Below are 72089 nucleotides of genomic sequence, written 5' to 3' on the forward strand. Positions count from 1 at the left end.
AATTAGACTCAGAAGATATGAGATGTGTTGATTGTAGTGTTCACTGTCTTGTGTTATTATTGATTCTAGCTGATGTTTGAAACCAGAAATGAATATTCAGCTTCTCTACAGGTCTGTGGAGTATTGATTCCATGAGTGAACATCCGTGAGAGTGTAGTGACGCCATAAAGTCTTTTTTATATTCCCCTTGTTTATACTGGATGTCTGCATGTAGAAGACTGTTAACAGATCCATACTTATCACCCTGTACAAACTCAAGTCCAAGTGGAGCAAAGACCTCAACATAAAACCAGATGCATGGAACCTGATAGAAGAGAAAGTGGGGAAATAGCCTTTAACTCACTGTCACAGAAGACTTTCTGAACAGTCTTAGCACTGGCACTAAGATCAACAATTAATGAATGGGACCTCATGAAACCAAAAAGCATGGCAAAGGACACCATTATTTGGACAAATTGACAGCCTACAGAATAGGAAAAGATTTTTACTAATACCACATCCAATAGAGAGCAAATATCCAAAATATATAAAGAATTCAAAAAACTAGATATTAAAACCCAAATAATCCAATTCTAAAAGGGGATACAGATCTAAACAGAGAATTCTTAGTAGAGGAAATTCAAATGGCTCAGGAACAGTTGAAGAAATGTTCAACGTCCTTACCCATCAGGAAAATGCAAATCAAAACTACTTTGAGATTCCATCTTATACTTGTCATAATGAATAAGATCAATAACAAAAGTGACAGCTCATACTGGGGAGGATGTGGAGAAAGCATAATTCTCATCCACTGCTGGAGGAAAGGCAAATTTGTATGGATAGCCACTATGATAATATACACAAAGGGCACTTCACTTAATCCTACCACAAGGACACTTGCTCAAACAAGTTAATTGCTGCTTTTGGTGATTTGAATAAATTATGTGATATGTTTATCTAATTATTCTATTTTTTCTCCTTTTTTATTTAGAAAAATCATTTTGCTTATCAATCCTCCCATTTCTTCTCCCTCTCATCATCCCATAATTCCTACAACCCCCCTCACCCCCCACTCACTCCCCAAGGACAGTGAGGCCTTCCATGGGGTATCAGAAAAGTCTGTCACATTATTTGGGGGAGGATCTAGGTCCTCCTCTGTGTATCTGGGGTGAAATAGTATCACTCCATAGGGAATGGGCTCCCAAAGTCCATTAGTGTACTAGGGATAAATACTGGTTCCAATGTTAGAGGACCCATAGACTGCCCAGGCCTCCTAACTGGCACCTACATTCAGAAAGTTTGGTTTGGTCCAATGCTGATTCCCCAGCTTTACAACTGGTGTCCTTGTGCTCTCACTAGGTCAGGTCAGCTGGTTATTTAGGTTTCTCCAGTACAGTCTTGACTCCTTTGCTCTTCTTCCTCCTCCCCTCTCCCACCGTGCTGCCAATTTGCTCAGCAGTTCTTGTCCCTTTCCCCTTCTTCGGGGGACCATGTATCTTTCTCTTAGGGTCCTCCTTGTTTCCTAGTTTCTCTGGTGGTGTGGAGTGTAGGACAGTATGTCTAATATCCATATATAAGTGAGTACATACCATGCTTGTCTTCTGTGACTGGGTTACTTCATTGGGAATGGTTTCTTCTAGTTCCATCCCTTTGCCTGCGAATTTCAAGATTTCATTGTTTTTTGTTTGTTTGTTTGTTTTGCTGAGTAATGCTCCATTGTGTAAATGTACTACATTTTCTCCATCCATTCTTTAGTTAAGGGGCATCTAGGTTGCTTCCATGTTCTGGCTATTACAAACAATGCTGCTGTGAACATAGTTAAACATATATCCTTGTTTTATGAATGTGCATCCTTTGGGTATATGCCAAAGAATAGAATTGCTGGATCTTGAGGTAGATTTATTCCCATTTTCCTAAGAAACTGCTGTACTGTTTTCCAAAGTGGCCACACAAGTTTGTACTCCCACCAGCATTGGAGGAGTGTTCCCCTTTCTCCACATTCTCTCCAGAACAGACTGTCATTGGTGTTTTTAATTTTAGCCATTTGGGCTGGTGTAAGATGGTATGCCAGAGTTGTTTTGAGTTGCATTTCCCTGATGGCTAAGAATGTTGAATACTTTCTTAAGCATCTTTCAGCCATTTTAGATTCCTCTATTGAGAATTGTTTATTTAGTTCTGAACCCCACTTTTTAATTGAATTGTTTGGTGTTTTGGAGACTAGCTTCTTGAGTTCACTGTATATTTTGGAAATCAGCCCTCTGTTAGATGTGGGGATTGCGAAGATCTTTTCCCATACTGTGGGCTGCTGTTTGGCTTGCTGACATTGTCCTTTGCCTTACAGAAGCTTCTGAGTTTCAGGAGGTCCCATTTATTAATTGTCAATCTCAGTGTCTGTTCTACTGGGGTTAATGTTCAGGAAGTGGTCTCCTGTACCAATTCCTTCAAGGGTACCTCCCACTTTCTCTTCTAAGAGGTTCAATGTGGCTGAATTTATATTAAGGTCTTTGATCCATTTGGACTTAAGTTTTGTGCATGGCTGTAGATAAGTTTCTACATGTCAGCATCCAATTATGCCAGCAATATTTGTTGAAGATGCTTTCTTTTTTCCACTGTATAATTTTAGCTTCTTTGTCAAAAATCAGGTGTTTGGAGGTATGTGGTTAATATCTAGATCTTCAATTTTATTCCATTGCTCTACCTGTCTACTTATGTGCTAATACCAAGCTGTTTTCGGGACTATAGCCTTATAATAGAGCTTGATAACTGGGGTGGTGATTATCAAGAAAAAATTGGGATTTGGGTATCAGGGTAAGTACCTGAAAGACAAGAGAAACAACAGAGCAGCCCCATTGGACTTCTTACTCTTCTATTCCTTCCTCCAGAAAGGCTGAGACCCTCTCTGAGCCCCACCTTACTACTTCCTCAGTCCTCCAAAACCTCTAAGGTCAATTTTAGTCAGCTAGTGGCTAGCTCTACCCTCTGATTGAAAACTAATTTTTTGTCAGAATGCAATCAAGATCACACAATAATTATGGTCCCCAGAGACTCATGAGTTTGAATGTTTGGCCCACAGAGAGTGGCGCTATTAGGAGGAATAGCCTTTTTGGAGTAGATGTGGCCTTGTTAGAGGAAGTATGCCACTGTGAAGTTAGGCTTTGAGGTCTCATATATGTTCAAGACATTCTTAGTGTGGCAGTCCACTTCCTGTTGCCTATGTACAACTCTGGGCTCTTTTTCCAGCACCATATTTGCCTGCATGCTGCCATGTCAATATGGTGATAATTGACTAAAGCTCTAAACTATAAGCCAGTCCAAATTTAATGTTCTCCTTTATAAGAGTTGATATTGTGCTTCTTCACAACCATAGAGATCCTAACTATTAGTAGTCAGAAATTGTAAACAGCCTAAATGTCCCTCATCAGAAGAATGGATAGAACTTCCGTCTGCCCACCTTGGCAAATCCCACCCCAGGAACTGCAAGCAGACAGAATCGGTCCCTAAGGACCCTGGGATCCTGTCTCTGCTGAGATCGCTGGCCAGTCCGGCCCCCACAGAGTGCGGAGACTCCAGAGGTGAGCTGATTCGGCCCCTAACTTGGGCCCAACTTCCAGCTGCCCACCCTGGCAAATCCTCCCCAGGGATCTTTGACAGGACGACTCGAACCCTGAGGACTAAGTAACCCAGAGTCTGCTGACATCTCTGAGCCAGTGCTGCTCTCACCCACCTGGAGAGTGAGTGCCTCAGACCTGCCTGCACCCAACTTGAAACCCATCAGAGTGTCAAAGTCAATTGCACACACCTGAAGAGAACACCGGACCCATACACACCAGGAAAGGAAGTGATACCAACTATAGCCATTGGAACAAGAGATGGGAAGACGACAATATAAGAACATATCCAACAACAGAAAAACCAATATGATACTATCAGAGCCTAGGGACTCTACACCAGCAAGACATGAACATCTAAACACAGAAGAAGCAGAAGAGAGCAACCTTAAAAACAACTTCATGGAAATGATAGAGAATCTAAGAGAGGAAATCAGAAAATCCTTCAGAGAAATGGAAGAAAAGACAAACCAAAAGATGCAAGAAATCAAGGAAAGCCAAGAAAATACAATTAAACAGCTGAAGGAAACAGTTCAGGACCTGAAAACTGAATTAGAGACAATAAAGAAAACACAAACTGAGGGAATGCTGGAAGTGGAAAAGCTTAGTAAACAATCAGGAACCACAGATGCAAGCATAACCAATAGAATACAAGAGATGGAAGACAGAATCTCAGACGCTGAAGACAAACTAGAGGAAATAAACTCGTCAAGCAAAGAAAATCTGAAGTCTAACAAAACCATAACACAAAATATTCAGGAAATTTGGGACACCGTGAAAAGACCAAACCTAAGGATAATAGGTATAGAAGAAGGTGAAGAAACCCAACTCAAAGGTGCAGAAAACATATTCAACAAAATCATAGAAGAAAACTTTCCCAACCTGAAGAAAGACATGCCAATGAAAGTACAAGAAGCCTACAGAATGCCAAATAGAGTGGACCACAAAATTTTAAAGTCCCCTCATCACATAATAATTAAAACACCAAACGTACAGAATAAAGAAGAAATATTAAGAGCAGCAAGGAGAAAAGGCCAAGTAACATATAAAAACAAACCTGTCAGAATTACACCAGACTTCTCCATGGAAACTCTGAAAGCTAGAAGGACCTGGATAGATATTCTACCAACTCTGAGAGACCATGGATGCCAGCCCAGACTACTATACTCAGCAAAGCTTTCAATCACTATAAATGGAGAAAACAAGATTTCCACGACAAAACCAGATTTAAACAATATGTAACCATTAATCCAGCCCTACAGAAAGTACTGGAAGGAAAACTCCAACCTAAGGAAATTAACTACACTCCCATAAACATAGGCAATAGATAATCCCACTCTACAAGAACACAAAAGAAGAGGCAGGGTAAATCCACATACAATACCAGTACCAACAACAAACCAAAAACAAATAAGAATAAACACTGAATGGAACTTAATTTCCCCCAATATTAATGGTCTTAACTTGCCTATAAAAAGACAGAGGCTAACAGATTGGATACGAAGACAGAATCCATCCTTCTGCTGCATACAAGAAACACACCTTGAATTCAAAGACAGACATTACCTCAGAGTAAAGGGTTGGGATAAGATACTCCAATCAAATGGACCCAAGAAACGAGCTGGGGTAGCTATCCTTGTATCTAACAAGATAAACTTCAAACTAAAATCAATCAAAAGAGATGAAGAAGGTCATTTCATATTCATCACAGGAAAAATCCATCAGGAAGAAGTCTCAATTCTAAACATCTATGCCCCAAATACAAAGGCACCAACATTCGTAAAAGAAACATTATTAAAACAAAAATCACAAATAAGGCCTCACACAGTTATAGTGGGAGGCTTCAACACCCCACACTCACCACTGGACAGGACCACCAGACAGAAACTTAACAAAGAGACAAAGGAACTAACAGAAGTTATGACCCAATTGGGATTAACAGACATTTATAGAACTTTCTATCCAAACAAAAAAGAATATACTTTCTTTTCAGCATCACATGGAACCTTCTCAAAAATCGACCACATTCTTGGCAACATAGCAAACCTCACCAGGTACAAAAAAATTGGAATAATCCCCTGTGTCATATCAGACCACCATGCTTTAAAGATAGAAATCAAAAACAAATCAAAGTGCAAAAAACCTACTAACTCATGGAAATTGAACAACACGAATTTGCAACATTCCTGGGTCAAGGAAGAAATAAGAAAGAAATTAAAGACTTCTTAGAATTCAATGAAAACGTTGACACAACATACCCAAACTTATGGGACACTTTGAAAGCAGTACTAAGAGGAAAGTTCATTGCTGTAAGTGCTCACATGAAGAAACTAGAGAATAGCCACACCAAAGATCTGATATCACAGCTGAAAGCTCTACAAAAAATGGAAGCAAATTCATCCCGGAGGGGCAGACGCCGGGAAATAGTCAAACTGAGGGCAGAAATCAATAAAGTCGAAACAAAGAAAACAATTCAAAGAATCAATATCACAAAGAGTTGGTTCTTTGAGAAAATCAAAAAAATAGACAAACCATTATCCAAATTAACCAAAAGGCAGAGAGAGAGATCATGCAAATTAATAAAATCAGAAATGAAAAGGGGGACATAACAACGGACACTGAAGAAATCCAGAGAATCTTCAGGTCATACTTTGAAAACCTGTACTCCACAAAACTGGAAAATTTAAAGGAAATGGACAATTTTCAGGACAGTTATCACTTACCAAAATTGAATCAAGAACAGAGAAGCAACTTAAACAGACCTATAACCTCTAAGGAAATAGAAGCAGTCATCAAAAGTCTCCCAACCAAAAAAAGCCTGGGGCCAGATGGATTCACCGCAGAATTCTACCAGAAATTAAAAGAAGTGCTAATACCAATACTCCTCAAATTGTTCCACAAAATAGAAGCAGAAGGGACATTGCCAAACTCCTTTTACAAAGTTACAATAACCTAGATACCCAAGCCACACAAAGACACAACGAAGAAAGAGAACTACAGACCAATATCCCTCATGAACATTGATGCAAAAATTCTCAATAAAATCCTAGCAAATCGAATACAAGATCATATCAGAGAAATCGTCCACCACGATCAAGTAGGCTTCATCCCAGGCATGCAAGGATGGTTCAACATACGAAAATCTATCAATGTGATCCACCATATAAACAGAATGAGAAAAAAACCCACATGATCATCTCATTAGATGCTGAAAAAGCCTTTGACAAAATCCAACACCCCTTTATGATAAAGATATTGGAGAAATCAGGGATAACAGGAACATACCTCAACATAATAAAACAAATATATACAGCAAGTCAACAGCCAACATCAAATTAAATGGAGAGAAACTCGATCCAATTCCTCTAAAATCGGGGACAAGACAAGGCTGTCCACTCTCTCCATACCTCTTCAATATTGTCCTTGACGTCCTAGCTAGAGCAATAAGACAACAAAAGGAGATCAAGGGAATACAAATCGGAAAGGAGGAAGTCAAACTCTCACTATTTGCAGACGATATGATAGTCTACATTAGTGACCCGAAAAACTCTACCAGGGAACACCTACAGCTGAAAAACACCTTCAGCAAAGTGGCAGGATACATGATTAACTCAAAAATTCTGTAGCCCTACTATATACCAATGACACATTGGCGGAGAAAGAAATCAGAGAAACATCACCCTTTACAATTGCCACAAACAACATAAAGTACCTTGGGGAAACACTAACCAAAAATGTGAAAGACCTGTACCATAAGAATTTTGAGTCTCTAAAGAAAGAATTTAAAGAAGATACCAGAAAATGGAAAGATCTCCCATGCTCTTGGATAGGTAGGATCAACAGAGTAAAAATGGCAATCTTGCCAAAAGCAATCTACAGATTCAATGCAATCCCCATCAAAATCCCAACCCAATTCTTCACAGAACTTGAAAGAACAATTCTCAACTTTATATGGAAAAACAAAAGACCCAGCATAGCCAAAACATCCCTATACAATAAAGGAACTTCTGGAGGCATCACCATCCCTGACTTCAAGCTCTATTACAGAGCTATAGTCCTGAAAACAGCTTGGTATTGGCACAAAAATAGACAGGTAGACCAATGGAATAGAATTGAAAACCCTGATATTACCCCCACACACCTATGAACACCTGATTTTTGACAAACAATCCAAATTTATACGATGGAACAAAGAGAACATCGTCAACAAAAGTTGCTGGCATAACTGGTTGCAGACATGTAGAAGACTGCAGTTAGACCCAAGCCTATTGCCTTGCACAAAACTTAAGTCAAAATGGATCAAAGACCTCAACATAAATCCAGCTACACTGAACCTATTAGAAGACAAGTGGGAAATACCCTAGAATTAATCGGTACAGGAGACCACTTCTTGAACATTACACCAGTAGCACAGACACTGAGGTCAACAATTGATAAATAGGACCTCCTGAAACTGAGAAGCTTCTGTAAGGCAAAGGAGACAGTCAGCAAGACAAAATAGCAGCCCACAGATTGGGAAAAGATATTTACCAACCCCACATCTGACAGAGGGCTGATCTCCAAAATATTCAAAGAACTCAAGAAGCTAGTCCCCCAAACACCAAACAATCCAATTAAAAAGTGGGGTACAGAACTAAACAGACAATTCTCAATAGAGGAATCTAAAATGGCTGAAAGACACATGAGAAAGTGTTCAACATCCTTAGTCATCAGGGAAATGCAAATCAAACCAACTCTGAGATACCATCTTACTCCTGTCAGAATGGCTAAAATCAAAAATACCATTGACAGTTTATGCTGGAGAGGATTGGGAGAAAGAGGAACACTCCTCCACTGCTGGTGGGAGTGCCACAGCCACTGTGGAAATATGGCGACTCCACAAGAAAATGGGAATGAGTCTACCACAAGATCCAGCAATTCCATTCCTAGGCATATACCCAAAAGAAGCACATTCATATAACAAAGACATATGTTCAACCATATTCATAGCAGCATTATTTGTAATAGCCAGAAACTGGAAGCAGCCTAGATGCCCCTCAACTGAAGAATGGATATCGAAAATGTGGTACATTTACACAATGGAGTACTACTCAGTAGAAAAAAAAATGGAATCTTGAAATTTGCAGGAAAATGGATGGATCTCGAAGAAACCATTCTGAGCGAGGTAACCCAATCACAAAAAGACAAACATGATATGTACTCACTCATATGTGGACCTGCTTTATGATACATAGTAGTGACCATGCTTTATCAGAACTGTTTTTAATGATGTTGCTCAGAATGGTTTCCTCCCAGATGATGACTGAGAAGCTAATTTAAAAAAATGGTGCCAAGTACCACAAGAGTAACAGAACTGCGCTGTTTTCTGGGATTTTGTTTTTTACTTTTTGTTGTTGTTGTTCGTTTGTTTTTTTGTTTTTGTTTTTTGTTTGTTTTTTGTTTTTTTGCTTTTTAAATGGAGAGTGCTGGATGTCTATACAATTTTGTTCAAATAACTGCAGAACCTGGAAAAGCTGTTGCTGCTATTGATGCATAACATATTGCCATTTTTGTTCTTTTTATATAAATATATATATACATATATATATATACATATATATGTGTGTGCTAATTGAAAATCAAATATGTGATGAATCCAAGATGTTTCAAAGAGTGCTCACCTGTGTATGCAAATTTGATTTCATCTTTAGTAAGTAGTAAAGTTATAGGCTTCACAAAAAAAGAAAGTGACACACTGGAAGACAGATGTCACACAATTTCAATTTTATGTGTAACCTAGAAATGATGAACTTATGGGGACAGAGAGCAGAATTGTGGCTATTAGGCTTCAATGTGGGTTTTCAACAATGGGGAAATGATTGGTTTAAGGATATAAAACTGTTGTTGTACAAGAGGCATGGACTCTGTGAAGTCTTGAGGTCTACTGAGAGCATGATAAATATGGTTGATAACAATATGCTATATTTTAAAAGTTGTGAGATAGTATACTTTAAGTGTTCTCAAAACAAAAATGATGAATATGTGTGATATAACATGTTAATTTAATTTAGCCATGCCATTGTGAACATACTGTATTATGTATCATAATTGTGCATTACTTTATTTATGAGATAAATAAATGAATGAAAAAAGGGACTTTGAGAGCCCATCCCACATAATGGGATGCTCTCATCCAGGACACATGGAGGAGGGCCTAGGCCTGGCCCAGGATGATGTTGTGGAATTTGGGGAGCCCCCATGGAGGGCTCTACCCTCTATGGTGAGGGGAGGGGGAAAGGGGATGGTGGGGAATTGGGGGATGGAGGGGGAGAGGGAGAAGGGATTGACATGTGAAATTATAATTTGTAAAAATTAAACAAAAAATTAAATATAAAAAAGAATGGGTAAAGAAAATATGGTACATTTACACAATGGAATATTACTCAGCTGTGAAAAATTTTTAAAAGACACCATGAAATTTTTAGGCAAATGGATGGAATTGGAGAATATAATCCTGAATGAAATAACCCAGACACAGAAGGATAAATAGGGCATATATTCATTTATATGTAGAATTTAGCCATGAAGTAAATGCCAAGCTACAAAGTGAGACCCAGGAAGGTTAGGTACAGAGGAAGGAACTAGGGGACATATAGATATCGCTAAGAGGGAAAATAAAATAAATTTTATGGTTAGACTCAGGGCAAGGAGACACTAGAATGGAGGATCAGGTAGGGAGTGGAAGGGAAAACGGGGTTGAGGGAGAGAATGCAGGGAGAGAGACAGCTAGAAGTAAAGGGAATTCAAGGGCTGATATGGAAGTCTAGTACAGTGAATCTTTCTAAAATATAGTAAGTTCATGCTAATGAAGTCCCTAAAAACTGGGGGAAACCAAGTCCCAATTGGTCATCTCATGTCAGTCCTGGGACTGGGTTACATCCAATTGAGTTGTTGGATAAAGAGGTTTCATTGAAATCCCCAAACAACCCACACTGTTGCCAAAACAATAGGTTACTCTCCACAAACTGACACCAGGACCTCATAGCAAAAATTAACACCCACATAAATCATTTAACACAGAGAGGTGGAGCTGGTGATGCCTATATAGAACCTTCACCCCTATATTCTAGTGTCTTTCATGTAGTAAACTCTACAGGCTACCAAAAGAGAAATGTAATCACCAACCCAGCCACAAACCTGTTTGTCTATAATGCTGTCATGCCTGCAAAATATCCTATGGAAATGTTGGCAAAAAGCCTGTGGGAGTAACTAACCAATGTCTGATTTTACATAAGACCCACTCTACAAGAAGGAACCCATATATAACACGACTTGGGCAACTAAGAACCAGAGACTACTTACTCAAGAGATCTAAGATAAAACCAAATAATACTGGTTTCAAAAAGGAAGAAAATGTAGTATTATAACGATATTTTGCTACATTCATAGATCAGTGCCTTGTGTTTATGATTTATTAAATCTTGCCTGAAGATTAAGAAAACAAAGTCAGCCACAAGTCAGAGAAGCCAGGCACACATGTTTAATTCCAGCAGCCAGAAACTAGGAGGTTGTGGTATACATCTTTAATCCTAAGTCTCAGGTTTGAGAGGTAGATCGATCTCTCTGAGTTCAAGACCATGCAGGGGTACATGAGATTGAATCAGTCTAAAAGAGTAACAGATCACATGCCTTTAATTCCAGCACTAGAGGGCATAAAAGATAGAAGCAGGGTCTTCACTATTCAGTAGGAAGCATTCATTCTCCAGCCACACAGAGAAGAGACAGCAGGATCAACAATTCAGCCTGAGGTAGAGGTAAGACACTAGTGGCCAGCCACTTTGCTTTTCTGATATTGAGCTTGAAGTTTGAACCCCAGTATAAGTATCTGGGTCATTTATTAATTCCTATTACAGCCTTGTTTGCCATTATCAGAGAAACTTCTTCCTGCAGCAGATGGGAACAAATACAGAGCTACCCAGAGCCAGACATTAAGCAGAGAGAAAGACCTTGGATCTCTTAGCTGTAAATGGGATGCCTCTATCAAATCCTTCCCCTAAGGAATCAGGGAAGCCTACAGAAGATGAGGCAGAAAGAATGTAAGAGTCACAGGGATAGAGGACACCAGAAGAGAAAGACCCTTTAAATCAACCAAGCAAAGTTCATATGAACTCACAGAGACTGAAGAAGCATGAATAGGGCCTGCAGGGTCTGCACCAGGTCTTCTGAATATATGTTATGTTTTCAGTCTAGTGTTTTTATGGGACTCCAGAGTGTGCAAATGAATGGCTCTTTGATTCTTGTGCCTTCTCTTGAGCTCTTTTCCTTCTGTATCTTTGCCTTTTCCATCTGCAATGGGATGGTCTAAATTTTATTATGTTGTAGTGCTATGTTTTGTTGTCATGTCCTAGAAACCCGTTCTTTTTAAATGAGAGGCAGAAAGCTAGTAGATGCAGATGGGAGGAAAAGTGGAGAGGAACTTGGAGGAGTAGAAGGACAGGAAAGTGTTACTAGGTGATGGGGAAAGTGCTTCTGTGTATGTGTTTGTCTTACAGGATGATAAATAAAGTCTCATTTTGGCCAATGAGACAGCAAGTTAGACAGGACTAGGAGTCAAAGGGGATTCTGGGAAATGTAGTAAGAAGTGGTGAACCAGGCAGGAAGTGACATAGCAAGGAGACTCATATTTAAGCAAGGAGAAACAGGAAGTGTCCCTTTTCCCCTTCGCGTCCTCCAGCAGCACCATGTGAGCCACCAGCAAGAGAGGGCGCCAGCGAAAGGCATCCTCTAAAAGATAAGTCTTATAAAATATATAGATTTATGATAATTAAGACTGAGCTAGCAGATGAGAAATCCTAGTCATTGGACAAGCAGCATTTGTACCTAATATGTCTCTGTATTATTTTGTCCATCCACGTGGTGGTCAGAACTTGGGCAACTTTGGCAGAAAAATTTATTGTAACAACTAGGATACATTGCATGAGAGAAGAATCTATTTTCAATAAAAAGCAGGGGGCGGGGAGATGTACTGAAGTTCTGCTCAGTCAGTAGGAGGAAGAACTACCCTATGGATTGTCACATGACAGAGACAAAGTTTGGGGAGCATGGAGAACTAGAATCATTGCTGCCACCCTTTTTGAAAAGGACATTATGAACCTATAACAAATTTTCATTTGTTTTACCATTTATTTTTATGCATTTATATATACATTGTATATCATCTTTTAGGTATGTACCCAAGGAAATTGCAGATAGCAGTATATTTCCCTATAGTTATTTCTCTTCACAAATTAATAGCAAGAATTCATTATTTTTATCTGCTTTAGTCTATGCATTTTAGTACAAATTTACATGAAGTAAAATAAATATACAAATCTTCTATGTTCGATTATTATGCTAGGTTGTTTAACTAGCACATTTCCCAGCAACCTGGGAACTTCACCCACAGCCCTCCACAGTCAGTCTTGGTTTGCCGTATGGTGAGACACTCTTTGTTCTGATTAACAGCAGATTTAAGAAATTCACATGTCATGGAGTATCTACTATTTTTATAAGATTAACTTTAGGGAATGCTATGTTTCATTATTTTATTTTTATATTCTTAATTCTGTGTGTGTGTGTGTGTGTGTGTGTGTGTGTGTGTGTGTGTGTGTCTGTCTGTCTGTCTGTCTGTCTGTCTGTCTGTCTGTCTGGTTATCAGCACGAGTACAGGTACCTGCAAAAGCCAATGGAGTCAGATCCCCCTGGAGCTAAACTTACAGGTAGGTATAAGCCGCCTGATGTAAATGCAGGGTCTTTTGGAAGAGCAAACATGCTTGTAAATGCTGAGACATCTCTGCACCCCCAGTGTACTGTTTTACATTTTTGCTAACGATATCAATAATTTATATTCTTTTATTGATTAATATCATTCCATTGTGTTCATACACTAGTTTGGTCAACCATTTTTCTATTAATAGGAACTTGAACTATTTCAAGTTTCCAGGTAGATAAATGCAAACAGATATTAAAGTGGAAATTAATATAATAATAAAAGGAGATTAACAGAAAAAAATCAGTGAAGTAAAAACCTGCTTTTTGCAAAGATTATCAAAATGGATGAAATATCAGCCAGATTGATGATTAAAACAGAGGACTCAAGAGGTGTGATCACAAAAGAAGGAACACATATGGAACATCCATCTATAACATCAGAAGATTTCAAATACATTCCATGAATAATTTTTGACAGAATTTAAATAGCTGGAATTTTTAAAAATTACTGCAAATTGTGAAAAGTGACTCATGAAGAAATTTAAAATGTTGAAGGCTTATAAGTTGTTGGGAGCCAAATCTCAGGGGTTGGCATGAGATCCTAGGCCATGCTGGGCAGGCCACATAGTTGACCTTTACATAGCAGCTCCTTAGAACCTCAGCTCAAGAAAAGAAACAACTTGACCCAGTCCTCCACCCACAGGCTCAGTCACCTAGGCAACCCCTGCCTGGACCTCTTACTCATGAACTCTTTACCCTGCTAAACATCCTCTTTGTGGCTTCCTAATATCTTGCCTATACCAACACCTGGTGCAAAAACAACCCATTCAGCCCCTTCCCATATCCTGATTATATAAGCTAGCCTGAGAAAAGTAAAGTTTGCCACTTGATCAGAATCCTGTCTTGTGGTCGTTCTTTCTGTGTCTCTTGTCCCCATTCCCTATCCCTGACTCTCTTGCCCCAGGTTGACATCCTGCAGGTGGGGACAATAAGTAATAAGTGAATTTAAACTGAAATACTATACAGACAAAAGATTAGCCCTGAAAACATTTTGTGTGTGTGTGTGTGTGTGTGTGTGTGTGTGTGTGTATATGTGTGTGTACAACTAACAGCAGACTGACTAAGTTGTGTGGATACATTTAGGAATATATTATATATATATATATATATATATATATATATATATATATATGCATATGTATGTGTGTGTATGTGTTTATAAGTAATAGCAGACAAATTGGGTAAGTTGTGTGGATACATTTAGAAATATATACATTCATTTTATATATATATATATATATATATATATATATGTAAAACAGCATAAAATATAGCATGGAACAAGTGAGAAAATGGAAGGAAATGAATTAGGTAATTATATTATAATATCAAAAAATCAAAAATTATATTAAAATCAGTTTCATATGGATTATTTGCTAATTGTCAAAAAAAGTATTTAAGATTCAACAAAATTCTAATTAGAATCAGTCAAAAAGTAAGAGAAAATTAGATTTCCTAATTTATTATTCCATTATTCCCCCTTTTGAAAGCCACACAAGAGCATCACAAGAAAAAATAAAATATAGGCTGATGTAACTTATGAAAAAAATATAAAATTCACAAAGCACTCGCCATTTAATCCAGTAGTATATACAAAGATATACGTATGATTGAATGTTACTTGTCCCACAAATGTAAAATTGGTTGACTTTAGTATATTAGTTAACATTATACACCAATTTGCTAAGTTACATGCTATATATACTACATAAAATGCATAGTATACTATAACAAAATGCATGGTCATGGTAATTAAAAAGGTATTTGACAAGACCCTTTAAAAGTTAAGGAAAATGCAGATGAAAGAGTTAATATGACAGCTAGTGGCCAAATAGTGGCTGCTTTCCCCTTATCAGAAACATGATAGGGATACCTGCTTTTTTTTTCCTTTCCTTTCCTTCCTTTCTATAGTAGGAAATTACCAATATGGAGTCAGGTAGAAATATAAGGGTATTTAATAGGGAAAAGCCTTACTTACAGAGCGAACCAGTCAGCCGGTGGTAGTCTGTACAGCAAGCAGCAAAGAGAGACCGAAACTGAAAACGCAGACCCCCTACTCACTCTGACCACGCCCTCACAAGCCTGCTCAGGTACCCCTGTAGCCAGCCCCTAAGAAGGCATGGCTACAGCTTCCCCTACAATTCCCCTTTTAGTCTAAAAGAGGATTAAAACTTAAACAATAGGAAGCTATTCCTAACTAGGTATATACACTATCCTAAGTGACAACAATGGGGAAAGGGGGCGTAGCATTCTCCAAGTTACTTCCTGCTGAAATGGGACAATGATAGTCATGTGGGGTCCTGTAGAAAGAAAATGTTAGTATCCAGTCCATGTTAGATGGGATTCACTTGATTGAAGATCTCGCTTGAAATCCTCAACTTGATTGAAGTCAGTACCCGAACCTCTGGCCGGAGTGAAATGGAGCAAGTTGGATCCAGTGCAGTCGAGGAGGTGTGGCCCATTTTCTTTCCAGGGTGTCCAGGGATTGCTGTCAGGCAGGTCTTCATTGGCTGTGTGGGACTCAAACATAAACAGTTAGCAGAGAAATGTTTGCTTGTGTATGTACACATGCTAGGGAATGCAACCATGAGAGCATAACAATTATGAAAGGGTGTACACCTTGAGAGAAAGATCCAAGAAAAGACAAAGACAGTCCCCAAATTCTTCTTTTATTCTGTATTACATCAATTGGCTTCTTGATACAACACAGAAACACTAAAGCTTAGTTAAATAATGTGCTTGGATGCAGTGTCTTTTGCCTTCTGAAGATGAGTTTTCCTGTGAAGATAAAAGCAAAACACTTCCCTTTCCTTTGGGGGGTTTCTATTTAGTTTATAAGATATACCTTAGTAGAATACCTGTCATTTGTCCTCGTCGAGAGGTTTTTCCTTTTCCAGTCGAATCTTGATCAACTTTGATGGTATCCAAAGTTTTTCTTCTCCTGTAGAAACCAATGCAAAACCCCTACCCCAACGTAATACATTTTCTGGTTTCCATGCAGAGGTTAGTACTTCTTTGAAGTATACTGGCTGATTGAGTTCAGCAGTTTTTTCCGTGGTCCAGTGTCTTTCTGCAGCTGTTTGTCCTTTTTCATTGGCATTAAGAAAGTTTAGTGTTAATAAAGCATTATGCAACCTATGTTTGGGGGGTTTAGTCTTCCAAGCTTGTTTGTTGAGCATCTCCTTAAGTGTTCTATTAGATCGCTCAACCACTGCTTGTCCTGTAGGATTGTGTGGTATACCAGTAACATGCTTTATGTTATAATATTTGAAAAATTGTTCCAATTTCGTAGAGACATATGCTGGAGCATTGTCAGTTTTTATTTGTGCAGGTATACCCATAACTGCCATCACCTCTAGCAGGTGTATAATAACAGAATCAGCTTTTTCAGAGTTAAGAGCAGTAGCCCATTGGAACCCTGAGAATGTGTCTATGGTATGATGCACATATTTCAAATTTCCAAACTCTGCAAAGTGAAAGACATCCATCTGCCAAACCTCATTTCTCCGAATGCCCTTAGGATTACAACCTGCTGGCAATGGAGTTTGATTATAAAAGGAACAAGTAGGACAGTTTTTCACTATCTCCTTGGCTTGTTGCCAAGTGATAGAGAAGTCTTTTTTCAAACCTTTGCTATTTACATGATGTTTCTTATGAAATTCTGAGGCTTCTAGCACACTTCCAATTAATAAACGATCAATCTCATCATTGCCTTGTGCTAGCGGGCCAGGCAGACCCGTATGGGATCTGATATGTGTAATATACATAGGATTACTTCTGTTTCTGATAGTTTCCTGTAATTGTAAAAACAGAGAAGTTAATTCTGTATTATCAGGAACAAATTCTGCAGTCTCAATATGTAACACGACTCTCTCTGCATACTGAGAATCAGTAACTATATTAAGAGGTTCTGTAAAATCCTTAAGTACCATGAGAATTGCATATAATTCTGCCTTCTGTACAGATGTATATGGACTTTGAACTACTTTACTTACCTCACCTGCTTTATAACCTGCCTTACCTGATTTGTTGGCATCAGTGTAGAAGGTAAGAACTCCAGAAATGGGAGTTTGTCTTACAATACGTGGAAGAATCCAGACTGTCTTTTTTATGAATTTAATTCTGTCAGTTTTGGGATAGTTGTTGCTAATTGTTCCCAAAAAGTCAGTAAGAGCTATTTGCCAATATTCATTATCTTTCCATAAGGAAGAAATTTCTTCATTAGTTAAAGGTACTATAATTTCTGCTGGATCTTTTCCAGTCAGCTGGCGAAGTCTTAATTTACCCTTTAAAATCAAATCAGAAATCTTTTCTATATATGTCTTTAACTTTTTATTCTGTTTATGTGGCAGAAATATCCATTCCAATATAGTGTCTTCCCTCTGCATCAGAATTCCAGAAGGGTATTCTCTGGATGGCAAGATAACCAGAATACAGTCTAAATTAAGGTTTATCCGATCTACATGTGCATTCAATATTCTGTTTTCTACCCATTGTAACTCTTTTTCTGCCTCATCAGATAATATTCTAGGACTGTTTAGGTCCTTATCACCTTTAAGGGCCATTTTTAAATGCTTTAAGTCATGTCCTTCTACACCAATAATTGTCTGTAATTGAGAAATTTCCCCTAATAATTTCTGAAGAGAATTAAGAGTTTGATACCGATCTCTCCTAATTTGTACCTTTTGAGGTCTGATTCTCTGTAAGTCTATCTTGTAACCTAAATAGTTAATAGAATTTCCTCTTTGTATCTTTTCTGGTGCAATCTGTAATCCCCAACGAGGCAGAACTTCCTTCACCATTTCAAACATACGTTCCAAAGTTTCCTTATTAGAATCTGATAAAAGAATATCATCCATGTAATGATAAACAAGAGATTGTGGAAATTTCTTACGAATTATTCCCAAAGGTTGCTGTACAAAGTGTTGACACAAAGTAGGGCTATTTAGCATTCCTTGTGGCAAAACTCTCCACTGATATCTCCTAACTGGCTGTGAATTATTAAGAGTTGGTACAGTAAATGCAAATTTTTCTCTATCATTTTCCTGTAACGGTATTGTGAAAAAACAGTCTTTTAGATCAATGACTATGATAGGCCATCCTTTAGGTATTAAGGAAGGTAATGGCATTCCAGGTTGCAGAGAGCCCATTGGTTGAATTACCTTATTTATAGCTCTCAGGTCTGTCAGCATTCTCCACTTACCTGACTTCTTTTTGATGACAAATACAGGAGAATTCCAAGGACTGGTAGATTCCTCTATGTGTCCAGCATCTAGCTGTTCCTGTACTAACTTTTCTAAAGCCTCTAGCTTCTCAGAGGTCATAGGCCATTGTCCTACCCAAACTGGTTCATCTGTAAGCCACTTCAATGGCAGGGCCTTTGGCTCCTCTGAAGGTCCATCATTTGTACCTAGTTTCTGTACAGCATGGATGGTTGGTAACCGTTTTCCATAGCGTCTTACCAGATCTTTTCTACTATCTAAAGATTGTACATAATTTGTATCTGACACTGGAGGAATATTAATCTGAGTATTCCATTGCTGTAAGAGATCACGACCCCAGAGATTTATAGCTATATCTGCCACGTATGGTTTCAGTATCCCTTTCTGTCCTTCCGGTCCAATGCAGACCACTGAGTTAACACTCTGTCGAACTCTAGATAGAGTTCCAATTCCTAAAAATTGTACATTTGCCTCTCTAAGAGGCCATTTCTGAGGCCAAGACTTTTGAGTAATAATAGTTACATCCGCCCCAGTGTCCACTAAGCCAGAAATAACTTTATTATTAATTTTCACTTTTAACTGAGGCCTTTTATCATTAATAGAAGCTTGCCAAAATATGCGTTTCTCATTTTGTCCATTCACACTTGATTCTTCATCACTATTCAAACTACCATCTAGAGCAATATCTTTTTTCACAATATGCAAAGAACTATCTATTGTTCCTGTGAGAGATTGTCTTCCACTGCTATTGGGAATGACCTGACCTTTCTCGATGTGGGGGCCTTCTTGAGGCCCCCCTCGGGGTTTCCCGACCTTAAGGGGTTTCCTTGTATGTCCCTGGTCGATCTACATTCATTGGTCCAGTGTCTGCCCTTACCACACCTTCTACACAATCCAGAAGGCAGTGGCCTTCCATATGAGGCATTATTAGAATTCATTTGTCTACAATTTCTCTTAGTATGTCCCATTTTACCACAGTTGAAACATCTAGGTTCCTGGCGCCTTCGTGGTCTCAAGGGGAAGGCTCTTCCTCCCCAAGGTTCTGGTTCATAGTAGTAGTAACCTCTAGCCTCTTGGTACCTATGTTGACCTCTGTAAGGTGCTTCTCCTTGCCAAGCCCTTACATCCTCACCTCTAGAACTTTTAATTTCCTGTTGCCGTTTTAAACCTTTGGAGATGGCTTCTCCTACCCAAGCTCCAGTATCTTGCACATTATAGTCAATGTTGGCTGCATACAAAACCCATTCTTCTAACAGAGCTGATCTGATCTTTAAAGGCAAAAGGATTCTTTTGCATATAGGGTTTGCATTTTCATAAGCTATTGTATATATAATTGATTTTCTTGTTTCTGGATCTGTTACCTGTAATTCTACTGCCCTAGTTAACCTTTGTAAGAAGTCCTGGAACTGTTCTGTAGGTCCCTGTTTATTCGGTATAAGCTTCTAGACGTTCTCCTGGCTCACGAACCTTATCCCAGGCATTTAATGCTGCTTTCCTGCATAGAGACAGTATATCGTCATCATATTCAGCCTGAACCTGTGGGTCAGCATAAATACCCTGACCAAGAAGCTTATCTAGAGGGGCTTCAAAACCTTCCTTTATGCCCTGACATTCAAGGAGCTTTGCCTCTTCCCTTACCAATGCCTTCCACTGGATTTGGCATGAATTCTCAAGTACAGCTGTTACCAATAGTTCCCAATCTGTGGGTGTCACCCTGTTAAAGGTTGCCCATGAATGTAATAGCTGTTTTACATATGGGCTATGGAGACCATATGAGACAACTGATTCTTTAATATTCTTAAGATCCTTCGGCTGTATAGGTTGCCATTCATAAACCATTCGTCCATGAGGGTGTTTCTTAGAAGCTGGCTTTTCTACCATGGTAGCTGGGTACACTAATGGTACCTTAGAAGAATAGTCACGATACCTGGGTGGAGTGGGTGCCTGGGATTGGAGTGATTCTGCTTCTGAGGCATCCCACTGATCTTTAAGCCTAGCAATGATATCCTTTTGAAAAGTTTCAATCTCCTTAATCATAAAAGATTCCAAGCACGTTAGTGAATCTGTAAATTGCTCTAACTGCTCATCTACACGTTTTTCTAGGTCTTTCATACGATCATCCTTAGACAGCATCTGGATGGCATGGAAACTGCCTTCTAGGTATTGGAGTCTAGATTCCAGGTCATGATTTGCTGATTTTGAGTCCTCAGCAATCGACCGTATGGACCTATGTAATCTGTCAGCCCTGTACTGTAAATTATCTTCCAAACATTCAAATCTAGACTCAAATTTCTGATCTGCTACCTTGGATGCTTCAATAACTGATTGAATGGCATTGTCCAATTCTTCAACCCTATGCTGGGTATTTTGCACCGTTGCATCTAGTTGATGAGTAACATTGCCTATCTGAGTTTCTAGCTGGCTACAGATATTCTTTAGCTGGTCATGGTCTTCTGACAGCCTAGCCTCTAAGGCCTCAGACATGGAGGATCTCTCTGTGTTTATCTTATCATAAATACGCTGTATCTCATCAGACAGCTCTGTCTTTAGTGTATTGGACACAGAGCCAAGCTTATCATCCAATTTCTGTTCCACTTGCTGCACAATTGTGGTCTGACCTAATCTGTTTTCCAAAACCTCATTGCGTAAAGCTGTTATTTCCTGCAAGCAGGTGGTGAGGTTATTTCTGTCCCTGTTCCTGAGTCCTCTGGCTAGTAATACTATTTGTACCAGCAAGCTAACTGCCATGACAGCATATAGGCCAATAATTGGCAAATTAGCATCCTCCTCAAACAGTGAATTCACGTAATAAGCAAAAACATTACCAATTTTAGCAAATGATAAATATTCCGCCATGATTTTACCTGATTTCTACTCCAGATGCAGTAAATATATTTGACCAGCAGGTAGCACAGGCCTTCAGTTATTCCGAGGCGTTTGGCAGCAGTCAGTCAGCAGTGGAGAGAGGTCACAAAGCGGCTGCGCTTATCTTAGAGAGTATACGGCTTTTCGACTGCAGCTTTCCAGCAGCAGCGGCCAGGGGAAGCCTCTGCTGAAAGCCAAAACTTACTCACCTCTAGGCAGCTAGAAACTGGGTAGATGGTTCTGAGTAGCTCAGCTGCAGTGGGTCGGCTGCTAGCCGGGAACGCCTGTGGAGAGAGGGTGCTTTCCGGGCCTAGGCGGCGGGCCCGATGGAACCCACAGCCTGTCCCAAATGGGGTGTGGGTTTCCAAGATCCCGCTTCTGACAACCAGATATAGTAGGAAATTACCAATACGGAGTCAGGTAGAAATACAAGGGTATTTAATAGGGAAAAGCCTTACTTACAGAGCGAACCAGCCAGCCGGTGGTAGTCTGTACAGCAAGCAACAAAGAGAGACCGAAACCGAAAATGCAGACCCCCTACTCACTCTGACCACGCCCTCACAAGCCTGCCCAGGTACTCCTGTAGCCAGCCCCTAAGAAGGCGTGGCTACAGCTTCCCCTACACCTTTCCTTTCCTTTCCTTTCTATATTTTTTCTTTTCTTTCCCTCTTTCTTCCTTTTTCTTTTATTCCAAGACAGAGTCTTACTATGTATTTCTGGCTGTCCTATAACTCACTATGAAAACGAGTCTGGCCTCAAACTCTCAGAGCTCTGCCCTTTTCAGCCTCCTGAGTGCTGGGACTAAACATGTGCCAGTATGACCTGCTCAAGGATGCCTTCCTTTATTACTGCTATTAAACACTGCAACAGAAGGGTTCAGGAAAATTAACAAGACCCCAAAATAAACAGCATCTAGTGTGTGAAGAAAGAAAAAATAAAGTTATCTACATTTGCATATGGCATAGTTTACCCATTAGCAAACAGAAAGATATAGGAAAATTTAGAAATATATTAATAGAAAAGCAATTTATGCTGGAGACGTTGTGGAGAAAGGGGAACACTCCTCCACTGCTGGTGGGAGTGCCAACTCCTACATCCACTTTGGAAATCTGTATGGCGATTCCTTAGGAAAATGGGAATCAATCTACCACAAGATCCAGCAATTCCACTCTTAGTCATATACCCAAAAGAAACATATTTCTACAACAAGGACATCTGTTCAACTATGTTCAAATCATCCTGAGTGAGGTAACCCAGTCACAAAAGACAAGCATGGTATATAGTCACTCATATGTGGATTTTAGACATAGATTAAAGGATTACCAGCCTGCAGCCCAGGCTGCCTGAGAGGCTGGTAAACAAGGAGGACCCTAAGAGAGACATACATGGTCTCCTGGAGAAGGGGAAAAGGACAAGATCTCCTGAGCAAATTGGGAGCATGGGGGAGGGAGGGGGGAACTAGGAGAATGAGAAGGGGAGAAGAGGAGGGGTGAGGAAGACATGATGGGACAGGGATGTTGAGTTGGGGGAAGAACAGAAGAGAGCAAGATAAAAGATAATATATTAGAGGGAGACATTATAAGTTCAAAGAGAAATCAGGCACTAAGGAAATGTCTGGAGAGCTACAAAGATGACACCAACTAACAGTTTAAGCAACAGAGGAGAGGCTACCTTAAATGCCCTTTCCTCATAATGATATTGATGACTAATTCATATGCCATCATATAGCCTTCATCCAGCAGCTGGTGGAAGTAGAAGCAGACACCCACAGCTAAACCTTGCACTGAACTGAAATCCAGATGTAGAGAAGGAGATCGGATGAGCGGTCCTCCTTCTCTGCTAGTCTGGTATGGATACTAGTCTGGTATGGACCATCCATACCAGACTAGTGAAACCCACAGAAACAGCTGACCTGAACAAGGGAGAACTCTTGGTCTCCAGACTGATAGCTGGGGAAACAGCATAGGACCGATCCAGACTCCCTGAATGTGTGTGTCAGTGAGGAGACCTTGGAAATCTATGGGGCCTCTTGTAGTGGATCAGTACTTAATGATACCATAGGAATGGACTTTAGGAGCCTATCCCACATGGGGGGATACTCCCTGAGCTTAGACACAGGGGGTTGGCCTAGGCCCTATCCCAAAGAATATGGCAGACTTTGAAGACTTCCCCCAATGGAAGGCCTCACCCTCCCTGCAAAGCAGAAAGAGTATGGGATAGGTAGAGTGTTAGTTGTGGGTGGGGGCAGGGGAGGAGGGGAGGGAGAGGGACCTGGGATTGACATGTAAAATAAATTTCTTTCTAATGAAAAATAAGAAAAGCAATGACATTTCCCTTGCTTCTAGCACTGTGAAAGCTGCATTTTAATGTTGCTGGCTTAACTGAATATCCACATGTAAATGATAAGTTTAGTGTCTTACCCCTAATCATATGCAAAAATTAACCCAAATGGATAGCAAATATAAATGTAATACCTAAATATATAAAGGTATTATATTCATTTCTACTCTAGTGCCAGATTAAGCAGTGGCTTCTTAATTATAATAATCAGCTAATGAACAAACATTACAAAGGAGAAAAAGTATAAAAATGGAACCCCAATAAAATAAAAACCTGCATTTTAAGAGAAACTCGGTATAAAGCAAAATATGATTTGAACAGTGGAAAAAATTGCACAGTGCTGTGTGTACAAATCAGTTAAGATGATTCTCTGCTCTATGTTTGAAGAAGTCCATTTGAACTGCATAAATGATCTACAACATAAATCAGTATCCATGCCTTATGAAAGAGTGGCATAGAATAAGAAGTCATGAGGACTCTGTAGCCAGCAAGAGCTTTGCCCAAGTAAAAGGGTTAGCATATACATCACCTGTCTTGACTTTTTCTTGGTTTCTTCCTTTATATCTGAAGCGAGAAATCTGATCTTTATTAATTTTGAAAGAACCCACAGCTTTTTGTTTCCTACGGAAACAAAGGTATAACCTCCCCCTCAACAAAACATATTTCCTAACTTCCATTCCAAAGTTAAGGCATCCTTAAAATACATAGGCTGGTTTAATTCAGCAGTTTTTTTCTATAATACAATGTCTCTCAGCAGCTGTTATTTTTTTTTCTCATTAGGTTTAAAAATGTAAAGTTAATAAAGCAGTATATAGGCTCCAACACCCTATGTTAGGGTATTTCCCATCATTAGGTGGCTTGTTCTTTTTATATTACTTTACTCTCACCTTAAAGATTTTGTTAATTTATTTATTTATTTTATTTAATTTTTTATTAGTTCAAATTAGGAACAAGCTTGTTTCACATGTCGATCCCTTCTCCCTCTCCCTCTCCCTCTCCCTCTCCCTCTCCCTCCCCTCCCGCCACCACCACCAGTCCCCCTCTCCAGCCCTACTCCTCTCCTCAGGGAGGGTAGGGCCATTCATGGGGGTTCCCCAAAGCCCACCACATCATCCTGGGCCAGGCCTAGGCCCTCCCCCATGTGTCCAGGCTGAGAGAGCATCCCTTCACATGGGATGGGCTCTCAAATTCCCTTCTTACACCAGGGAAAAATACTGATCCACTACCAAAGGCCCCATAGAGTGCCGAGGCCTCCTCATGGACATCCACATTTAGGGGTCTGGATCAGTCCCATACTGGCCTCCCAGATAGCAGATTGGGGTCCATGTGTTCCCCCATGTTTAGGTCAGCTGTTTCTGTGGGTTTCACCAGCCTGGTCCTGACCTCTTTGCTCTTCATTCCTCCCTCTCTGCAACCGGGTTCCAGAGTTCAGCTCAGTGTTTAGCTGTGGGTGTCTGTCTCTGCTTCCATCAGCCACTGGATGAGGGCTCTAGGATGGCATATAAAGTAGTCATCAGTCTCATTATACGGGAAGGGCATTTAGGGTAGCCTCTCCACCATTGCCTAGATTGTCAGTTGGTGTCATCCTTGTACATCTCTGGAAATCTCCCTAGTGCCAGATCTCTCCTTGGACCTATAATGGCTCCCTCTGTTATGGGATCTCTCATCCTGCTCTCCTCTATTCTTCCCCTGACTCAACCTTTCTGCTCCTTAATTTCCTTCTCTCCCTTCCTCTTCTCTTCCTCCCATTCTGTCAGCTCCCTGTCCCCTACCCTCACGCTCCCAATTAGCTCAGGAGATCCTGACCCTTCCCATTCTCAGGGGTCCATGCATTTTTCTCTTAAAGTTCTTTTTGTTTCCTAGTTGCTTTGGTGATGTGGATTGTAGGCTGGTAATCTTTTGGTCTATGTCTAAAATTCATATATGAGTAAGTGCATACCATGTTTGTCTTTGTGACTGGGTTAACTCACTCCGGATGGTTTCTTCTAGTCCCATCCATTTGCCTTCGAATTTCAAGATTCCATTGCTTTTTTCTGCTGAGTAGTACTCCATTGTACCACATTTTCTCTATCCATTCTTCAATCAAGGGGCATCTAGGTTGCTTCCGGGTTCTGGATATTACCAAAATGCTACTATGAAAATGGTTGAACATATGTCCATGTTGTATGAACATGCATTATATGGGTATATATGCCCAAGAGACGAATTGCTGGATCTTGAGGTAGACTGCTTCCCATTTTTCTGAGCAACCACCATACTGATTTCCAAAGTGGTCTTACAAGTTTGCACTCCAACCAGGAATGGAGGAGTGTTACTTTTTCTCCACATCCTCTCCAGCATAGACTGTCATTGGTGTTTTTTATTTTAGCCATTCTGTCCAGTGTAAGATGGTATCTCAGAGTTGTTTTGAGTTGCATTTCTCTGATGGCTAAAGATTTTGAGCACTTTCTATACAATGGAAAAAAGAAATCATCTTCAACAAATGGTGCTGGCACACCTGGATTCGGATATGCAGACCATTGCAGATAGATCCATATCTATCACCATGCACAAAACTTAAGTCCAAATGGATCAAAGATCTTAACATAAATCCAGCCACACTGAACCTTCTAGAAGAGAAAGAGATACACTTGAATGAATTGGTACAGGAGACTGCTTCCTGAACATAACACCAGTAGCACAGACACTGAGATCTACAATTAATAAATGGGACCTCCTAAAACTGAGAATTTTGTTATTTGTAAGCTATTTTTCTATGACTGTCTCTACCCATTTTCTTTCCATTCTTCAGTACCTAAGCATATTTTCAAGCATACTGTACAGGTTCAGAGTTTTTCTTGGTCTGGAGATGGCTTTCTGTGCACCTGCAGAATTTATTTGACCACATGAACTAAATCTTAAAGGGCTAGGCCATCCACCATGACCAACCCAACAGAAAGAGGCAATTCAACACAGTGAGCACTCACAAGCTTACCAGAGAGACTGCAGTGTCTGTGCATCGTGACACCAGGAAAATGTTCCTTTTGCCCTTCTGTGCATCTGTGGGCTCCTATTGTGTCTCTGCTTAGCACATGTCACTGTCAGGTGGCTCTCCACCTCCCCTTGGGTCCTCCCAGCAGGTCACCCCACTGGTTCTGAGCTAAAGTCATTGATTGCCTTTCCATGAGAACCTAGCCTCACACCTAAGGGCAGCAACCTGCCAGAGAGGCAGCTCTTGCTAGGAAACTGCTTCTGGTTCCTTGTCCAGAACTTTTCTTAGCTTCCTCAGGCCCTATATTCTTGATATATGCACTGCTCATTGGGCACCAATTATAGTTGGACTTCATTTAGACAACAGGATCCCAAATAATGACATGGAGACTTTTTATTTATTATGAAAGCTTGGATATAGCTTAGGCTTGTTCCCCACTAGCTCTCAAAACTTATATTAACCCACTTACATTAATCTACATTCTGCCACAAGTCTCATTACCCCTTTTCAGTACCATATGTCTGCTTCCTCTGCATCTGGCTGAATGAATCCCCTGCCTCAGATATTTTCCCGGAGTTCCTTTATCTGCACAGTAGTCCTGTCTCTCCTCTTCCTGACTTTGGCCTTTCAGCTCTTTATTAAACCAATCAGAAGGTGGCTTAGGCAGCTGAAGAAGGAGAGAAATACGTCTTACAAAAAGATTATCCCAATAGAGGGGCTAAGATGCTACTGGGGATAAGTGGATAGGCTATAAAGAGTGTTAGGAGGCAGTGTGTGGTGTCTTAAACCTGGTGTTCCTAGTACTGTGGTGGTCTCTGGTACCTAAGCTCTGCTTTTTAATAGGGATAAATCATCCTCTCAAGTTGACTTTAAATTTTCCAGCATTTGATCATATCTCATTCTCAGTTCTGTCTTATAAGTGTTTGTACTTCTCCTTTGTGAGCCAATCACAGTCCTGATTTCTACTCAGTGTCTTCCTCCCTCCCCATCTCTCCCTCTTCTGTTTCTCTACCTGCATCCTTAGCCTTCTTGTTTCTTCCCTAATTTCTTTTCTTTTATCTTTTCTCACTAATATAATAATTCTTTTCCACCAAAGTAACCATGGTCATGAAAATAGTGTTCCAAAGAATTCTGATGTGTCTACTAAATATATTCATGTACACATAATTGCTTTAAAACCATGATATATTGGCTATAGGAAAGTGATGAAACCAGGATACTTCAGGCAGTTATATAATATTCTAATTGTTTTATACATTAAATAATTTTTATTGGAAATATCCAATTTCCCACTTTTGCTGTCATTGCTCAATAGTTGTTCTTAGATGTCCAGAGCCTTTTTACTTGCCAGGCAAGGCAAAATTTTGTTGACACTATGTAGTACCTTCCTCAGAGCTGTCTGCATTTCTTTGTTTCTTAGGCTATAAACAATAGGGTTGAGCAGAGGTGTCAGTACTGTATATGTGACAGCCATCAGCATGTCTTCACGGAAGGAGTCACTGTTCTTTGGTATCAAATAGACAAAGCAAGCAAATCCATAGTGCATAGACACAACTGTGAGGTGGGAGGAGCATGTTGAGAAGGCCTTATACCTCCCCTGTGCAGAAGGCATTTTTACAACTAGGGATACTATGAAGACATAAGAAATCATGATTAAAACAAAGCTGCCCACCAGCACAAATGCAGAGAGCATAAAAATAATCATTGCATGATGAACAGTGTAATCACAGGCAAGATGAACCAAGGGAGAAATATCACAGAAAAAGTGCTGGATATTGTTGGAGTCACAGAAAGACAAGTTGAATATGGTGAAGGTGATTCCAAGAGAACAGAGGAATCCAACCACACAAGTAGCCATCACAAGCTGAATGCAGACCTTTTGGGTCATGATGATATGATATTGCAGTGGGCTGTGAATGGCAGTGTATCGGTCATAAGACATTGCAGCCATGATAAAACAGTTGTTGGCAGCCAATCCAAAAAAGAAAAACATCTGTGTGGCACACTCAGGGAGAGAAATGGCCTTGCTTTCTGATAGTAAGTCCACTAACATTCGGGGGAGGATAACCATAGTGGTGCATGTTTCTGAAAAGGACAGAGCAAAGAGGAGAAAGTACATGGGAGTGTGAAGGTTGTGACTGAGCTTGATGGCCACCATGATGGATACATTTGCTAGGATGATGGTCACATGGGAGAAGAGAATCACAATGAAGAGTAGATGCTGCAGTTCTGGGAAACTGGAAAAGCCCCACAAAAGGAACATGGTTACTGTGGTGTGATTGCCCACCCTCCAGGTGGCAGTGATTTTGCTTCAGAATTGAATATGTGCTTGAGGACAAGACTCTGAGATGACTGTGAGGAGCTTCTGTACTGATGCCATCCATTACTTAATCAAGACCACCAAAGTTAGTATAAAACAATTAAATGGAAGAACCTGAAGAGGGGGAGGTAAGGACAGTGAAATAAACCAGCAAATAAAGGTTCTTGCAGCTAAGTCTGATGATATGAGTTCAATCACAAGTACACACATGTTGGAAGGAGAAAACTGAGCCCCCACACATGTAGCATGGCATGTGTTCACACACACACACACACACACACACACACACACACACACACACACACAAACACACACACCATGTATAAGCACATGCACAAATAAATGAATGTATGTGTGTATGCACAAATGTGCCAGGAACCTAATAGTTGAGGGAAATAACTCTATTATCAGAATCTCACATGAGTGAGACCCCAAACATCTTCTTGAATTCTACTCACAAAGCATTCCTTAACACTCTTCTCTCCATTCTGGATCTTCACTGAAGAAAACAAAAACATAAATGTCTCAGTCATTTAATTATGATATACTATGGTTTTCAAATCACATTTCTCATCAGATGATGCCCTGGCCCTCAGGATTGTTCCCTATTAAGGGAATGCACACAGTAAGTGAATAACTTAACTTCAAATTGACATGATTTTTTAAAAATTCTATAGAGGCTGGTGAAGAACTCTGAAGGAAATTTCATTTTTTTTTCAGTATTATCCTGTTACTATTTATGTTCTCCACCACCCAGTGACTCCAGGAATGATTTTTGCAACAATGATCAGGTCAGATGAATAAATGAACTCAATATGTGTAACTTCTACATTCTTATCTTAGTAGTGAAGATAAAGAAATAACAGAATCCCCATAAATAATAAAATTTAGTGTATTAATCCTTTAAGCATAGAATAATTTTTTAAGTGCTTAAGGAGGTTAAGCTCTTGTCCAATGCATAGATGTTATAATGAACTCACTTGAAGTTGACATGATCTGAAAGACACAGTCTCATTCCAGAATTGCAAGTTGTTGTCAGGGTAGTCTGATGAACTTTTGAATTTTTAGAAGAACCCCAAGTGCCTTTTCTAGCTGGTGAAATTAAAAGTTTCTCTTTGCCGTGCAGGCATGGAAAGATGCAACTGACGTTCCTCAGATCAATCTTCTCTAGTCATAATTCTATCTTGTCTGTTCCTTTGGCATGCAATCTATGAAGAAAACATGACAGGAAATTGTCAAGAGGACTCTATACAGAATTTTAACCTCAGCTACTATTAAAGGTGAAGGAGGAGAAGCTGTAAGAAATTTGGGTAGAAAACGAAGGCATGGAAGAGAAATAGAGATAGATGCTAGCTAGAAAATATCCAGTACGATTCACAAAGATTAAATTAAAATGATGAAAGCCAAAATTATATTCTTATATGAAGATTTGTTGTTTCCTATTTGCATTGTGGATTTTGGTACAGAGTATAATTGCAGCCACGCCAGAAAATGGCACATATTTCATACTAACAATATTTCACAAATGTGTTGGGGTTAGATAATGCTATCTCATAGAATCCTCACAAATAATGTAATAAGGTTGACATTTAGATTTACAAGGAGGAGATTTAGGTGTTGAATGTTTAGTTATCTATAAAGGTCATTAATTCATTCAACATATATTAACTAAATGCCCATGAAATTCCAGACATGTAAAATCAAATGAGAAACACAATGTGGAGTCTGTGATATAGCAGTGCATGGCTATTTATTAAATCAAGGGAACCCTCTCCAAGGAGGTGACATTCTAAGATGCAGAGTAGAATGGCAAACTGCATGGAACATATGGGGATTGGCAAAGAGAGTATCAGTGGCATAGGGAACAGTCAATACACAGAGCAACAGATCTATTCATGCAGTCTTCACTTGGATTCTTAGAGCTGGCCTTCAATGGGTTCACCCTACACAGACTTTCTCTGAATATTTCCTGGCCAATTTAGCTCTAAAAGGAAATTGTCTTTTCTGTTCTTACTGATTGAGCTACAGTTTATTCTACATGATCCCCTGTTCCCACTCCTATATAAATGCTCTTAGCTGGGTTTTAGACCCACGTGCATGTAACTCCAGCACTTGGGAGGAGACAAGAAGATCAGAACTTCAAGGGCAGTCTTGGCTACATGGTAAGTCCAAGGCTGGGCTGGACTAAACAAAATCCTGTTTCAGAAACAAACACACTGTAACCTTTTCTGGTACATCTTTAGGTCACAATCCTTACAAGTATTGAATAAAAGATTTTTCTTTCGCATCTTTAATCCTAGTAAGTCCCTTCAACAATTACAGAGATCTGCTGACACCTTGGTCTTTATGTGAAGCCCTCTGGTCTGCTGTTCCACCATCTCTCTCACACAGAATGATTACAGGGGCTTCCTCTTTCCACTCCTGTGGCTTAACTCCTTTTGGCTTTTTAAACGTCATATCTGGACCTATGCTGTGTCTTCATTACAGTTGCTTTTTTTTTTGGTTCCCATTGCCTACAAGGGAGATAGTGCTAATAACTTCCAGTTCTAGTGTTTTGGTTAACAGCTCATATGTCCTCAAAGCTGCTCTACAAACAGATACTGAAATGGCCTTGTTTATGGTGAGGAAACTGCAGTCAGGGAGGTATTTGATTTGCCAAAGGTGATGCAGGTAGTAGGTCTGTCTGGATGGCACATTATAGAAAGGTGTTGAGAGGACAGAGAACAATTTACTTGCCTTGCTGCCTACAAAGCTTCCTCTCCAAACTCACTAGCATGAGTTTGAGGGCTCACCAATCCATCTTCATTTCTTGCCAATCACATATGAGTAACCTGCACTATTTCTAAAATGCCACACATTCTTTCTTGACTCTTCTACTTTACACATTTTTAATTAAAAAAGGATATTTGCCCTCTTGTAGTAAACAAAACAAACAAGCAAAAAATAGCTTTCTTGATAAGACCATTTGAATACCACTTAGGAGCCTTACTAAATCATCTTAGCTATTAGTCTTTTTTCCCACCTCTGGATTAATATAATTTTTATGGTGATGAGAACTTTTCCACAAAATTGATTCTGAAATGAGGCAGAGGTTTGTGTCACCTTTTAGCCTAAATTGAATGAATGTGGTTCTTAAATACTGCTTTTTGAATTACTTAAAAAGAAATGGAAGCCCCATCCCATAGTGTGAAGAAAGCCCTCCACATGTGCTGCATCAGTTTGTTTACTAAGCCCTCCACAATTACATTATTTAATCCATTTTCATGTATTAAAATGTGCACTGAAACGGTTGGCTTCTCTCTTAATGGATTTTTAAAATCCTGTCTTGAAGATGAAGTCATGAGAAAGGGTGCTTTATAAATGCTTGCTTAATTAAATTAATGAATGTGTGCAATAAAAGCAATCAGATACCTCTTAAAATTCCAACTGTGTTACTTAGCATCCAGGAGAAAGGTGTTATCATCATTTCACATTCGAGAGATCTCTATATTTGCTGTAGTATCAATTCCCACTCAAGCTCTGAATAATCTTCCTACAGGCATTTTAGAATTGTTATAAGAGATTATCAAAGTGCTATCCTCCCCCCTCCCTTCTCACACACTCCACACCAAAAGTTTTACAAAATTCCATACCAGGTTAGATGTAGCTTGACAATGTTTCTCAGCAACTTTAGTTGATAGTTTCAATGATAGATGTGGTTACAATGGTTCTTTCATATGTCAGTGGTAGGTTCTGGTGTCCTCATATTATTCAGGTATACCTGACTGGAGAAACAACTATATGATATTATTTCTATTCTTGCCAGTGATCCTGACAACCTCTGAGGGGAAAAGTACTTGTAACACTGGATCTATTATCATCTTGGTTTTACCCAGAGCTAATCCTCTTTATACATGCATCTCTCTTTTTCTTTGAGATTCATACTCATGTATAAACACATTGTCAAAGTTTTCTATACATGGTTGTCTGCTCTACCAAAAATAAAGAACTAATTGTATTGTTAACTGCCAGCTTATCTGTGCATATAATTTCTTTGGTACTTCCTAACAACCGGAAACCACCACAAGCACTTGATCACTAGAATGATATTCTTTAAGCACAAAACTGCTCTGAAGATGCCACCTTGTGACAAAGAAGAATCACTGTCTAGTTTTTAAAAAATAACAAAGTAAATAGGCTGCAGGAAGAATTTAGTCTCACAACACAGGTGTGCCTTGTATCAGGTCTTTGTGATTTTATATGTCTTAGTTCAGGGACAAGTTTTAAGTACTTTCCCTTTTAGAAGCCTGTGATGAATCCCTTATGAATTTGGACTCCACAAAGGGTGATTCTGTGTTCATTTATTGCCGATGGAGCTGAGAAAAATGGACTTTCTAATGAGAATCCTGAGGCCACAGAGGACCACCATCTTGAGAGTCTTGCTTCTAGAGGCAAGCACAGTTGTACTCAATGTCATATGATACGATGCCCATTAAAATTGCTTTTCATCCTCAACAGCGTGGAGAGTTTTCACTTACACTTTTTTTGGTTCTTCTGAATAACAATAGAAGTAATTTAAATTCAATCTAATGAAAATGTATCTCGGAATGTATGTGATTCCCACAGGCATAGTTTGCTTCTTACATGATATCATTTATCTAATTTTAAAATTCTGAAAATTTGCCAAGTCTCTTAGGTCGTTTCCTCCCTATTGACAGGACATTAGACTGAGGTGCTGTGAGAAGCAATTGCCTGGGGAAGCAAAAGGAGCCAGCATAAAGAAACATCATGCAGTGTGACTGTGGTGATTTTTCTCATGGGAGTGATTTTGCTGAAGAGGAAGCCCACCCTTACTCCAGTCCATAGTGATGGCACTCTGACCTTAGTACCCAGAAGAGCTCCCCTTTCCCTGTCTCACCTACTGTCCCCTCAGCATCTTCACTGTCTTCACCATGTGATCCCCAATTGTCTTTCCAGTCTTACTCCAATATCTGCTGTTAATATGAATACTATTGGTGATCCGATTGATGTTCTGTCTTGAATTCTCCATTTCCTTTGCTCTTCTCTGTATTTATTCTTTTTGAAAATTTCATTTTCTATCTAGACAATTTCCATAATACTTGCTAGGAGGCTATAAACCCTCACAAAAAATTGTCCTTTTTATGATTCAAAACAAATCACATTTCATCCAAGAAACTCCAGTTTTGCATGATGTATAACAGAAACAGAACTCACAGTACTTCAGAAAAAAGTCCACAGGCAAATAAGACAATTTATTAGGAAGTTTATCAGGATCTGTCACTTGGGTACCACTGGGTACCAAAACCTTACTGCTAGCACACAGTGGCAGATGCACAGTTGTATATAACAATGATTTGGGGCTCTTACAAGATTGTTTTCCTTTTATTGGTATATGTTCATTACACAAAGCAATAGGTTTTCAAAGAAGTATATTCTTTCAAGCTTATACATTTTGACCGGATTCACCCCATCCTATTCCCTTCCTTTATTCCCCCTTCCCAATTTCTCCTTCCTGCTAGCCTCTCCTCTTTCTCTATTCTCCATTCTCCCAGTCTCCTGTGTTCCTTTTGTAGGTCTATGACAAACTTCAACATTACTTCCTTATAAAAGCCCTAAAGAAATTAGGGATTAAAAGGATACAAGCCAATTTAATAAAGGTGTCATAAGACAAAGCTATAGCCAACGTTGTGTTAAGTGGTATAATTAGAAGAGGTGTACTTTCTCCAGTCCTTGAAGTCCTAGCTTGTACAATTGCACAGGATAAGGAAACATAATACAGATAGGGAAGAGAGAAATAAAATTATCATTATTTGTAGACAAAGTGATCAGACTTGATAGAAAAAACAGAATCACAAAACTTTTAGAACTCGTAAGTACCTTCATCCAAGATCAGCACATAAAGTCAACATATAAAAATCAGTAGATTTTATTCTTTTGTATGTAGTAATATTTAAAAATATTATTGTGGCTCTCATAGACCTTTTTGTCAGCTATTGATGAAATGTTATTTCTTTTGTCCATGAGGACATTAATGTGACATAGTATTTGTTGATTTGCCTATGTCAAAACATCCATGTATCCCTCATAGATGAAATGAACCTAACAGACATCTACAGGATTTTCCATCCAAACATCCATCTAGAGATTGTGAATAAAGTAGCAAGAAGTGGATGAAGAAGTATCTTTTGAATTGGATATAGAGAGGTTTTTTTTGAGAATATGCCTGAGTCACATAACTAGATCATGTGGTAGGTCTATTTCTACCTTTGTGAGGAACATCCACACTGATTTCAATAGTGCCTGAACCAGTTTGCATTCCCACAAACAATGAATAAGTATTCCCCTTCCCCTACATCCATGGCAACATTTTTTGTCATTTTTTTTAACTTTGCTATTCTGACTATGGTAAGATGAAATCACAAAGCAGTTTTGATTTTCGTTTCAGTGATGGCTAAGGATATCGTACAATTTTAAAAGTATTTCTTGGTCATTGCATTTCATCTTTTGAGAACTCTGTTTAGTTCCATGCCCTATATTTAGGTTGTGTTCTTGATATTGTATGCTGAGATCTTTGTGTATTCTAGTTACTCAGCCTCTATCAAATGAACATCTTACAAAGTTTTTTTTCCTTCTATAGCCTGCTTCTTCACAGAAATGGTGTCTGTAGCTGTAAAGAATCCATCAGAATACAGTACCATTCTAAACAGATATACATTTTACCTCAATGCACTCATATCATAAAACAAACAGTACTGGATATTTGGATACATATTAACTTTAACATAATAATAATGGATGACTTCAATATCCCATTTTTTACAAACAGATAGGTCATCCCCACAAAATGCAAGCAGAGAAGTTTTTGATTTAAAGGTGTAGATGAAATGAACCTAACAGACATCTACAGGATTTTCCATCCAAACACTATAGAATGTACATTCTTTTCAGCAATCCATTGAATTTTCTCTATAATACAATCAATAGGACACAAACCAATTGATAACAAATGAAGGAACTTGAAATAACTTCTTGTATTCTGTCTGACCACAAATGATTAAAGCTAGAAATCAACCACAGAACACGCATTAAGTCATGGAGATTGAACAACATATTTTTGAATGATGAGTTTGTGATTGAGGAAACCAAGAAGGAAATTCAAAATTTTCTAGACTTAAGATAAAAGATGTCACCAAATAATGATCTAAGAGAAGAAGCTACCTTAAATGCCCTCCCCTGGTATCAGTCTACCACAGATCCAGCAATTCCACTCCTAGGCATATACCCAAAAGAAGCACATTCATACAACAAGGACATCTGTTCAACGATGTTCATAGCAGCACTATTTGTAATAGCCATAAACTGGAAGCAGCCTAGATGCCCCTCAACTGAAGAATGGATATCAAAAATGTGGTACATTTACACAATGGAGTACTACTCAGTGGAAAAAAAACAATGGAATCTTGAAATTTGCAGGAAAATGGATGGAACTACAAGAAACCATTCTGAGAAAGGTAACCCAATCACAAAAAGACAAACATGATATGTACTCACTCATATGTGGATTTTAGACATATAGTAAAGGATTACCATCCTATAATCCACACTGCCAGAGAAGCTAGTAAACAAGGAGGACCCTAAGAGAGACATACTTGGTCCCCTGGAGAAGGGGAAAGGGTCAAGATCCCCTGAGCAAATTGAGAGCATGGGAAGAGGGGGGATGAAGAGGACATGAGGGAGCAGAAAGTTTGATTCAGGGGAAGAATAGAAGAAAGGATTATGTGATAGGTAGGGTTTTAGTTGGGGGATGGTAGGGGAGGATGGGGGGAGAAGGGAAATGGGATGTCATGCAAAATAATCTTGTTTCTGATTCAAATAAAATATCTGAAAAATGCCCCCCATAATGAGATTGATTCCTAACTTATATACCATCCTATAGCCCTCATGCAGCAGTTGGTGGAAGTAGAAGCAGACACCCACAGATAAACTCTGAACTAAACTGGAATCCAGTTGGAGAGAAGGAGGAGTGATGAGCAAAGGGATCAAGACTAGGCTGGTGAAACTCACAGAAACAGCTGACCTGAACAAGGGAGAGCTCTTGCTCCCCAGACTGGTAGCTGGGAAACCAGCATGGGACTGATCCAGACTGCATGAACATGTGTGTCATTGAGGAGACCTCAGAAATCTCAGGGGTCTCTTGTAGTAGATCAGTACTTATCCCTAGCATAGGTATAGTGGGAAATTACCAATAAGGAGTCAGGTAGAAATATAAGGGTATTTAATAGGGAAAAGCCTTACAGAGCGACCTAGCCAGCCAGCGTGGCAGCAGTCTGTACAGCAAGAAGCAAAGAGAAACCGAAAGAGCAAATGCAGTCACACTACGTTACTCTGACCACGCCCTCACAAGCATGGTCAGGCACACCTGTAGCCAGCCCCTAAGTAGGCATTGCTACAGCTTTCCCTACACATAGGAATGGATTTTGGCAGCCCATTCCACATAGAGGGATACTCCCTGAGCCTAGACACACAGGGTTGGGCCAAGGCCCTATTCCAAAGGATATGACAGACACTTAAAACCCTCTATGGAAGCCCTGACCCTCTCTGGGGAGCAGAAATGGTATGGGATAGGCAGGGTGTTAGTTGGAGGGCAGGGTAGGAGGGGAGGGAGAAGGAACTGGGATTGACATGTAAGACAATCTTTTTTCTAATTCAAATAAAAAATGGAGAAAAAAAGAAAACAAAATCCGTGGGATACAATAAAAGGAGTTCTAAGAAGCAAACTGATAAATCCTTATGTTTAAAAACCAGCAATATCAAGCAATTTTACAGTTTATTTGATCTCTTAAAGTTTCATGGTATTCATTTGTAAAATGAAGCAAGCATTTTGTTTAGATTTATTTCAAGGGATTTTTTAGTCCCTTGTGAATGGTATTTTCCCTTATCCTTGTTTGTATAAAGAAAGCTATGTTTATCATTTGTATAAAGAAGGCTACTGATTTTTGTGTTTTTAAGCTAATTTTGTCACCTACTAATTTCCCAAATGTGTTTATCAGTTATAGGAATTTACTAGTGGAGGCATTAGAGGATTTTATAGGTAGAATCACATCAACAGAGGACAGTTTGACTCTTTCCCTCCCTATTTGTATCTCCTTTCTTTCTTTTTCAATGCTCTAGATAAGACTTCAAGCACTACATTAAACAGAAGAGAAGATAATAGACATTCTTGTCTTGTGCCTGGTTTTAGTGTGAATGATTTAAGTTTATCTCCATTTAACATGATGTTGCTTGTAGGCTTGCAGTATATTGTCTTTATTAGGTTGAAGTGGGTTTCCTGTAACCTTACACTCCCTGGTACTTTTATCATGAAGGGAAGTTGGAGTTTTCCAAAGGCTTATTATTCATGTAATCTGTGGTTTGTGTCATTTAGTTTATTTATGTGAAAGGCTATATTTATTGATTTGCATATGATGAAACATCCCTACATCTCAAGAATGAAGTTAACTTGATCAGTGAGGATAATCTTTTTAATAATTTCTTGAGTTTAATTTGCAAGTTGTTTTTTGAGAATTTTTGTGTCTGCATTTATAAGAGATATCAGCCTATAATTATAGGTCTTTATCTGATTTGGGCATCAGGATAATATTGGCTCCATAAAAAGAATTTGGGAATATTTCTTCATTTGCTACTTTACAGAATAAGAAAAAATAACATAGATCACTCAAATAAATAACTTAATGGTGCATATTAAGGCCTTGGTAAAACATGAACAAGTCAAACCAAAATCAGTATATGGAAAGATAATTGAGACCAAACAAGAAATTAATCAAATGGAAATTAAAAGGCAATAAAAGAACTAATGAAACAAAGAATTGGTTCTTCAAAAGGATAAACAAGACATCAGATTTTACCCAAAGTATCCCAAATAGGGTGAGAAAACCCAACTTAATAAAATTAGAGATGAAAAGTGAGACATTACAACTGATATCAATGAAATTCAGAAAACTGAAGGAAAATCCTTGAAACCTTGCATTCCATTTAACTGGAAAATTGAAAAGAAATGGACAAATTTCTAGATGACTGTGAGATACCAAATTTAAGATAAGATACATAAGCTATTGTGTAAAGAGCAGCAAAATTGGTAGGCCATTGTGTTTGTTTCCTATATAAGACTACATGGGCTTAGTTCATGGAAGTGAAAAGTGTAAATTTAAAGTACCTTATTAACTAACTCTGTCTGTCATGTAAAAAAGGCATCCCAAACACAAGAAATTCAATTAAGACAGCTATTACAATGGAGAAATGGAGTGAAGTGTACATAGTTTAAGGGAAGTTAGGGATAAAGATCAAAAGGGTTTGTCCCTGGAAAGTACTTAAGAAGTCAGTCAGCTTCGTAAGCAATGGCCAGTGATGATAGGCATAGTTAGTTTAAGGATCTTGGCCTAAAAGCAGGAGTGGGAAGACCAGAAGTAAGGTGGGAAATTCAAGTCATCCATGAGGAATTTAAATCCTGACAACAGCAGTAGTTCAGATCCTGTATTGTACATGTAAATCCACAGACTGTGATAGCATGCACAAGATCTGTGCAAGCTCAAGCCAGACAAAATCCTGGCATGAACAGGGAAATATGTGTGGATCCCCACCCATCACTGAAGTCTTCTGAGAGAATGAAAGCCAATTTTCTTTAAGGGTGTGATCCTATACACCAATAGATGCCTACACAATACACACAATTTTATGGGAAACACAAATTGACTTGATGGGTTTTTTAAAAATAACACAAAGCTGCGTGTATAGGAAGGGGTAGTGTTGATACGGAAGAAGATGGGGTGAACACGATCAAAATATATTATAAAATTCTTAAAGAATTAATAAGAGTAATTATTTTTAAAAGTTAAAGATAGCAAATAAAAGAAAGCCAATGATATCCTTTTGAATATGCATCTGAGTACTTGCTAATCTAAAATACTATGATACACACAAAACTGTTAGTCTGTCAGACGATTTGTTATATTTCTTGTAATTAACAAATGAAAGTGTGCTTGTACTTAAAAAATAAGAACAAGGATTGACTGGATCCTTGAAGAGTATTTGTATTTGTGTGAAACAAATTGCTCAATAGTCACTATAGAATATAATAATGGTCCCTGGTGTATTCCAAGTTGCATGTGACTCTAGACTCACCAGAGAGATTCCCTAATGAAAAAAAAAACAATAAAAGACACCTTAGAGCTGTACAACTATAACAACTTTGGGTTTCTGTCTGAAATCTGGATTGATTCTCATTTTTATGAGGTGAGATTTAGGCTTTTGTGAATTAGTCTGGTTTATTGATTTCCCTTTGCTGTTTGAAAATATTGTATATGTACTCTTAAAAATTGTGTCTTGTTTAATGGACAGACATTGTAAATCATGTAATTAGCTAAGGAACTTTTTATGCATTGGCCATCAGAACTGAAAATCTAACCTATTTTCTTTCCATTACAAGATATCCAACTCAATTGAGGAATAGCTACAAAATGAATAAATCAAATTCAACCTAGAGACTCACATTCTCTTCATTACTATATAACAGTCTTAGGTAAATTATTGGGCATTTTCCAAATTAGCTTCCTTATCAGTAAGTTTGGAATAATAAAAATACTTAAATAATTTATGGATATTTGAATAGAATTAGATATAAACTGGTAATTCTGTGCCCACCATCTAGTAAGCATAGCATAAATGTTAGCTGCTACTCAGGCTCTAGTGTCCCATCCTAGACACACATATTATTTTTTTGCTATACCAAGACATTTTAAATATTCTCAAAAATTTCATTTTTTATCCTTGCAACTAATTCATATTTTTGAAACATGATTCCTGTTGTTTCAGCTAAAATAATTTTTAATGTATAGAATTCATTACACACAAACATATAATCATTGAAACACAATTCTTAGTACAAAATAAAACTCTAAGTTTGATTTTTAATAATCTATTTGTTTGTAATACCTTCCATGAACTAGTGAGAATGATATATTTATAAATCCCTTCCTGTAATGTCTCCATTGCAGCTTTGTTCTGGAAGCAGCTACACTGTCCCATGGCTTTCCTAAAGGATGGGAACCACACTACTTCGACAGAGTTCATTTTATTGGGCCTAACAAATGACCCAGTCCTTAGGGTCATCCTATTCTTTATAATCCTGTGCATCTACCTGGTGACTGTGTCTGGGAACCTCAGCACCATCCTTCTCATCAGAGTCTCTTCCCAGCTTCATCATCCCATGTACTTTTTTCTCAGCCACTTGGCTTTTGCTGACATAGGCTACTCATCTTCTGTCACACCCAATATGCTTGTCAACTTCCTGGTGGAAAGAAACACAATCTCCTACATTGGCTGTGCCATCCAGCTTGGTTCAGTTGTCTTCTTTGGATCAACTGAGTGTTTCATTCTGGCTGCCATGGCTTATGATCGTTTCATGGCAATCTGCAACCCACTGCTTTATTCAACAAAAATGTCCTCACAAGTCTGTGTCCAGTTGCTCCTAGTTGCTTACATAGGTGGTTTTCTTAACACTTGGTCTTTTACTATATGTTTCTATTCATTAGTCTTCTGTGGATCCAATAGAGTCAATCACTTTTTCTGTGATTTTGCCCCATTAGTAGAACTATCCTGTTCTGATGTCAGTGTCTCTGCTGTTGTTCCCTCATTCACAGCTGGATCCATCATTGTAGTGACAGTGTTTGTCATAGCCATCTCCTACATTTACATCCTTATCACCATCCTGAAGATGCGCTCCACTGAGGGCCGCCACAAGGCTTTCTCCACCTGCACCTCCCACCTCACTGCGGTCACTCTGTTCTATGGCACCATCACATTCATTTATGTGATGCCCAAATCCAGCTACTCCACAGACCAGAACAAGGTGGTGTCTGTGTTCTACATGGTGGTGATCCCCATGTTGAACCCCCTCATCTACAGTTTGAGGAATAATGAGATTAAGGGTGCTCTGAAGAAACAGTTAGGCAGAAAAATATTTTCTTAAAGACATAAGTTATTCTGTGGGATGTATTATTATAATAATACACACAAACTCTAAGATTAAATCTATTTTCTTTTGAACTCTTTAATATGCCAACATTCTTTACTGCCTCAAGACTGCTTCACAAGAAGTAACTCTGCCTACAGTGTGCTTTTCTCTTCAACTAAGAAATAACAAGTCACAGAAATTAACACATCCATCATCTCACTGCTTTTTATGTGAGAAATATTTACAACCTACTCTTCAAGCAAATTTATAACATATAATAAAATATGATTAACTATCTCTTACTGTTCAGTAGGTCACCAAACATTCATTTTATATATGCAGTTTTGGTCTCTTTGACCTATGTATCCCATCATCCATATCTCTTGCCTGATAACGAAAGGTGTGATCTTTATGTGAGTTTGAACTTTAAAATTTTTCACAGGTAGCTGTGATTCTGAAATGTTTTTCCTTCTGCATATGGATAATTTTCAGTAGCACAAAGATCTCAAATTCTATCCATACTGCAGGTGAAAAGAAACTCTATTGAGACTGAATAAGCCAGTGTGTGTGTGTGTGTGTGTGTGTGTGTGTGTGTGTGTGTGTGTGTGTATGTGCGCGCACGTGCGCTGACAGTCACTTAATTTGCTTCTGTATCTTGACTGTCTTGAATGAAATTGATGTGATAAATGATGTATCCTCATGAGTGGCTGACTTAATTTCATTTAGATGTATAATCATTAAAGGAATTGCTACACCACATTTCTAGGACATATGAAGACTCTACTTCTGTTTTTTCAAAACATCCACACAGTTAACATAATGACCATGTCATTTATGTATATAACAGCAGTGTACAAGGGCTTTGTTTTCCCTATCTACTCTCATCAAAACTTGTTGTGTGTCTTTTCTTTGATATGTCAAATTTGATTTCCACTTTTACACTTATAAAAGAACTATATAATGGCACTGTTGATCAAATTCCAGTTCCATTCCACAAGATATTTGGACAGGAGAAGGAAGTATAAGAATGTTAACAAGAACTTTTTTCACTGAGTGCTGCAGTGTGAAGCAGCTCCTTGGAGTGAGGAAGAGTTTCCAGGCAGTGGGACAGGGTAGCAGATAATGAGTCCCAGAGAGCCTCTGAGTGTTCACCTTACCCTTAGGAATTCCTCTGTAGGGTTTAACAATAGCCTTTGATTGGCTCCACTGATCCTGATAATTATGGACACTGATTAACAATTTCTGAATTCTCATTGCCATTTTTATATCTTCTGTAGAGACATGTCTATCCACTTCTCTGCAAATTTCGGATCAAATTATTTCTTTTCTTGCTACTGAATTCTGGTGTCTCCTTACCTATTCGGATGTTAAGTGAAGTCATATGTCAGTCACAAAATATTTTCTCCAAATCTGTAAACTGCCTTTCCTTTTTCTGTGTTGTTTTCTTTGATGTGTAAAAGATTTTCAGTTTAATGTTTATATTTGATTTTGTTATTTGAGGTTTTGTGTCAAAACAGAAAAAAATAATTCCCAGAGCCAATATCAAAAATATAATCCTTATGTTTTATTCTGGATTAGCTAACTAGATGTATTATCCAAATACATTATTTTCTTGTAAATTCTTGCAAGCTTTTTACTATTTTTATCTTAAATTCTTTCTAATGCAATCTATTTTGATCAAATTTAAGTCATAAAATTCTATTGTATGAATGCATGTATATATACATATATATAATCACATTTTCATATCCATTCATCTGTTGATTGATATCTGGGCCTATTCTATTTCCTATGTATAGTCTATAAAATATCAATAAACATAGATGTGTATGCATCTCTGTCATAGAACACAGAGTCCTATGGGTATATGCTAGGAGTTGGTAGAGTTAGGTAGTATGGCAGTTCTAGTTCTAGCTTTTTGAGAAAATTCCATGCTAACTTCTGTAATGGCTACACTGATTACCCTCCCACAGTGAATGACAGTTCCCTTTTCTCCATAATCTAGCCAGTATTTGTTTTAATTTCTCTTCTAGATAGTAACTTAGTAGAATAGGATAAGATAGACTTTCAAAGTATATTTATTATGCATTTCTCGGGCTAATGATGTTGAATTGTTTTAAAATATTTATTAGCCATCTATAGAGCAAGGAAATGCCATAATAGCTGAAACATCATAGGGCACCACAGAGATGTCATAATTGAGATTTGTTACATAAAAATAGAATATTTTCATAGCACATTGAGAATTGTAGTATCTCATAGAGCATTATAATGAAACAGTGGGGAGGCAAAGCCACAGAGCATCTTTGTGAGTGTAAAACTTTGGTATGAAAATAGAGCATTGTCACAGCACTATAGAGGATTGTGATGTCTCATGGAGCAGTACAATGGCACAACAGAACATTGTGAAGAAAGACTGAAGCATTTCATTCCACAATGAGCTTATGAGGTCACAGTATACCACTATTGATCATTGTTATGCAAAATTGGATATTTTAATGTCACAGTGTAGCATTGTGATATCACAATGGAGCTGTAATATAGTAAAGCAAGGTACCATTGTCGTTATTACATCACATGATATCACATGCAGAATTGTGAAAATGGGACTAGAGAGATGGTTCAGCAGTTAAGCTTGCCTACAACTCTTGCAGAGGCCTGTAGTTCTCTTCCCAGCACCACAGTTGTGAGTTACTGCCTGTAACTCTAGATCTGTCTTCTGGCCTCTGTATGCACCAGCAGACACATACATTGGCACACAAACATGCATATAAATAACAATAAAATTGTGGTCAGGCTGCTGCTGAGGACCATGTCTAGGTGGGTGGTCCTACTGCAGCTGGGGTCTGTGTTGACGTCCATGGCCCACGTTGTTGCCAAAGGTCATATGGATGCCTGGGGTCTGGGTCTGGGTCTGGGCCTCTACCCATGGCCATGTTGGTGTCTGAGGGCCATGCTGCCACCCAGGTCATGTTAATCTGAGTGGTCTGAACTGCCACCCAGGTCAATGGTGTCATCCTGGCCAAAGCCACTTCCCCCTGAGGAAATGTCTCAGCAAAGGTTCTTCTGCTCCACACCTGTGAAAGGAAATCTCTACCCAAAACTCTTTTAAGGAAAATATTTATTTGGAGTCCAGAAGAGTGACTGTCTCTGACAAGGTAAAAAAGGACAGCCAGCTTCCTTCCCTTTCCGTGGACTCATCGCAGACCAGGTGAGCCAACCCTGCTTTTACCCAATTCTTGTCCTAAGCGCCATCCACCCAGATCCCTCCAGGCTCGTCCCTGCTTGAAACAGACACGTCCAGGCAGGGAGGAGCTCCCCGAATCTGGGTACAGGCCACTCTTCATTCCATTCCCGGCGACCGATCCACCAAGAGGCCTAACGCCATCAGAGTGAGGAGGCTACGAGGAGAGGCAAAACCATCCAGAGCTTCGGACATTGAATTCCTGGCCCACACACACTACAGAGTAACAAGAGGAGATAGAGAGATCCTACCTGCACTCACTGGAAAAAGATATGGGAAGAAGACAGAATAAGAACCCGCTCAACAACAGAAAGACCAATATGACACCACCAGAATCTAGGGACTCCACTCCAGCAAGATCTGAAAAGCCCAACACAGTGCATGAAGAAGAGATGGACCTCAAAAATTATCTGAGCAAGATGATAGAGACCTTCAAAGAGGAAACAAGAAAATCCCTTAAAGAAATAGAAGAAAAAGTAAGCAAAAAATTACACGATATGGAGGAAAAGACAAACCAAAATATTCAAGAAATAAACAAATCTCTTAAAGAAGCTAAAGAAACCCAAGATAAAACAACCAAACAAGTGAAGGAAGCTCTTGAAACAGTTCAAAACATGAAAGCTGAATTAGACACATTAAAGAAAACACAGAATGAAGCGATGCTGGAAATGGAAAGGTTGGATAAACGATCAGGATCTAAAGATGTGAGTATAACTAATAGAATTCAAGAGACAGAAGAGAGAATCTCAGCTATTGAAGACTCGCTAGAGGATATACATTCATCAACCAAAGAAAACCTCAAGACCAACAAATCCCTAACACAAAATATACAGGAAATATGGGACACCGTGAAAAGACCAAACCTAAGAATAATAGGTGTAGAAGAAGGTGAAGAAACACTGCTCAAAGGTACAGAAAACATATTCAATAAAATCATAGAAGAAAACTTCCCCAACCTACAGAAAGATATGCCTATGAAAGTACAAGAAGCTTATAGGACACCAAACAGACTGGACCACAAAAAGAAGTCCCCCCGACACATAATAATCAAAACTCCAAATCTACAGAATAAAGAAAAAATATTAAGAGCTGCAAAGGAAAAAGGCCAAGTAACATATAAAGGCAAACCAATCAGAATCACACCCGACTTCTCAATGGAAACTATGAAAGCCAGAAGGTCTTGGATAGATACACTACAAGCACTAAGGGAGCATGGATGTCAACCCAGACTACTGTACCCAGCAAAACTTTCAATCACTATAGATGGAGAAAACAAGATTTTCCATGACAAAAACAGATTTAAACAATACATATCCACAAATCCAGCACTACAGAAGGTTCTGGAAGGAAAACTCCAACCCAAGGAACATAACTACATGCACAAAAACACAGGCAATAGATAATCTAATATTGCCAAACACAAAAAGAAGCAGGAGAGCAAAATCCACACACAATGACACCACCAACAATAAATCCAAACCAAACAAGAACCAACGAACAATGGACATTAATATCCCTAAATGTCAATGGCCTTAACTTACCCGTAAAAAGATATAGGCTAACAGAATGGATACGAAGACAGAATCCATCTTTCTGCTGTTTACAAGAAACACACCTCAACTTCAAAGACAGGCGATACCTCAGAGTAAAAGGATGGGAAAAGATTTTCCAATCAAATGGCCTCAAGAAACAAGCAGGTGTAGCAATCCTAATATCTAACAAATTGGACTTTAAACTAAAATCAATCAAAAGAGATGAAGAAGGGCATTTCATACTCATCACAGGAAAAGTCCATCAAGATGAAATCTCAATCCTGAACATCTATGCTCCAAATACGAAGGCACCCACATTTGTGAAAGAAACATTACTAAAGCTCAAACCACACATAAAACCACACACACTTATAGTAGGAGACTTCAACACCCCCCTTACACCACTAGACAGGACCACCAGACAAAAACTTAACAAAGAAACAGAGGATCTGAAAGAAGTCATGGCCCAACTGGGGTTAACGGATATCTATAGAGCATTCCATCCAAACTCAAAAGAATATACCTTCTTCTCAGCACCACATGGCACCTTCTCCAAAATTGACCACATAGTAGGCAACAAAGCAAACCTCCACAATTACAAAAGAATTGAAATAACCCCCTGTATCTTATCAGACCACCATGCATTAAAGCTAGAATTCAGCAACAATACAAATGGCAGGAAACCTGCAAACTTTTGGAAAATGAATAACACCCAATTGCACCATTCCTGGGTTGAGGAAGAAATAAAAAAACAAATTAAAGACTTCCTAGATTCTAATGAAAATGCAGACACAACATACCCAAATTTATGGGACACTCTGAAAGCAGTCCTAAGAGGGAAGTTCATAGCACTAAGTGCCCACATGAAGAAACTAGAAAAAAGTCACATTAGAGAACTGACAGAACAACTGAAAACACTAGAGCAAAAAGAAGCAAACTCACCAAGGAGGAGTAGACGCCAGGAAATAATCAACCTGAGAGCTGAAATCAATAAAGTAGAAACTAGGAAAACATTACAAAGAATCAATGAAACAAAGAGTTGGTTCTTTGAGAAGATCAACAAGATAGACAAACCTCTAGCCAAACTAACCAAAAGGCAGAGAGAGAGCACACTAATTAACAAAATCAGAAACGAAAAGGGGGATATAACAACGGACACTGTGGAAATCCAGAGAATCTTTAGGTCATACTTTGAAAATCTGTACTCCACAAAATTCGAAAATCTAATGGAAATGGACAGTTTCCTGGATAAATATCACTTACCAAAATTAAATCAAGATCAGATAAACAGTTTAAATCGACCCATAACCCCTAATGAAATAGAAGCAGTCATCAAAAGCCTCCCAACCAAAAAAAGCCCAGGACCAGATGGCTTCACTGCAGAATTCTACCAGAAATTCAAACAAGAGCTGATACCAATACTCCTCAAACTGTTCCGCACAATAGAAGCAGATGGGATATTGCCAAACTCCTTCTATGAGGCTACAATCACTTTGATACCCAAGCCACACAAAGATAAGAATAAGAAAGAGAACTACAGACCAATATCTCTCATGAACATTGATGCTAAAATACTCAATAAAATATTGGCTAATCGAATCCAAGAACATATCAGAAAAATCATCCACCACGATCAAGTGGGCTTCATCCCAGGGATGCAAGGATGGTTCAATATACGAAAAACCATCAATGTAATCCACCATATAAACAAACTGAAAAAGAAAAACCACATGATCATCTCACTAGATGCTGAAAAGGCCTTTGACAAAATCCAACATCCCTTCATGACAAAGATCTTGGAGAGAACAGGAATAACAGGAACATATCTAAACATGATAAATGCGATATACACCAAACCAATAGCCAACATCAAACTAAATGGAGAGAAACTCAAAGCATTTCCTCTAAAATCAGGAACAAGACAAGGATGTCCACTCTCTCCATATCTCTTCAATATTGTTCTTGAAGTTCTAGCTAGAGCAATAAGACAAGATCAGGATATCAAAGGGATACAAATTGGAAAGGACGAAGTCAAACTTTCACTATTTGCAGATGACATGATAGTCTACATAAGTGACCCGAAAAACTCTACCAGGAAACTCCTACAGCTGATAAACACCTTCAGCAAGGTAGCAGGATACAAAATTAACTTAAATAAATCTGTAGCCCTACTGTATACAGATGATAAACTCAATGAGAAAGAAATCATGGAAACATCACCTTTCACAATATCCACAAGCAACATTAAATATCTGGGGGTAACACTAACCAAAAAAGTGAAAGACCTGTACAATAAGAACTTTGAGACTTTAAAGAAAGAAATTAAAGAAGATACCAGAAAGTGGAAAGATCTCCCGTGCTCTTGGATAGGCAGAATTAACATAGTAAAAATGGCAATTCTACCAAAAGCAATCTACAGATTTAATGCAATCCCCATCAAAATCCCAACACAGTTTTTCACAGACATTGAAAGAACAATACTCAACTTTATATGGAAAAATAAAAAACCTAGGATAGCCAAAACAACTCTTTACAATAAAAGATCCTCTGGAGGCATCACCATCCCTGACTTCAAGGTCTACTATAGAGCCATAGTTCTGAAAACAGCTTGGTATTGGCACAAGAATAGACAGATAGACCAATGGAATCAAATTGAAGACCCAGATATTAACCCACGCACCTACGAACACCTTATTTTTGACAAAGGTGCTAAATCCATACAATGGAAAAAAGATAGCATCTTCAACAAATGGTGCTGGCACAATTGGATTCGAACATGCAGAAAATTGCAGATAGATCCATACTTGTCACCATGCACGAAACTTAAGTGCAAATGGATCAAAGATCTCTCCATAAACCCAGCCACACTGAATCTTTTAGAAGAGAAAGTGGGAACAATCCTTGAACAAATTGGCACAGGAGAACAATTCCTGAACATCATGCCAGAAGCACAGACACTGAGGTCTGCAATCAATAAATGGGACCTCCTGAAACTGAGAAACTTCTGTAAGGCAAAGGACACAGTCAGTAAGACAAAACGACCACCCACAGAATGGGAAAAAATCTTCACCAGCCCCACATCTGACAGAGGACTGATTTCCAAAATATACAAGGAGCTCAAGAAGCTAGCCACCAAAACACCATACAATGAAATTAAAAAGTGGGGTGCAGAACTAAACAGAGATTTTTCAACAGAGGAATCTGAAATGGCTGAAAGACACTTAAGAAAGTGCTCAAAATCCTTGGCCATCAGAGAAATGCAACTCAAAACAACTCTGAGATACCACCTCACACCTGTCAGAATGGCTAAAATCAAAAATACCAATGACAACCTATGCTGGAGAGGTTGTGGAGAAGAAGGAACACTCCTCCATTGCTGGTGGGAGTGTGAACTTGTAAGACCACTTTGGAAATCAGTATGGCGGTTGCTCAGAAAAATGGGAATCAATCTACCTCAAGATCCAGCCATTCCTCTCTTGGGTATATACCCAAATACTGCTTGTCCATACAACAAGGACATATGTTCAACCATGTTCATAGCAGCATTGTTTGTAATAGCCAGAACCTGGAAACAACCTAGATGCCCCTCAACTGAAGAATGGAAAGAGAAAATGTGGTACATTTATACAATGGAGTACTACTCAGCAGAAAAAAGCAATGGAATCTTGAAATTCGCAGGCAAATGGATGGAACTAGAAGAAACCATCCTGAGTGAGGTAACCCAATCACAAAAAGACAAACATGGTATGTACTCACTCATATATGATTTTTAGACATAGAGCAAAGGTTTACCAGCCTATAATCCTCTACCCCAAGGAAACTAGAAATCATGAATGACTCTAAGGGATAAATGGACCCCAGGAATGGGAAATGGCATGAACTCCCGAGCTAATTGAGAGCATGAGGGTAGGGAAGTGGGTGCTGCCACAATAAGAGCACAAGATGAAGAGTAGAGGAGAAGAAATGGAGGAGCAGATATATTGAGTTGGGGGAAGAATAGAGGAGAGAGAGCAGGATGAGAGATACCATATCAGAGGGAGCCACTATAGGTCCGAGAAGAGATCTGGAACTAGGAAGATCTCCAGAGACCTATAAGGATGACACGATCTGACAGTCTGGGCAGTGGAGGAGAAGTTGGCCTAGAAACCCTTCCCCTAGAATGAGATTGATGAATACTCTCTATGCTATTCTAGAGTCCTCATCCAGTGGCTGATGAGAGCAGAGACAGACATCCACAGAAATACACTGAGCTGAAATCTGGAACTCAGTTGAAGAGAGGGAGGAATGAAGAACGAAGGGGTCTGTACCTGGTTGGAGAAACCCACAGAAACAGTTGGCCTGAAAAAGGGAAAGCATATCGACCCCAGATGCTCTTTGGGAGGACAGTACAGGACTAATCCAGCCCCCTGATCATGGATGCCAATGGGGAGGCCCCTGCACTCCTTGGAGCCTCTGGAGGTGGACTGGCGTTTTGTCCTGGTGGGTGGGAGGGACTTCGAGAGCCCATCCCACTTGAAGGGATTCGCTCTGTCTCTGAACACATGGGGAGGGGCCTAGGCCCAGCACAGGAAGATTTGGTGGACTTGGTGGAGCCCTGGTTGGGGGCCCTACCCTGCCTGGGGAGTGGCGGGTGGATGGGGTGGGGGGTAGGTTGGAGGTGGGGGAGAGGAATGGGGGTGGGGGGAGGGAGTGGGAGAGGGAAAGTACATGTGAAAATATTAATAATTTAATAAAAAAAAAGAAAAAGAAAAAAAAGTGAGAATCACAGGCCAGGCGGTGGTGGTGCACGCCTTTAGTCCCAGCACTCGGGAGGCAGAGGCAGGCAGATCTCTGTGAGTTCAAGACCAGCCTGGTCTACAGAGTGAGTTCCAGGCCAGCCTCCAAAGCCACAGAGAAACACTGTCTCAAAAAAAACAAAAAAAAAGATAAAAAGGTGAAAATCATACTATATGAAATAAACAAGACTCAGAAAATAAGATACTGTAGTTTTCTCATAAGCAGAATTTAGATTAAAAAATATACATATCCAAAAGAAGGGACACTAGCAGGAAGGAGTCAAATGGAGCATGAAGTGGGGGATATGATCAAAGCACATTGTATACATGTGTGAAAATGTTATAATGATGCCCATCATTTTGTACAATGTACAGACTCTTAAATATAACTCCAACAAAAATCCAAATGAGACTTTATCATCAGTGGAGAGAGGAGGAGATTTTCCATGGAAGTGCTGCCTCTGAGGTCTTTGAAAGCATAAGCAGAGAAATGAACATGTATTGTTATCTCTGCTTCTTTTCATGCTGAGAAGATGGGAGTAGAGAACTTGCAAGTACAAAATGATAACCACAAGAAAACACAGATAGGAAATATAGGAAATATAGAAACTAAAATAAACAGGCTACTAAGAACAGGAGAAACAGAAGTGCCAAGGTCAGAATAAAGCTAACAACAGCAAAAGTAATATTATATACCCTCATAGGTGAGAGTTTATCCATGAAGCAAGAACAAAAGTTTGATGGCTAATATCAATTATCACCTTAACTGCACTGAGATTTGTGTAAGAATGCATTTGGAGTTGTCTGGGTGTATCCATGAATGTGTTTCTAGAAATAGGTTAAGGAAACAAATGAAATACAAAGCAGAAGGGAGCTCACACATTTCCATATTTGCCCTCCAAGTGAATGTAACCTTAGCTCCTGCCATCACTCTGTAGCTATAAAATCCAGATTCATATTTCTTTGAACACAGATTTGAATACATGACTCTTCAAGGGATTTATAGACTTTCAACTTTGACTAGAATTCCCCCATTCATTCCACTTCTTCTGAGGCTTCCAGCTTCCCATCTTTGGCTCTCTAGTTACCATGATATGACTATTCAGCTTCTAATTTATATGATAACATAATGAATTCTGTTTTACAATTATATGCATATATATATGCATATATATTGCATTATATATACATTCTATTGGTTGCATACCTCTGGAGAATTCTAATACAATAATGCTATAAGAAAGAACAATAAGTTCTAGGATAAAATTCTAAAAAAATTAACATATTCTCTTATATGTAGTTTTAAACCAGTTGTAACTTTATTTTCAGTCTACTAGTATGATGCTAATTTATTCCCTTAATGTATGAAGTCTTAAAAGTGTACACGTCTCTTACTCTTTTACCTGTTCTTGGGACTCTTTTCTTCCTATTGGTTTGCCTTGTCCAGCCTTGATATGAGGGATTTTGCCTTATCTTAGTGTATCTTATTTTGTTGTGTTTTGTTGTCTCTTGGAGGCTTGCTTCTTTCTGTATGGAAATGGAGTGGGAAATGATCTGGGGGAGAGGGGAAGAGGGAGAAGAAGTGGGAGGAGTGGAGGGAGGGAAAATTGTGATCAGGATATATTGTATGAGAGAAGCATCTATTTTCAATAAAAAACAGTAATCTGTGTTACATAGATGACAACTAAAAAAAAAAAAAAAAAAAGGACAGCCAGCAACTGAACAGGCAGAGGGGCTTATATAGGGCTTCTTATGAGTGGACTTTTCCCAGGAAGAAGAGTTTCTGCTCAGGGATTAGATAGTTTTCCTGCTCTGGGATTGATTGGTCTAGTTGGTCAGGGGCAGAGCTGTCTCTAGTTTCAGGGCCTAACTGCTTCTTTTGCTGGCCCTCTTTAGCCCTTTGGATCTATTTTCAGGGTGAAGGTGTATTTCTTTCACTGTCTCTGGTTCTAGGGCCAAAGTGTGTTTCTTTGGCTCTGTTTTTAGGGTATGTTTCTTAGGTTCTGGGTTCAGGCATAAAGTGTTTCTTTCACTGGCTCTGGGTTCCATGGATAGAGTATGTTTATTTTATTGGCTCTGGGTTCAGGGTCAAAGTGCTAGATTTCCTTCTCTGTAATTTGTTGGTTTCCTGCTCAGGGACTGGTTGGTTTTACTGCTCAAGGATTGGTTGGTTTTATGTTCAGTTTGTCAGGGGCAGAGTTGGCTCTGGTTGGAGGGCCAAACTGTGTTTCTTTCACTAGCCCTTTTTTAACATTTTGGCTCTATTTTCAGGGCCAGGGTGTACTTTTTTCACTGGCCCTTCTTCTAGGGCCAACGTGTGTGTGTGTGTGTGTGTGTGTGTGTGTGTGTGTGTGTGTGTGTGTGTTGGCTCTGGTTTCAGGGTCAGGTTGTGTTTCTTTGTTTCTCAGTTAAGGACTAAAGTTCTTCTTTCACTGGCTCAGGATTCAGAGCCAGGTGGGTTTCTTTCACTAGCTTTGATTTCAGGACCAGGGTGGGTTTCTTTGGCTGGCCCTTTTACCCTGAGCCTTATAGAAGCCAGTGTCTGAGTTGATGTCCATGGTTCCTGTTACCACCAAGGGCCATGTGTTTAACTGTGGTCTGGTCATCCACTTTAAACCATGTTGTTGTCCTACGGCCATGCTGCCACCAGGGCCATACTCATCTGTGTGCCCTGAAATGCCAATGGGGCGATGGTGACATATTGTGCAATGGTTAACTATGTAAAAATGTGTTATGTGTGTTACATTTGTTTCACCTTGCCTGCCTAAGTCACCTGACTGGTCTAGTAAAAAGCTTACAGTCAATAATAGCTAGGCACTAGAGGGATAGATATAGCTGGCAGGCAGAGAGAAAAAGTAGAAGAAATCTAGATTCAAGTGAGAATGACAGAGAAGAGAATGAGGGAGAAATAGAGGAAGATGCCCAGGTCCAGCATCCAGGCAACCATCAGCTAGCCAGACATGGAGACAGCAATAAAGTAAGATAGGTTAATTAAGTTATAAGAGCTAGTGGGTTAAGCATATGGTAAGGCTGGGTATTTATAACTAAGTCTCCCTGTCATGATTTGGAGACTGGTTGGTGACCCAAGAGAAGTCCTGTTATAGTGGCATCCAGGCCTGAGCTGCTCCCGAGGGCCATGTCTGGGTCTGGGGTCCCATTAACACAGCTGGGGTCTGTGTTGATGTCTGTGGCACATACTACCAAAGGGTCTGTAGGAACCATGCTTATTAAAATCTGAGGGTTGTGCTGAGTCAGCACTGCCCTTTACTGGTCACTGCAGCAGAAGAACTGACCCAGATGCTCAAGGGAAAGCTGGTCCCATCCCTCCCCATAGGTGTGTTACAGCTGGTCCCACGGCATAGATATGGATCTGCCCCTCATCTGACAGGTGTGGTACCAGAGGCCAAATTAGCTGTCACTCAGTACCACATCCAAGGCTCTAAGATGACCTAACCCAACATCTACCCCATCTATGACCTGCACGAGTGTGTGAAGGCACTGGTCCTGAGGAGGCACAGCCACAAGATTTCCATGACTCCACGACAGCAGAACATCTGAGAGGAGTGTCTATGAGGGTGCAATAGTGATGGTGTACCAGAAGCCAGAGGCCTTGAACCAGGCCAACAACTCATTGCGGTGAACACTTCCAAGTAAAGGGTATACTGTGTGACACATGACAACTCTCAATGTCACTAAGATAAATGAAGATGTGTTGGAGAGATGGGAAAGATAGTGGAGCAAAATAATACTTGGTTGTTTACTTGTTTGTTTTGTTTTCAGTTCATATGTTTTAACTTTTATTCTGGGGTGAGTGAGGGGTAGAAATGGAAGGACTGGGGTTTAGGTGCATGATGTGAAACTCCAAGATCAATAATAAAATATGTTAAGTAAGTGTGTGTGTGTGTGTGTGTGTGTGTGTGTGTGTGTGTGTGTTGGCTTATTTTGTTTCTCAGTAAAAACCATATAACAATAGCAGAAAATGCAGAGGAAATTATCCTTTCAACTGTAGTTCTTAGCATGTATCAACCATTAGAATTGTGTGATATTTCATAGCATTTTCATTTACATTTTAATACATGGTACACACACACACACACACACACACACACACACACACACACACACACAAACACACACCAGTTCCTTTGGAAACAAGATCACATTAGATATACCAGGTTGGCATAAAATTGCTGATGTCCCTACTTCAGCTTCACGGTGGTGAGATTACAGGCATGTGCCACAGTGCTTCACTTAGATACACTTTTAAACCTGGTGTTTTTATATCTTTACAATGCCAGACACTATGTATGATGAATATGCACCAATTAAAAGAGAAAAAAAACTAGTATTTTTAGTTTTACTTGCATCCTAAGATTTGGTTTATATTATAACTGAAAGCATAACTTTGAGATCTATGTAATAACACATAGAGCATATAGGCAATAATTAAAACAGTTATTTTTTTCAAGAAATTATTTTTATTAGTTCAAATTAGAAACAAGCCTGCTTCACATGTCAATCCCTTTTCCCTCTCCTTTACCCTCTCCCACCCCTCCCCTCAAGCCCCCACCAGTCCTCCAACTCATCCCCCTTCTGCTCCCCAGGGAGGGTAAGGCCCTCCATGGAGATTCCCCAAAGTCTGTCATATCATCCCGGGCAAAGCCAAGGCCTTCCCCCATGTATCAAGGCTGAGAGAGCATCCCTCCATATGGTGTGGGCTCCCAAAATCCCTTCTTATGCCAGTGATAAACACTGATCCACTACCAGGGGCCCCATAGAGTGCCAGGGCCTGCCCATTGACATCCACATTCAGGGGTCTGGATCAGTCCCAAGCTGGCCTCCCAGACAGCAATTTGGGATCCATGCACTCCCTCTTGTTCAGGTCAGCTGTTTCTGTGGGTTTCACCAGCCTGGTACTGACTTCTTTGCTCTTCACTCCTCCCTCTCTGCGACTGGATTCCAGAGTTCAGTTCAGGGTTTAGCTGTGGGTGTCTGTCTCTGCTTCCATCAGCCACTGGATGAGGGCTCTAGGGTAGCAAATAAGGCAGTCATCAGTCTCATTATAGGGGAAGGGCATTTAGGGTAGTCTCACCAACATTGCCTAGATTGTCAGTTGGTATCATCCTTGTAGATCTCTGGAAATCTCCCTAGTGCCAGATCTCTCCTCAAACATATAATGGCTCCCTCTGTTATGGTATATCTCATCCTGCTCTCCTCTATTCTTCCCCCGACTCAACCTTCCTGCTCCTCCATTTCCTCCTCTACCCTCCTCTTCTCCCACTCTCATTCCCCCAGCTCCCTCTCCCCTACCCTCATATTCCCAATTAGCTCAGGAGATCCTGCCCTTCCCATTCTCCAGGGTCTATACATTCTTATCTTATAGTCCTTGTTTCCTAGTTCCTTTGGTGATGAGAATTGTAGAATGTTAATCCTTTGAACTATGTCTAAAATTCATATATGAGTGAGTGCATACCATGTTTGTCTTTTTGTGACCTCACTCAAGATGGTTTCTTCTAGTTCCATCCATTTGCCTGTGAATTTCAAGGTTCCATTGCTTTTTTCTGCTGAGTAGTACTTCATGTGTAAATATACCACATTTTCTCTATCCATTCTTCAGTTCAGGGGCATCTAGGTTACTTCCAGGTTCTGGCTATTACAAGCAATGCTGCTATGAACATTTGATTGGAAAATCTTTTCCCAACCCTTAACTCTGAGGTAATGTCTGTCTTTGAAGTTGAGGTCTGTTTCTTGTATACAGCAGAAGGATGGATTATGTCTTCATATCCATTCTGTTAGCCTGTATCTTTTTATAGGCAGATTAAGACCATTGACATTGAGGGATATTAATGTTCATTGGTTGTTGGTTCTTGTTTGTTTTGGATTTATTGTTGGTGGTGTCATTGTGTATGGATTTTACCCTCTTTTTTCTTTTTTGTGTTTTGCAAGTGGGATTATTTATTGCCTATGTTTTTGTTTTTTCTTTCTTTTTCAATTTTATTTATTTTTTATATATTTGAATTGCAAACAAGATTGAATTACATAATGATCCCAGTTCCCTTCTCCCTCCCTTCCTCCTCTACCACTCCCTCAACTAAAATCCTACCTCTCATATGTCCTTTCTTCTAATCTACACCTGACTCAAAATTTCTGCTTCCTCATGACCTCTGCATCCTTCCTTTTCTTCCCTTCTCACTCTCATAGCTTCCTCCCCCCTCTTCCCATGTTCTCAATTGGCTCAGGGGATGGTGACCCTTTCCCCTTCGCCAGGAGACAAAGTTTGTCTCTTTTAGGGTCTTCTTTGTTTACTAGTATCTCTGGCAATGTGCATTGTAGGATGGTAATCCCTTACTCTATGTCTAAAATCCATATATGAGTGAGTACATATCATGTTTGTCTTTTTGTGATTGGGTTACCTCACTCAGAATGGTTTCTTCTAGTTCCATCATTTTCCTGCAAATTTCAAGATTCCATTTTTTTTTCCGCTGAGTAGTAGTACTCCATTGTTTAAATGTACCACATTTTCTCTATCCATTCTTCTGTTGAGGGGCATATAGGCTGCTTCCAGTTTCTAGCTATTACAAATAATGCTGCGATGAACATGGTTGAACAGATGTCCTTGTTGTATGAATATGCTTCTTTTGGGTATATGCCTAGGAGTGGAATTGCTGGATCTTGTGTATTGCCTATGTTTTATGAGTGTAGTTAACTTCCTTGGGTTGGAGTTTTCCTTCCAGTACTTTCTGTAAGGCTGGATTTGTGGATATATATTGTTTAAATCTGTTTTTGTCTTGGAATATCTTGTTTTCTCCATCTATAGTGATTGAAAGTTTTGCTGGGTACAGTAGTCTGGGTTAACATCCATGCTCCCTTTGTGTTTGTCGAACATCTGTCCAGGACCTTCTGGCTTTCAAAGTTTCTATTGAGAAGTCGGGTATATTTCTAATAGGTCTGCCTTTATATGTTACTTGGCTTTTTTCCCTAGCTGCTCTTAATATTGTCTCTTTATTCTGTAAGTTTTTTGTTTTAATTATTATGTGTCGAGGGGACTTCTTTTTGTGTTCCAGTCTGTTTGGTGTTCTGTAAGCTTCTTATACTTTCATAGGCATATCCTTCTGTAGGTTGGGGAAGTTTTCTTCTATGATTTTGTTGAATATGTTTTCTGTATCTTTGAGCCATATTTCTTCATCTTATTCTTTTCTTCCTTTTTATTTAAGTTGGAAACAAGATTGTTTTACATGTCAATCCCAGTTCCCTCTCCCTTCCCTCCTCCCTTGCACCCCAATAACACCCTACCTATCCCATACCATTTCTGCTCCCCAGGGAAAGTGATGTCTTCCATGGGGGGGGGGTCTTCCGAGTCTGGCATATCCTTTGAGATAGGACCTAGGCCTTCCCAGGTGTGTCTAGGCTAAGGGAGTATCCCTCTATGTGAAATGGGCTCCCACAGTCCATTACTATGCTAGGGATAATACTGATCTACTACAAGAGGCCCCAGAGATTTCTGAGGCCTCCTCATTGACATCCACATTCATGTGGTCTAGATCAGTTCCATTCTGGTTTCCCAGTGATCAGTCTGGGGACCAAGAGCTCCCACTTGTTCAGGTCAGCTGTTTCTGTCTTTGCCTTCTTCTATACCTATTATTCTTAGGTTTGGCCTTTTCACGGTGTCCCATATTTTCTGGATATTTTGTGTTAGGGACTTGTTGGACTTGAGATTTTCTTTGGTTGATGACTGTATATCCTATAGCGAGTCTTCAACAACTGAAATTCTCTCTTCCATCTCTTCGATTCTATTGTTTATACTTACATCCTTAGTTCCTGATTTTTTATCCAGCCTTTCTATTTCAAGCATCTCCTCATTCTGTGTTTTCTTTATTTTTTTCTATTTCAGCTTTTGATTGTTTCAATTGTTTCCTTCACTTGTTTGGTTATTTTTTCTTGGCTTTCTTTAGATTCTTTAAGAGAATTGTTTATTTCTTGAATGTTTGGTTTGTTTTTTCTTCTATTTCTTTAAGAGATTTTCTAGTTTCTTCTTTAAGGGTCTCTATCATCTTCATAAAGTAGTTTTTAAGGTCTGGCTCTTCTTCTTCTTCCTCTGTGTTGTGCTTTTCAGATCTTGCTGGTGTGAAGTCCCTAGATTCTGGTGGTATCATATTGGTCTTTCTGTTGTTGGGTGTGTTCTTATTCTGTCTTCTTCACAACTCTTCTTCCAGTGAGTGCAGGTAGGATCTTTCTATATCCTCTTGTTACCCGGTGGTGTATGTGGGTCAAGACTTCCGTGTCTGCATCTCTAGATGGTTTTGCCTCTCCTGGTATTCTCCTCACTCAACAGAGTTCAGGATGAAAGGGGAACCAAGCTTGAGGTGTTTTCGGACACAGTGAGGTCCTCCCTGTCTGGGGGCATCTACTCTATGTCAGGAGCAGGCCCAGAAAGATCCAAGGAAGGGCTGCTGGTCAGTGGGAGTCAGGGGGGTGCAGAGGGGACACTCACCTCAGCAGAGGTCAGGACAGAGGGGGAACCAAGAGTGTGGTGTTTCCAGATTCAGGGAGGTCCTCCCTGTCTGGGCGGGTCCTCTCTATTCCAGGACCCAGCCCAGAAAGATTGAAGGGATGATGGCTGGAGTCAGGCATGTGCAGAGGGGACACTCACCTCAGCAGAGGTCAGGCAACAATTATTTTTGTACATTTATCTTCCACAACTCTTAGCGATTCAGAAACAGAAATCCCAGAACTAGAAACAAGCATCATGGAAATAGTATCCCAAAACATGATAAATGTAAATATAAATGAAAATCCCATTCTTGCTATTTTTCTTGGGGTTTTAAATTGAAAGAATTATGTTCTGTGTTCAAAACATGTTTATTTCCATGGTTTGCAGTAGTGAAAAACTAAACCAAATTGTTTACTAATGCTCATAGACTTACTGAGTGATTTGTTGAATTCTCATCTCATTTTAATTGAGGACTATTTCACATGTCCCTGAGAAATCATCAAGGTAAAATATGTAATACTTCCCAAACCTTTTAGCATGATACTCATAAAGCTTTTTCCTTTAGATTTTACAGAAAAACTAATTTTTGCTAACAATATTATTGCAATTTCTTGAGGATTCAAAGACTCACCAAAAGGGTAGTGTTAGTATTATATGTTCTTCAGTGGACCAACTTCTTAAATATTTTCAAATTTCTTCCTTTAGAATAAACATTGAGTTTCTCCACTGGTGGGACTCAACTCTATGACTGAGGGGTGAAGAGCAGAGAAGCAATAATGGGAAATTTGCAGCTTGGTCAAGAATGTCTTCTGTCTATTCAATGATGATCACCAGTGAGTATGTTACCATAGTAACAGGTATCTCACTATTTTTTATGTTATCTCTATGAGTAAGACTGTGTTTTTAGGGCTGGAGGGAGAGATGCTTCAGCAGTTAAAAGCACCACCTATTCTTCCAGAGTACCCAGGTTCATATCCTAGAACCTGCATGCTGACTCAGAACAGTCTGTAACTCCAGTCCCAGGAGATGTGATATCCTCTTCTGCCCTCTGCAGGCACTTTGCTTACATGTTGTGCAGACATATACACAGTTAAAACTCCAAAAGAGCTGGGGAGTGGTGGCACATGCCTTCAATCCCAGAAATTGGGAGGCAGTGGCAGGCAGATCTCTGTGAGTTCAAGGCCAGCCTGATCTACAAAGAAAGTTCCAGGACAGCCAGTACTATAACAAAAAGAAACCCTGTCTCAAAAACAAAAAAGGAAAAAAACAAAGACATAAAGTTTTAAAATATTTTAAGGAGTTTGTTTGCAATTTTAATAATTGCTCACAATGAGTTTATTAGTACAAACTATCTGTCTTATACATAAACTAATTGAAAACATCAACAAAGCTTTTACACTTCTGATGCCTTCCTTTTTCTAAAATTCAGAAACCACCATTCTTTCTTCACTCCACTGTAATGAACTAGTCAGACATATTGAAATCCTGTCTGAGATTCAGAAAATAGTCCTCTGAAGAATAAGTCTAAGGGTGAGTATTGCTTGCATTCTTTGCCTTTTGTCTCTATCACAGTTCAGGAGGACAACCTCACTTTCACTATGATGCCATTTAGAGTTGTTCTGTGCTGACTATAGAGTATTACAGAACTGAGCTGAACAAAGCCAAGGCTTTGTTTCACATTTTGCAGCTGTGCTGATTCACACATGATAGCTAATCTTTTCGGATCGCAGTTTCTGTATTCATACAATAGGATTGTATGTTCAATGCAGCTTTATTGTGAGATTAATAAAAATTATATATGTAAATTATAGAGGTATTTGGTCATACATCAGGGTTAAGAAACATTTTTAATTAAATGAAAATCATCTTAACCCAAAGTCCTTCTACTTACCACTTAAGAGCAGAGTGCTTACATAGAATTATGATAGGATTTTATAAGCAGATTTGTTCTATTTGCTTTTATACATATGTGGAGGCTGAGTATTCTACAGAATTAATAATTGAATGTCCCTACATAGAGTAAGGTGATGTTAGGTGTATATATGCATCATAAGAGAAAAGAGGCTCTCATCAAACATCACAAAGCCTTGGGGGACACTGCTGTTGCTCTCTTTGACAGAAAAATTTCTTCAATTTGTTGTACAGAAATGTCTTATGGAACCAAGTGACTCATTAAGGTCTGACTGGCCTTCCCTGAGGGACATACATAAACTGTGGTGTGACTTCCAACACACATCCCTTGTATACTAAAAGTGAAGAAGATGTTTCTTTCCCAATTGGATATCCAATATACAGAACAAATATCTTACATGCTTCAGGAGAGTTAGTACACTAGAATGTACTTCCTGATAACTTATCAAACTGAAAATGAATACTGGATTTTTGGACAGAACAGGAAGTAATGAAATGATTACTTTTACTTGTTTTTCATTTTACTGGAGGACTAAAATTATTCAAGAATTCAGTAAATTAATGAGATGAATTGAGCCTTTTTCAGTGTCTTGGATATCTTTCTTCTCACCCCATAGTAGAGCAAATTATGAATCTATTCTAAGTCATCTAAGCTCCAGCATTCCATTGAGACAGTAAGTGGTAACCAAGTACATGAAATGTCTGAATCATTTGCCCTAGATGTCACCTACATTAAATGTCTTGAGGTCTCACACTGTCAATTGTCATTTCTTCATCTATTTGGACTAGTTCCAAGAGGTCAAACATCTGAATGTGCTTCACTTAGATGTACACAGTAATTGAACACACAATTAATGTTCTTTAATATAAATCCGTATTTTCTTCACTTACAGGTTGACCCACTGAAATAGGCCTTTATATGGCTCTTTAAATCAGAGCCACCCTATCTCAATTGTATTCAAAAGCAATATGGAGAGATAAACATATTTTGACCATAGGGACTTTGGCCTTATTTGCTGAGCAACTTGAGTCCTGTTTCTTAAAGAAAACATTATTCTATAATCCTGATTAAGAAAAAAATGTGTTCCCTCTTATGTCTATAGCATCCCTTCATTCTTATTCATATTGTATGTGTAAATGGACAAGTGCTTCTGTAAACACATGGCTTCTATAGAGTATATTAATTATTTTAGGTGAAACAATGGCTTAATTGTTTCCACATCAGCATGAAACCTAGCATTTAACAAATGCTAGGATCATGTTAGACAGTTGAGTCTCCAACAACACTGGCAAAAATAGCTCATGGAGGTTTGTATTCCTCATCTGTGCAAGGTCCTTAACTGGAGGAGAAAGAATCTTGACTTGTTCACAGAGATTTTCTTTGTGGCTGTAGCTTTGTTCTCATGGACTGTAGAAAGAATGCCTTCTTAATATTCAGAGGACAGCTGCATGGTTTTTAGTACCCCTGTGTGACAAGTCCTTCCCATAAATTAGTTATCTGATGTTTAGTGTGAATTTACACTAAATAAATATTAAGATACTTGAAGTTTAAAGACTGGGATGATGTTGTTATAATTTTTCATTTACATATGTTAGTTTTCATTTGTTCTGTATTCCCCTCTGACAAATATTTCACTCTGTAGTTTCATTTGGTAAATCATAAATATTTTCCTTTTTAGTTTCTGGTATATTATCTCCAGGCCCAGATGCCTCCAGGTCTATTTTTCTGAGGAACAGTATTCTAAATATTGCTTTAAAGGGTAATAAACAGTAACCTAAGTCTGTTCTCTGGGATTTCCATGTGAAAACCATTTTCACCTTACTTTTCTGTACTCATGATAATGTGATTATATCAGTCAAAATATGAACTTGCTGCAAGAATATTGTGCAGTGTAACTTGTAGCATCTTCTCTAGTTTTTTTTTGGGGGGGGGGTTCAATGTTTTTTAAATCCTAATTTCTTCATAGATCCAGAACCGTGATTATTGTTGAAGCATTAATCAAAATACTTCAAATGAAATGGTCATCTAAATTGTTACATATACTGTTATGTCACAAGTCTGGTTTTGATGTGTAGTAAAACATGGCTAGAATGCTAGTCAAATTTGTTCAAGTGTGTTATTAGGACTTTATTTCCCCCAAATGCAAATCAAACCAATTTTCCCAGGCCTAACCTGGTTATGGTGTGAATAAACTAGACCTTGTTTACAAAGCCAATTTTCCCTAAATATTGGTGTACTAACTGAGGCTTGATTACCTAGGACAAACCTTATATATTATAACAATGCCCACACATTAGAGTTATCATGGTGTAATATGGGTCAAGTGTGTGGGAAACATAACTAGATGAATTGAATCAACACCTGTATTGCACAGAGCATAGACTCAGAAGGAACGGCTCTTCACCTCTCTGGAGAAACTGCTTGATTTCTCCAAGGCTTGATTTTCTCATTTGTAAATTGAGCGTAATTTAAAATGCCAACCTAATATGTTTATTATAAAAACTAAATACAAAGTCAAAGACTATTAGTGACTAAGTTTCTGAATTTTATTATCAATCACAAATCTCTGCTCCATCATGATTATATGGTTGATCAACATTTATTTTTCTATATTCAGACAATCTTTTTGCAAAGTAAAAAATAATGGTGCCACTTTATTTTATTTCTGTTAGAATAAGTGGGTTCCTATATAATTTAGTTGTAACAAATCCTTAAAACACCAAGCATAAGTTGTTGTTTGTTACATAAACTAAATAGACAACTTGACACACACCAGAGTTCCATAATAGTAATAATTATTTTTGTATTATTACTTGGCAGATTTCAAGGTGTCTTCTTGCTATATACAAGTGTATAAATGTGGTAATTAATACAAAGTAAAAGGATTTCAACTTATGTAATCAGTTGAGTGGCATGTGATAGATAGATACTAATAGAGGGCATACACAAGTAAAATTCTTACAGTCTATGGATATATTCTGATGGTGGCCTTTCTCAGGGCCTCCTTTACATCTCTGTTCCTCAAACTATAAATGAGAGGGTTAAGCATAGGGATCACCACTGTATAGAACACAGACACTATCTTGTTTTGTTCAGTAGAGTAGCTGGACTTGGGCATCACATAAATGAAGGTGATAGTTCCATAGTAGAGGGTGACTGCAGTGAGGTGGGAGGTACAGGTGGAGAAGGCCTTGTGGCGGCCCTCAGTGGAGCGCATCTTCAGGATGGTAATGAGGATGTAGGTGTAGGAGACAGCTATGACAAACACTGTCAGCACAATGATGGATCCAGCAGAGATAGAGGGGATAATTCCAATAATGGAAATATCTGAGCAAGAAAGCTTCAACACAGCAGGGAAGTCACAGAAAAAGTGATCTATCTGATTTGGTCCACAGAAGGACAAACTCAACAGACAACCAGTAAATGTCCATGAATTCACACAGCCACCTACATAGGAAACCCCAACTAAGAGGAAGCAGATCCTGGGAGACATATGTGTGGAGTAGAGCAAGGGTAAGCAGATAGCCACATATCGGTCATATGCCATGGCAGCCAGGAGAAAGCACTCAGCTGTTCCAAATGTGACTGCGATGCTGAACTGGGTTTCACAGGCAGCCACAGAGAGTACTGTTCCATATCCAAGGAATCCTGTAAGCATTATAGGTGTTATTGATGTGGAAAACCCAATGTCCACAAAAGCCAGGTGGCTAAGGAACAGATACATGGGAGTATGAAGCTGGGGACAGCTTCTTATTAAAGTGATGATGCTGATATTGCCTACTAAGGTAACAGCATATATTCCTAGAAATATCATAAAGAGGATGACACGCAATGTGGAATTCTCTGTTAACCCCAAAAGAATGAATTCTGTCACGGTGGTGTGGTTTGGAGCATCCATCTCGAGAGTGAAAAATCTCTGTTAAGGGAAATGAGAAATTCATTTCTTTAGGTTTTTTGATACTTCCTATAGTTTTCTTTTATTATTTCACAGATCCAATAATAATCCCTTCCTTTGACCAAATTGTAATACCTGTGGTTTGAGGAACTGGGAATTTTGTTCCTTCCTCTGTAAAAAAGGGAATAGTTAAGTCTCATCCTACTATTTCAGCTATCTTCTTCTCCTTATGTAATATTCATACAAGATCTCCTCAAGCCTTAGCTTCAAGGACACTTCCCTCAAGGTTGAGGTCTGTAATTTCAATGATCTCTTGAAAGTCTCCTTATACACCAATAAAGTAGAAAGCCTATAAACACTTCAAACTTTGTAATCCCATACTCTTCTTCAACCCCCAACCAATATTTTTATATGTGTTTGTTTTTATGTATATGATTGTTTTGCTTGCATGTATGTCTGTACACTAGATGCATGCCTTATGCCCATGGACACCAGCAGATGGCATTGGATTTCCTGGAAGTAGACTTATGGACAGTTGTGAGCCACCATATGGGTGCTGAGAATTGAATTCAGATCCACTGTAAGAACAACTAGTGCTCCTAACTTCTCCAAACCCCCACCCCAGTCAGCTCATTCTTCCACAATCTCATGTCTGCAACTTGGCAGAATTTCTGGCCATCTTCCTCATATTGCACTGAATCTAGTAAAATCCCATTCCTTTTTTTCTATACTTTATTTCCAGTTTTCCTTTTATCTCCTTATTCCATTCTCTCTGTACCTACTTGCCTTAAGTTCCTGATCATTTTTATTCTGTATTCTCTCTGCTTATTTACCTTAACATTAGTTTCCTGTTGTAGTTTATAATAATGATACAATGAGTTATTTCTGATAAAAAGCAGATAATGCAAAAATCTAATTCTTTTTATTTGTTTCAGGTCTCATGATAGCTTCATTGGCACAACACTTTATATCCTTTCTGACCTCTCCCTGAATTTAACTATTTCTTACCTTCTTTCCATGCTGTTCTCAGACTAACCCAGAAGAATATCCCAGGTGCTTAATCTCAGTTTTCAAGATTATTTCCTTTACAAAGTCTCCTCTGACTCATAAGGATGAACCTGATCTGCTTTATTTATTGACATCTGCTTCTACAGATATCCAAGGTTCCACTGAGTAATTGGGCCATGGTTTATTACTTGCTTGCCTTTCATTCTCTTCAATTAAAACATGTTCCCCTCAAAAACTTTTACCTTTCTCTTAAAAAAATACAGTGTTTGGACAGAAAATGTGCTGAAGTTTTTTGGGTGAGTATATGCATGATTAACATGATAACTAGGTTCTGGCAAACCAGGCATGAATATAATTTATGTTCCCTGCCCAGAAAACCAGCATTCAAAGAGAAAGGAATATGTTACAGAACAATGCAAATCATATCATATTTGCCTAATTTTTAAATAAGTTACATAACAATGATGTAGAAAACAGTTGACAATTCATTTGAAATGTAGCTCCTATCACACATTCCAATAAACAGATATTTATTACATGTGTTTCTATGTACTTTTAATATGTTAATGTGCATTTTAGAAAATCATATGGAGAGTAAAAGTAAAAATGAGGGTTTTTCAGACAAGGTCTTGCTATGCTTAGACTAGCCCTGTCTCATCTCAAACTTGTGATAATTCTGCTTCAATACAAGGTTACAGACATGTGCTACTCTACCTGGTTTATATATCTTTAGATAATCTCATTCTTAGTTTTTTCTGAAGGCAACAACTTGAAAACAGTGTATTCTGTGCTTTGCTGTAAGTTCACCACTAAGATTTAAATGGTGAAAAGAATCTAAGGAAAATTGTTCCTTATTGGTCATGGATATAGTTGTGTTGTTGGCTGCATTTTTATTAAAGGTGTTAATAGTCTTCATCTCCATAAACAAGTTATAATGTTCATATAACCTTAATAGTCTGCTTACAGTATTATCAGTTGAAGTACTTAAACATTTGCCAGATATAATGCTATCAATATTAAATGTATTCTAAAGGCATTGATTCTTTTGGTTTCTTTTTCAGCTCCTCAAAGTAAACATATAAGCCATCTGTTGGTGCAACTGATCACCTGACTTGATGAATTGGGGTGGGGGGTTCAGTGAATCAATAGCCGAGAACCTAGAGATCGTTCAAGAATTTCCTGTTTCTTCTTCATGGATCTTCCTGTTTAAATTACTACTGTAACAGATAGATTATTGCCTTTGATGTTAGCTCTATCATTGTGTTTTTTCTTTTAAACTTACAAATTGTTCACCATATGTTTAATAGTACAACTCTTCAACTTTCTATATAAAATCATCGGGATGTTTGAAACTGTCACACCTCCATTGTTTCCCTTTTCTAATAGAAAGCACTCACAGTTCATTTTTCTGTCCTACCTACAGCATGGTTTACAGCCCCCTTGAAATCTTCTCCAGACTGAACATACTCAGCGCTGAAGAACAGACCCAATCACGCAGCCTTCATACTCTTGGTCCTCTGACTCAAGCAGAATTCAAAGTGGCAACCATGATCTCATTCTGACTCACACTACCCATTCTGCACTGACTGCCAAGTTCCAACTGGAGGCACGGAAGATAACACAGGGGTCATCTATATTAAATTGCATGTGACACTTAAACTCTTTAGTGCTCACCGTAATTTTTAACTTGAACAATGGGAGAACTGATCCATAGTGTAGTTTTGTTATGAAATTAAAGGAAGTGATATCTGTGAAATGCTAGGGGTCTTTAGTCACAGATAATGGTTAAGCATCCCTATTTAATAAAATGAAATAAAGTTTGGGTAGCTTTACAATTATTTAGTGTTTCTATGACTATAGTTTTGTTTTCAAAATGTGGTAGCTTTATCAGAAATGGAAAAAAAGACAAGAGTTGCAATACTTATGTGTCCTTGGTTCTAAATTTTGCTATTCAAATGTTTCCATATATAGACTATTTATGCTTCTATTTTCCTCTCCAGTGTACACTTAATATCTAGAATTCTCAACTGGCTTTCATGCTTATCAGCCTAGATCCAGGATGCTGACCACTCAAATATCCTCACCCTCAAAGGATCAGTCTCGGTGGTGGGAAATGGGGGAGATAGGATAATCAACCTTACCTAGTAGGAATCAGGTTATTGCTTCTGATTTCCTCTTCTCATCTCAGTTCCTGAAGTCCAGCAACAACAACAACAACAGATGATCCATGTAGTACCCACATGCCTTAGGAATGCTGGTCTATGTATGCCAGGAAACCACTGCATAGTGCCTCTTGGTGAGGACATGGTTTCCACAAAGGTCAAAAGCTCAACAGTACTTTCCTACTTTTCAATTAATTCAATTTAAAAATCTATGCCACTAAATTCCACCAGTCTATTATTTACCATTTAGAGTCAATACAGACACTCAAACCCAAAGAGGACTTTATGAAGTGGGTATGTTTTATTTACATAGAGAAAGTCTGGATCTGGACACTCTGCAGTGTGAACCATTAATGCACTCACTGGTTAAGGAGCACAGCCACACACATGCAGAAAATATCAGGTTGGGTGTATTTGTGTTCCATTAAGAGAGGGAAGAGAAGGCTGCAATCAAACAAGGAAAACCTTCAGGGATTATTGCTGCTTGCCTCTTAAGAAAAGGGTCCATGGGTTTCTTGCTCATGGCTTCTGGAGCCAGGTGATTCATTAAGTCCTGGCTTACCCTCCCCAAGTGACACCCACTGGTCATAGAAGCCAATGGAGTTCTTATGTACTTGTTTACTGAAAGTGAAAGAGACAGCACTTATGTTCCCAGAAGAATATTTCATATTGAGAGTAATAGTTTGTCTGGTTAGTTTTAGAAAATGTGGTGATATTATTTTCCTATTAAAACAAACTTTGAATCAAATTTAAAAGGAGTCTTGAGATAGAAGACTAGAATAGTAGCAAATGAAGTTGGCACTTGGATTCATTGCCCATTTTACCAAAGAAATAGGAAAATGATTCTAGAGTTTTATAGATATAGAACTGACTTTTAATAGGTGTTTGGACCTCTTCCTCAGTATTGCTCAATAGAATAGCTTAAGAATCTCCCCTGAGACACTTTAGTATATACAATTCTTTGAGTCATGAGTCAATAAATCCAGTTGCAATCAGAAAAGGTAGTAGCTGCAATTTGATCCCTCACTTAAGATTTTTGCCCCTACCTGGAGTCTTTCCTGAATCCTTAAGAATTTAAGGGACTTTTTACCATTTCTGTGGGAGAAACTCCTTTTATGAGGCCATAGTAATCCTGATATCCAAACAACACAAAGATACAACAAAGAAAGAGAACTAGAGTCCAATATCCCTCATGAAAATTGATGCAGAAATACTCAAAAAATTACTGGTGATCTGAATCAAAGAACACATTGAAAACAATCATCCACCATAACCAAGTAGCCTTCATCCCAGAGGTGCAGAATTGGTTCAGCATATAGAAACCTGTCAATGTAATCTACAATATAAACAAACTAAAAGAAAAAACACATGGTCACCTCATTAGATGCTTAAAATCCAACATCCCTTCATGATAAACATCTTGAAGAGATCAGGAATACAAAGGACATGTCTAAACATAATGAAAGCAATATTCAGCAAGCCATCAGCCAAGAATAAATTCAATGGAGAGAAACTCATAAGCAATTCCACTAAAATCAGGAACAAGACCAGGCTGTCCACTCTCTCAATAACTATTTAATATAGCTAGAGCAATAAGACAACATAAGGAGATCAAGGAGGATACAAAGTGGAAAGGAAGAAGTCAAACTATTGCATTTGCAGATGATATGATAGTATACATAAGTGACCCCAAAAGCTCTACCCAATAACTTCTATAGCTGATAAACATCTCAGTAATGTGTCAGGATACAAGATTAACTAAAAAAAATCAGTAGCCTTCCTATATACAAATGATGAATGGGACAAAAAGAAATTAAAGAAATATCACCCTTTACAATAGCCACAAATATAAAAATATGTTGGGGTAACTCTAACCAAAAAAATGAAAGACCCATGTAACAAGAACTTTAAGTCCCTAAAGAAAGAAATTGAAAAAAAAAAACAAAAAAATAAAAAAATGAAAAAAAAGAAATTGAAGAAGATATCAGAAAATGGAGAGACCTCACATGCTCTTGGATAAGTAGGAACAACATAATAAAAATGGAAATCCTACCAAAAGCAAGATACAGATTCAATGCAATTACCATCAAATCCCAACACAATTCTTCACAGACCTTGAAAGAAAAATACTCAACTTCACATGGAAAAATATAAAAACCAGAATAGCTTAAACTATCCTGTACAATAAAGGAACTTCCAGAGGCATCATCCCTGACTTCGACCTCTACTACAGAGCTATAGTAATAAAAACAGATTGGTATTGGCATAAAAACAGACAAGTGGATCAATGGAATAGAATCAGAGACTCTGACATTAATCCACACACATTGAACACCTGATGTTTTACAAAGAAGCCAAGAAAAACATCTGTAACAAATGGTTCTAGCATAACTGGATGTCATAGAAGATTGCAAATAGATCCATATCTATTGCCATGCACCAAACCAGAATCCAAGTGGATCAAGGACCTCAATGTCAATCCAGCATCATTGAACCTGACAGAAGAGAAAGTGGGAAGTAGACTTAAACACATTGACAAAGGAAACCACTTCCTAAATATAACATCCATATCACAGACATTGAAAGCAACAATCAATAAATGGGACCTCCTGAAACTGAAAAGGTTCTGTACGGCAAAGAACACTATCAATAAGACAAATGACAACCTACAGAATGGGAAAAGATCTTCACCAAACTTACATATGACATAGTGCTGATCCCAAAAATATATAAAGAACTCAAGAAAATAGACATCAAAATTAAAAACAACTCAATTGAAAAATGGGGCACAGAGGTAAACAAATCATTCTCACCAGAAGAATGTCAAACAGTCAAAAGATATTTAAGGAAGTGCTCAACATCCTTAATCATCAGGGAAATGCAAATCAAAATAACTCTGAGATACCATCTTACACCAGACAGAATGATTAAGATCAAAAATAATGAGGGCAGCATATGTTAGAGAAG

The 72089-nt window shown here is 38.8% G+C and overlaps 3 protein-coding genes across 3 annotated transcripts; 1 reads left to right on the forward strand and 2 right to left on the reverse strand.

Annotated features, from left to right (window-relative positions):
- Nucleotides 1-28095: 28095 nt before the first annotated feature.
- On the reverse strand, nt 28096-31551 carry LOC100757388 (olfactory receptor 10T2). Its single transcript, XM_027405019.2, has 2 exons — nt 31415-31551; nt 28096-29083 (listed from the first exon to the last, which is right to left on the reverse strand). The coding sequence occupies exons 1-2, from the start codon at nt 31549-31551 to the stop codon at nt 28096-28098; spliced, it is 1125 nt and encodes a 374-aa protein (XP_027260820.2).
- Nucleotides 31552-41173: 9622 nt separating this feature from the next.
- Nucleotides 41174-42118, forward strand: LOC100757095 (olfactory receptor 478). The gene has a single exon (XM_027405018.1). It carries the CDS (start codon nt 41174-41176, stop codon nt 42116-42118), a length of 945 nt encoding a protein of 314 aa, XP_027260819.1.
- A 22904-nt stretch (nt 42119-65022) lies between these two features.
- Nucleotides 65023-70570, reverse strand: LOC100757005 (olfactory receptor 477). Its single transcript, XM_027405017.1, has 2 exons — nt 70562-70570; nt 65023-65955 (listed from the first exon to the last, which is right to left on the reverse strand). The coding sequence occupies exons 1-2, from the start codon at nt 70568-70570 to the stop codon at nt 65023-65025; spliced, it is 942 nt and encodes a 313-aa protein (XP_027260818.1).
- Between the last annotated feature and the right edge of the window lie 1519 nt (nt 70571-72089).

The sequence above is a fragment of the Cricetulus griseus genome, chromosome 3 (genome assembly GCF_003668045.3).
Source record: "Cricetulus griseus strain 17A/GY chromosome 3, alternate assembly CriGri-PICRH-1.0, whole genome shotgun sequence".
Classification (NCBI taxonomy): Eukaryota; Metazoa; Chordata; class Mammalia; order Rodentia; family Cricetidae; genus Cricetulus; species Cricetulus griseus.

Excerpts from the sequence above, each read along its gene's own strand:
- LOC100757388 (XM_027405019.2), bottom strand. The coding sequence starts at position 31,551 with ATGACGTTTAAAAAGCCAAAAGGAGTTAAGCCACAGGAGTGGAAAGAG. Across the intron at positions 29,084-31,414 it reads CAAGGTGTCAGCAGATCTCT|CAAAATCACTGCCACCTGGA; the intron begins GTAATTGTTGAA and ends TCAATTCTGAAG.
- LOC100757095 (XM_027405018.1), top strand. The coding sequence starts at position 41,174 with ATGGCTTTCCTAAAGGATGGGAACCACACTACTTCGACAGAGTTCATT.